The sequence below is a fragment of the Vulpes vulpes genome, chromosome 3, assembly GCF_048418805.1.
Source record: "Vulpes vulpes isolate BD-2025 chromosome 3, VulVul3, whole genome shotgun sequence".
In the NCBI taxonomy this organism is placed as follows: Eukaryota; Metazoa; Chordata; class Mammalia; order Carnivora; family Canidae; genus Vulpes; species Vulpes vulpes.
In genome coordinates this window covers 117191079-117252388 of record NC_132782.1, presented here as the reverse complement: position 1 = coordinate 117252388, position 61310 = coordinate 117191079, and the positions used below count along the sequence as shown (strand labels likewise).

The window sequence follows — 61310 nt, the reverse complement described above, 5'->3', positions numbered from 1 at the left end:
CCTTCTCCACCCAGCATGGCCGGCACACTATGGTCTACGGCACATCTCCAATTATAGAGTGGGTTTTGAATGCTGTTATTTTTTACCTTGGGGATTGGGCTACCCTGATTTGGACTATTTGGGGTACGTGTAAGTGAAATTTTTATCCAAGTAGGAACTGTTACAAGTAAATGTCTTTTATATTGCTTTTAAGACTAAATTTTTTTGCTGCTTTTTCAACAGAACATAAAAGCACATTTCCAATTATATTTTTCCACTATTTTTTTTTATTGTGGTAAACCATACATAACATAAACTTTACCATCTTAATAATTTTTAAGTACATAGTTCAGTGGTCTGAAGTATATTCGCATTGTGGCACAGCCGTCACCCACCATCTATCTCCGGAACTTTTTTCACCTTTCCAAACTGAAACTCTACCCATTAAACAGTAACTCCCCATTCCGCCTCCTCCCGGTCCTGATAACCATCACTCTACTTTGTCTTTATAAATTTGACTACTGTGATATGATACCTCATATAATTAGAATCATACAATATTTGTCCTTTAGTGTTAATCATACTGTACTTTTGTAAAAAAAAAAAAAAAAAGGAAGAAAGAATAATTGTCACCAGATTCACAAGTGTAACATAATTCACATCTGGCGTACTGTCGTCAGTGTCTAATGTACTGCAAGGGAACTGCATTCAGATCTCTGCCCTCTGAAGATATGAACAGAAAATTAATTATACCTTCAACAAACAAACTTAAAGCTTATGTTTTTGTTATTTTATGCTAAATTCACATTCATATTTGAGACTGATTTGTATTCATTTTGGAGATAATACTGTTAAATATCTATGATTTAGAGATGGCATAATTTAAAAACAAGAATTTGGGAATGGGAGGAGCTTATGGAAATGAGAAAATTGACTTGGACTTTATATAGTATATGGTGGACTTAAAGTAGCATGGTGCATATATAGAACACTGGTGTGCGATTTGGAAGACCTGTATTGGAGTTCTAATTCTCCTACTTTCTAGCAGTTTGATATTGATATATATATATATTTTTTTTAAAGATTTTATTTATTTATTCATGAGAGACACACACACACACACAGCAGAGGCAGAGACACAGGGAGAGGGAGAAGCAGGCTCCATGCAGGGAGCCCGATGTGGGACTCAATCCCAGGACTCCAGGATCACGCCCTGGGCTGAAGGCAGCACTAAACCGCTGAGCCACCTGGGCTGCCCTCTAGTAGTTTGATCTTGACGAAGACATTCCACCTCCCTGGGCCTCAGTTTCTTACCTATAAATTGCTAGTGAATAGTCCAGCGTCTGAACTATTTTAAAATTCCTTTGAGTTTTATCATTCTAAGAATTAAGATTATGGTTCATGAAAATAGGGTTGAACTGCTTCTTAACCTACCTTGTTACAAAAAAGAATTTCTGATGATGCATAAGATTGACACTATAGTATAAATTTAAAATGAAACAAAAGCACAAAATAAAAGAGTGAGTAGAATGCCAGAAGACCAGGTCCACTTGCTGACTGTTTTTGTGCTAGGATTGTAAGGCTGGTTCTATATGAACATCCATAACCAAGAAGCCTGGGATGGGCTTTTATATTTTGGCCTATCACCAAGTCCTGCCTGGAGTCAAAGATCAAGGAAAAGATAATGAAAAAAGCAAACAATCTGGTACAATTTGTGGGGAGGTTGGGTTATCCTATTAGAAGATGGAATAAGTGGATACGTTAGTTTGGAGCCTGAACAGACAAGATCTTAGCTATAGTGAGGATTCTTTGCCTGGGGCTTTCGGGCTCCAAAGATAAAGCTGTATTCCTGTATGTTGGCTTTCCCTTGTAATTCTCTGAATTTTATTTTATGCATTTTTAAATATTCTGAGAAGAGGTCCATAGGTTTTGTCAGACTGTTAGAGGGATCCATGATAAAAAAAAGAATTATAACCCCTGTATACTGAGTTAAACAAGCAGGTTAGTGGTAATTGGAATATGCCATTTAGAATGTAGTCCCTGAACAGCTCTTGGATGCATGAAATCTTGCCCAGGCTTTTTCTTTGGTGAAGATTTTTAATGAGCAGTAGTCAGAGTACTTTCCCTTATTTCTCTGGTAATTCTCTCAAGTTGATTTCTTTTCATGGAATCACAAAGACTATTAAATGAATCCAATTTTAACAGCTGCAAATTTATTCTTAAGTGTATTTCAAGCTCATATGGCTCTCTAGTATCAATATTGCTAGTAGCAGCCTAAGTGTGAATGTGCGTTTCTGGCAAAGAACAGATTTTCATTTTAATTGACACTCTCTTTTATATACTAAATCTTGGATGCCACGAGGTTTCCTCATAGTAGTTGTAAGTGCTAAATCTGTACTTGACTTCACCACTTCCTGTCAAGATAAATGGAAGCTTCTTTTCCCCTCAGAGTAGTTAAAAGAAATAATTTTTACTTGTTGTCCTGTATGGGGGAGATGTTGTTTTCAGCCAGGCTTCCCATGGCTTCAACTGCAAAGATTTTTAGTGCCTAAAGCAAGATCAGCCGCCTTTTTTGTTCTGAAACATGTAGCAGTTAAAATGCAAATTTTAGCTTTGCTTATTCTAAATTCTGTGATTGAGGGGTACCTGGCTGGCTCAGTTGGTAGAGCATGCAGCTCTCTATCTCGGGGTTGTGAGTTTGAGTCCCATGTTAAGTGTAGAGATTGCTTAAATAAATATACTTAACAAAAAAAAAAATTATGTGATTGAGAAGTGGTAGCAATAAAATCATTAATACTCCAAGTGAAAGTGTGTTGAAATCTTGTAAGTTTATTCAGAAAGTGTCATATATCTGAAGGACACCTGAGTGGCTCAGTCTATTAAGTGTCTGACTCTTGATCTCAGCTCAGGTCTTGATCTCAGAGTCATGAGTTCAAGCCCCACACTGGGCTCCATGCATGGCATGGAGCCTACTTAAAAAAAAAAGTGTCTTATATACCTGACACAGTTACTTACAGAGATAAATTAGGAAACTCAGTCTTTATGGCAATTGTGGGGGCAAAGCGATAGTCTGCTTAATAAAGATGATCAGTTTTGGATGTGTACCTTAGAAATTAACATAAACTCACATCTCCTATCCAGTGATTCAGATCTCTGAGCTAAGGTTTGTTAGTAAAAAACAGTGGTAGATTTACTGAGGTCTTGTTTTTAATTGTTTTCTTTTGCAGAACGTAAGGAAGGTTTGTTGCTTTCTTTAGGATAGTTCATCTAAGAACTTAGTCTTGAATTTCATAAATGGCTGCTTTTATATAGGATTTCTTTCTGTGACTCTAACCACACAGCTTTTATGTTCCTTCCCTTCAGTTTATGTTTGTGATCATTAGAGTAACCCTGTGAAGTAGTAGAGAAGTTATCTTCATTTATAGATGAGTGACTCAAGGCTCAGAGAAATGAAATATTTATACCTTTTAGTAAGTTATACTGGGTCTTTGACTTCTGGCCTTGTGTTCTTTAAACTGCACTAGCTATCCCACTTTGAAAAGAATGTATGGGACACAGTTGCAATCATGTAGAAGTCCATCTCTAAGGGAGAATGGAATCTTTCTTCATGCCATGGTATGCTGACCTATGATTTTTCTGCTTGAAATTAGCCAGATTCCAAGTCTGTTTATGGAATGTTTACAAGAGGAGTGATGAGGATTAGAAGAGCCCGCAGTCCTTGAGATTTTCTTTGATGATAATATCTGTAACTGCATCAAATACAAATTTGACATTCTGTGTGTCTGTAGCACAGGTCATGTGACTGTAGATTTCTTTGACATCTTTTCGCATGTTGAGGTCAAGGAACTGACTCTTGATGTAATTCCCTGCATCTTCAAAAGAGTTGTTTCCTGGTTTTCCAGAAAAAATAGTGGAGAAGTGGGATAAATTAACCCTTCTTAGCTACGTACTTACTTTTTAGGTGACCAATTTGACCCTCAAAATGTATTGGACAGCTGCAGTTGGGGGCCTGTTTTTGGAGGGAGGATCCTCTCCTCTTTTGCACTCCAGTGTTTATCACTTGAGTTGAACAACAAAATTGAGGAGAGGGATCTTTGTGTCCCCATCCTTGATTTCTGGTAGATATCCTTTGAACTCAGTGGCTCTCCTGCATCTGACATCTGTTCTGTTCCAGGGGCATCTGAATTTAAACCTATGACCAAATACCCAGGTTTCTCAGATTAGACATCCAAGTATCACTTGGACATCACAAAGCTCATAAGAGGAACTGAGTATTAAGGGATAAGGGATCATCAACCCAGCCAAGCAAAGGAGTTATACACTTAGTACTTCTTAAAGACAGGTTCCTTTATGTATCTTTGGTATAGGAAATGAGGCAATCACAAGTCATTACCAAGCAAGCATTACCGTTGTCTCCAGGGCTTGAGACTTACCATCATACTCTGGAAAACAAATGCTGAGATGGACTTTCTTGATTTTTTCCTCAAAGAGGTCCTTCTTGTTGAGAAAGAGGACAATAGAAGTGGCCGCAAAGAACTTGTGGTTACATATGCTGTTGAAGAGGTGCAATGACTCATGCATACGATTCTAGTAGGAGGAAACACCATCAGAGATTTCAGACTGAGCTAACAGGGTAGTGTCTACTTCTGTTCTTCCCCTTGGAGAGATTAGTGCTCTGAATGTAAGAGGGATGTTGGGGAACAACTTATCTCCTTTTGGTGGGTGGGATAGAACCAAAGAGATATAGCTGCTCTTCTAATCCTCTTTCTGTCATTGGGACAGATTACTGAGCTTTTCTGAATTTCAATTTCCCTATCTCTTAGGGTTATTATGGAAGTTTAATGAGATCAAGTATGTAGTGTCCATGACAGTGGTTGGCATATAGGTGTACAGTAACTGTTATGCTGATCTTAGGCTGCTGGGGTACTGTGAGGGACTTCGACATCTGTAAGTCCTGCTGATACAGGGTTGAAACTAGGCCTGAGTTATCATGTTCCCATTTGTGTCTCCAGGATGATTTTGATAGGCTTCTGTTAAAGAGTCCTGGATCTCAGTTTGGGCAGGAACATAATAGGGACTATTGCCTTGGTGTCAAATGGTAAGGGCCAGAGAATTTCTCAGTGCCGCACCACAAGTACTTCTGCCTTATTTCCTCATGTGATTGGAACTTTGAGTGAGAAGTGGTGCTGTGTATCTGAGAGTCTAGGTGTTGCCAAGTGCCCCAGACCAGCCTATTTTCAAGGAGCAGGCCTTGAGGGTTTGAAGTATTCTGTTAGTTGACTTGTGCTCAATCTTTTCATCTAATGAAGAAAGAAACCAACTTTTTGTGGCTTTTGTCATTGCTAATACTCCTGCAGAACCCCTTAAAACCTCGTAGACTTTGGGGTTAAAGACAGAAGAGATCTTGAAAAAATCAAATTTGGCTAGAAGATATTCTTAGAGCTCTAATGTGAACTTGAACTACCAGGGAGAAGGGAGAACTGAAGCAAGAGATGGGAGTGTAGTAGCTTGGGCTACTACAAGTAGCCGGTGTCAGTGAGCTGTGGGCCTCCATTAGCATTTTTCCATGCCTGATACCCTGTCTCAAACTCCAAAGGTAATTGGCTGGGCTGACACTTGGCATGCAGATTAAGCCCTGCAGGCTCAAGAGACTCAGCCTCAGGTAGTCTTCCAGCTGCCAATTTAAGTGGCATGTGAGAAATCTGGTTTGCCAGTTTCTCCTTAGTCCTGTTGACAGTACATATTTAGGCTTCCAAGTGAGGTTAGTCCAACCCCTCTATCATGTTGCACAAAGATACACATCATACGTTATTTTTCTGCTCTATCATTTTCATCTCCTATCCTTTATTTCCGTAGGCAGCCTGGGAAAGTCCTAAGTGTAACTCCTGTGCTTTGCAAATCCAGTTGTGTTTCCTTGTCCCCTTAATACTCAGTTCCTCTTGTAAGCTCTGTGATGTCCAAGTGGTTCTTGGATGTCTAAATCTGAGACCAAGCTCACTCTCAGTAAATTTGGAGCTCTAAAGTGCTAACCTGGAACCTGTAAAGGAGTTTTTTCTAGAATTACTGCCTGAGACGTTGATTTGTGTGCTAGAGGACTGCTAGACTGTCTTGAAAGCAGCCAAGTTGAAGAATTGGTGACATAAAGCTTAGAGGAAGGATCACGGGGGAACTCTCAAAAGTTGCTTGGTACAAAGGCCACTTACTACTTCGTCGTCTTCCACTAGCACCATATCATAGGCACTGAGGGCTGCACAGAAAATGATGCAAGTGACTCCCTCAAAGCAGTGTATCCACTTCTTTCTCTCTGATCTTTGCCCTCCCACGTCAAACATCCTGAGGGAAAAAACAGCACATGCTCTAGAGAGGTGGCCACTTTGGGGCCATTTGGCAGTGAGATGGGAAAGGGGGAGAAATAGGATAGTCATTAATATTGGGCTTTAGTGAAGGCCAAGAAGCATGCCCTTGCCCTTTTTTGGTATCTGAGGTGTCCCCAGGAGCCATGTGTGTATCTGCAGTGCCCTAGGGAACTGTGTACTCACCTGAAATTCAAGTCTTTGACAGAAAACTTTGTCTCAATGATGCCTGTTGTTTTGACTCTGGATCGAAGCACATCTTGCTCATTAGGGAGGTAGTCAGGGGCTGTTATCCGGTCTAATTGGTTCAGGTAGCTAGAGAAGAGAGCTTGGAATTGATGACATTAAACTTTCCACAGCCACTGCCAAGAAAGGTAGAGGGTCTTACCCAAAGCTACACAACTAACTCGGTGATAGAATCAAGACTAGAATCCATATTGTTAAACCTAGGGTTCTTCCCTTCAGATCCCTTTGTGTCCTTACAAAAGGGAGTGTGGGATGGGCTGAGAGGCATGGGGTTCTAGCCCATATAAGTCAACTCAGGTAATTTTTCCTTAAGTTTTGCATGACTACAAGGTTTTCTAGACCCTCAGTGAGATTTGGTGGTTTAAATGGGTGCCAAAAGTTCTGTGAAGACCTAAGAATAGACTAAAAGACATCAGAGACATTAAGAGGTGTCAGTTGGTGCAATGTATCAACCTAATTTATATCCTGAATCAAGTTGGGGAGCAAACATTTGAGATAACTGGGGAAACTTAAATGAGCACTTGCTTGGATATTTGATGATATTAAGGAATTATTAAATATTCAGGTGTGATGATTATGTTACAATATTTTCTTTTAACGGGCCTCTTTTTTTTTTTGAGATGCATAATGAAATTTTTAGGGTGTAATGATAGGATATCTGGGACTTCATTCAAAATAATCCAGTGGGAGATGAAAGTACAATGAAACAAACATGGCCATGAGTTGTTAACCGTTGAAGCCAGGTGATTCATTATATTCTGCTTTCATATATGTTTGACAGTTACCATAAAAAAATTTAAAAAGACAGGAAGGCAGATATGAAGTGAGATGACAGTAAAAGGGAAGGAAAACTGACAAGTGCCTACTGTATGCCAGGCATTTGCACCTTTAAATGGTCATTTAACCTCATACACTTTCCTAATTTCATATCCCCTTTTACAGATGAAGGAAAATTCAGAACAGTTAAATGACTTGTCCAAGGTCAAGAGGCATTGTGATATATTGTAAAAAGCCTTCAGCTTAGTGGTCAAATAGAACTGGATTCAAATCCAGGTGCTGCCATCTATCAATATGACTTTGGGCAAATTAATTAATCTCTCTGAACCTCAGTTTTTCATCTATAAATGGGACTAATAATTACTGTATCTCAAAGGTTCACTGTGCAGACCAGATGAGATGGTGTACCTAGTGCACCTGGTGGTGCCTTGGCCTTGGTGAGTAGTGCTCTGTGGGTGGCAGATGATCACTGTACTACAGAATTAGGTGACAGAAGAGGGGTTGAATCCAAGTCTGTTTGCAAAGTTCCTGCCCATCTAGGATAGAGACCACGTTGTTAGAGGTAGACTTGACGTGCATCTGTGTACCTTATCATTTTGGAACCAGCCTTGCAAAGTTGCTTCTTTTCAATCCCCTGACCGACTTCCTTTCATTTGCCCTGAAAATGTCTGTCCCGTGCCCTGGCCCCCTGACATGAGATGCTGTGGGTGAAGGAGGCTTTCGTTTCTGGTTAGTGGCCTAAGTAGAGCCTAGATTACCAGCTAGAAAATTCCACCCTGGAAAGGCCATCACGAATCATGCGCCTCCTGGGAGAACATGTGGCAGGACTGCAGGTCGGTCTTCTTATTCATGGTTCTAAAGGACAGGCTATGTGTATGAATTAATGAAGAGGACAGCAGTCTGACGGCTACTAAACAGAGCACCTTCGATTGAATTTTGGGGGTCTTCAGCTCTGTAGGCTGCAGTGAGCCAGCGTAAAGCAATACAGTGTGACAGCTGTGGCAGTGTCCGTCTAAGGGCATCGCATTCAAAGCATAGTAGAACACTGCTCAAGCCTAAACAGGAATCCAGGCTGAATTCAGTCCTTGGGACTCCAGCTTTCAGTGCCTGAAATTTTAGGCTGGGTGTGATTTCTCTTGGAAATCCTGGTTGCTTACGCCTCATCCCACCCCTTCCCCAGAGTCTTACTAAGATGCTGAATCATTGAGCTGGTACTCTGCAGCTCGGTCGAAGCAGGCTTGCACCCCACCATCCTTCCACAACTTCCCGATGACCTCCACCAGCTCGGGAGGCATGGTGCCTTCCTCAATAGAGTCAGCCAGGTTGTTGAGCTGTCGCCCAGAATCCTGTAAGGCAGAGACCTGGCTGAGAACTGCACAGGAGTAATGGCTTTCCAGGAGGCTCCTGGGACTACTGCTGAAAGGAATGCATTTTGCATTGCTACTGAAGCCTAAGATGGAGATGCTAAGAAAACACTGATAATTTTGAATGTGCTTCGGGTATGTAGAAGGTGGTAACTTATCCAGTCCTGGGATGCTTAGGGGAAAACAGAGGTTCCAGGGGCTTCCTCTTTGGTGTTTCTACCTTCCAGCCTTAGTCTAAAAGGGTACTGCCACAAGATGTGGGTCTTCTGCTACAGTAAGGTTGGAAGTTTAAAAACCAGATTGACCATGAAATAGACAACATGGGAGACAGGAAACCATCACCTTTGGTCTCTCTGTGGTTCCAATTTAGGAAAAGGCCAATACTGGAACTAGGGATTTAGCTTGTAAAAGTTTCATGGCCAGGGTAGGGAGCCCAAGGAGAGCAATTTAAATGGTAAAATAAGACAAAAAGGCAGAGGAAGCTGAAAGCAGATTTTTGTAATTTGTTGTAAGGTAGGGATTGCACACTTTTCCAGAACTGAAGTAAAAACTGGAAGCTCAGTAGGTGGGATTTAGTTACATGAAACTTTTTTTGGCCCATGTTTCCTCATAGCTTGTTGGCTGCTGTTTCTTCTCATTAGCTTTTCCTCCCACCCTTAACCACATACTGTTAACCACCTACCGCACAGCTTGGTTCAGCATAGTCAATACCCAGTGTGGACATGGCCCGGATGATAGCCAGAATGGACTGCAGCACATTCCCATAGATAATGGCCTTATACTCCAGGCACTCCTCTGGTGAATAGCCATCCTGATGGATGATCCTGCAAGGAGTAGACACACCCAGCCCTTAAATGGACCTGAATAACCAGACCTAAGGGATTGGGAATCTAGAAGGATTTAAAGGGTCATGAGAACCCAATTTCTATGCCTATGGCTGTCCCAAAGTGAAGAGTGAGGAGAAAAGGGCATATAGATGAGGGACATTGGAGATCAGGTTCTTTATATCCTTTACATCTGGGTTCCTTGAGGCCGAAGAGCATTTCATCCTCCATGCTTCTATGGGCTCTTCTGACTTCACCCTACCTCAGTCCTCTGGGGCTTTTTTCCTACTCACTTCATCTGTTTGACGATAGTGCTCTTTCCTGACTCACCAGCACCTGCAGGGAGAAATGCTTATGCTTCAGATTTCCACCAGTTCTCCCAAACCCTCCAGTAGATGGCCTGTGAGAAGTCCAAGCTAGAACTTGCTTGGGAGCCTTGTTAGGGGAGAACACATAGGGTTGATTGCTGCCCTCAATTTCTGACCACCTTGAGCTCAGGCCATTCAGTATGGATTTAGAGCAGAGTTTCTCAGCCTTGGGACTGTTGACATTTTGGGCTGGGCAATTCTTTTTTGTGGGGGATTGTCCTGTGCATCGTAGGGTGTTTAGCAAGCATTCCCGGCCTTTACCCGCTGGAGGCTAGCACTCTTCCCTTCCAGTTGTGACAACTAAAAACGTCTCTAGACATTTCCCAGTGTCCCAAGGAGGTGCAGGGAGTGATGGCAAAATTTCATTGAGACCACTGATAGATTCAAGGGAATTCCTTTAATACCTTTCTTCTATTTTTACTCAGGAGAGTGATCTTGGGGCAGTATTGCAGATTTCACTGAAATATTTTATCATCTTGCTTTTTCCTTTATTGGCTAAAATGCCCTACCATCCTCTCATTCGCACTCTGCTCCCCCTCCATATGCCCTTCAACCCTCTCCCCCTGTCTGCACTGCCCTGATACGTTAACCCCCTCCCACTTAACCTGTGCTTGCTTGTTCCCTCTAAGCTGCTTATCCTGAATGTGGAAGAAAGCTGCTTAGGCTTAAAAGATCTCTCAGTGGCCTTGCCATCTCTTTCCCCTTCTGTAGGTTCTTGGGCTCCTTGGAGTCTGGTTCCAGCTTACAGTGGTATGCTCACAGATCAGCTGAGGAAGAGGAGGTGCAATGGTTCAAAATAGCCGAGCCAGCTAACCTGCTGCTGCACAGACCCCACCTGCTCCAACTTGCCTACCTCTGTACTACCATTGGAGTTTTTACCTCTAAGCCAGGTGTCCCAAACTCTTCATTGTCTTGGTTCTATTTACAGCTGTGACCACTTACTCTGACCAATAGAAGTGTTTTTCTTTTTTCAGCACAGACCTGTGATCTGCTTAGGAGCTCATCATGTTGATGGACCTCCCATCTGGCAGGGGCTCTGAGGGCAACTACTCAACAGAAAGCCAGGAAAGGACTGCCGTAAAGACTCCATTCCTCCTCCCTCAGGCTCCCTAGTTCTAAAATTTATATGAATTGTGTACTGGAAGCAAAGAGAAGGAACCAGTTTGCTTGGCACGAAGCAGTGGGCCTGTCCCTGGGACTACATGGCACTGATTATATGGTAGGACTTCTGAGTCCTTGACTCAGAGCTCTGACTGGAGATTCGGTAACTGTCTGCAAGCCTAGGGTTCACGGTATTTGCCAAGCTGTGAATTGTTAGGTTTGGTTAGATTTAGAGATGGATAGGTCTGCCCCAGCCCTTGCAACAATTCTGGTTCAAGGAAGAGCAGAACAATTCCAGGGTAGCTTTGGCATTCTGCACCTCTTTGGGGTGGCTGCGCTCAGCCCTAGAGCCCTGATTCCCTAGACCAAGACCCAATGGGGAAAGGAAAAATGACCTGCCATCCCTCCCCTCTCCATGGGTGGGCTAAGACCCACCTACCATCCAGGATAAGCAGGAAGGAGCAGTACCTTCTCCTTCTCTGGCTCATCTTCCCATCTCGCTCACCCAGCAATAGCAGCTTGACAGTCTTGGCTTCCTTGTCAGCATCCTCCTGCAGCTTCTTTTCTAACTCCTTGGACCTCTTGGCCAGTTCTTTGTCCTCAGCACTGACTCCACTCCCCATCTTTTTGCTGTCTCCTCCTTAGCTGCTTCTTCTGGCCCTTAAGCTTCTTCTCTAGAGCTTCCTGTCTGTGAGATGGAAGATAAGGAAAAAATAAAATGGGATGAGTATCCCTTTTGTAGTTCTCCTAAAAAGCTGGTCTATAGGGGCCTCGGTGAGGGAGCAGGCTCTAGGTTCTTATACCCTGCCTGTCTTGGCCGAGACTCCCTACCCAGCTGGTGGTCTACTTAGTCTAGGGATTGTACCCTTTATATCTAGCAATGTGACGGAGCAAAGCCAATTAAGAGCTCAGTATGACAAAGGGCAGAGACTTGTATTTATATAACTAGGAAAATGATCTGCTGGATTCTGACACAGGAGGATAGGATGCGGGAAACTGAAGCTCTCTGGAATGAGATCACAGTTGCCCCATCCTTTTGAGGGGCTGATCCCCTAAAAATCCCTTCCTGGGATTCACTTGCATCTTAGCGCATAAATGCAGGAAGCTCTGACAATCCTGAGATTCCAGATTTTAGGGTCTTGGTTTCAAGGGCTTCAAGGTATCAGAGCACCCTCTCCATCATACCAGGCTGGTTCTGGCAAAGGTGGTTTTGTTAAAGGTGGTGCCCTACCTGGAAAGATTATAAATGTTTCCTCCAGTGACTGCTGCACCAAGAAGCTCTTATCAACCTTTTCTCTTGGCTCATCTCTTTGTATGTGCTTCTTCTGTTAATAGCACTTATAACTTCATACTGTACTTTGCTTTACAAATGGGTTTCCCCCAGGCTGAATCCCCCCCCCCCCCCCCCGTGGGTCTGGGACCCAATCTGATTCATCTTTAAATGCTTCAGACCTTGTGGTTTGTTAGTGAACTATCAGTAAAGGTTTGGTGACTAAATGAAGGAAAAGGGGTGTACAGAGAATGGGGCTGCGTCCCCTTAACCCACTAAAGCCACCAAAAGGCCCAATTTCAGTTGGTGAGTGAACTTCTGCTGGCATTTAGAGTGGGGATCTATGTTGCCTTATATAACAAACTGCTTCCTTGGGAACTTGGACTCTGGCTTTGCAAATGTCGGGATGGCCCTCCCTCTGGTCCTCATCCCAGCTGCCCCTTCCTGGGGAGAAATGCTAGAGTGCAGTCCAGCAGTTGCTTCTCAGACCTATCGAAGACTCTCTCCATTGGTCGTATTTCTCTATACCAGTTATTTCAGTTTAATTAAATGAGTTGCTGGTGGAGCCTCCTCAGAAGAAGACATTTCAGAACTTTGCTACCCAAAATGTGACACAAAATGGTCTTGGCCCAGCACAGATCAACTAGGAACTTCTTAGAAATGCAGGATCTTAGGCCTTAACCTAGACCTTCTGATTCAGAACCTGTGTTGTAACAGGATTGCAGGTGACTCTACGGATGTTAAAATTTGCAAAGTGCTTCTCTAGAAAGTAGAGGGAACTGTTTTTTACTCAAACCCGCCTAATTGTGAGGCTCACCTGAGATGCTGATTTCTGTGTGTCATAAAATCTTCAATATCACTGATTGGAAGATCACTCAGATTTCAAAGATACTAAGATACCCTATATATTTTTAAAGAGGTGTGTTTTAGGGCAGCCCGGGTGGCTCAGCGGTTCAGTGCCGCCTGCAGCCCAGGGCGTGATCCTGGAGACCCAGGATCGAGTCCCATGTTGGGCTCCCTGCAGGGAGCCTGCTTCTCCCTCCACTTCTCTCTCTCTCTCTCTGTCTGTCTCTCATGAATAAATAAATAAAAATCTTAAAAAAAATAATAAGGAGGTGTGTTTTAGAAATACCATGTTCCGGTAATGGTGTTAATTTCAGAGACTGAGAAGCTATTTTAAGCCAATATAGGTGATTATCATCATGTGGCAAGTTTGAAAAAAAAAAAAAAAAGATCTTGAATAGTGGTTCTCAACTTTTGGTGTAACTTGGAATTTACGTAGGGAGCTTTAAAAAGCCTACTGATCTAATTGGTCTGGAATATAGTCTGGACATGAAGATATCCAAATTTCCCCAGGTGATTCTAATGTGTATCCAAAGACTTGAGGATTTAACTTGAGTTCGAAGGGTTTAATGTGCTCCTTTCCTTTTAGAGTGGAAATGTGCTGCAGTGGCCCATATACACTCGGAGAAAGGGGGCAGTAGCACCTGGATCTCCTACCTTCCAGGTGGCCTGAGCCACTGCTGAGCATCTTCTTCCTTCCACCACCTTTCAGTTGCATATCTGAGTATCTGGCTGAGAAGCTCTGGGCTTAGAGCCCAGCCTCTCAGGGCTGATGGAGAAATAGGTAGCCACCAAGGTGCCTTCCATAGTGATCATGTTTTTCCCAATCAGAACTTGGCAAGTGCTTCTCAACTTAAGAGAAAACAGGAGAGTGTCTTTGAAATCGTGACTGTCTTGGAATCTTCGCTATAAAGTTTGAGTAATCATACCTCCCCAGCCCTGCCCTAGCCTACCCACAATATTGGTAGCCTACACGCAGGCCAGAGCTATGCCGAAGCTGCCTCTGTTCAGAGCAGGGGACTGCCAGGAACTGCTAGACAAGTTATGTGGCTCCTCTCAGTTCATTTTCACACTAACTTCAAGGTAAGTACTCTGTCCCCAGTTTACAGACCAGATAACTGAGACTTGAGGGTTCAGAAATTTGTTCGAGGTCATGTAGTATAATAAGCAGACAAGTCAGGTGATCTTCCTCTCACCTGGACATAAGCAGCCAGTAAAGAATACTTGGACAAAAAAAGTCAAATGCGTGAAATGCAAATTGCTAACAGTAGCCCTTGCATTGTTAAAGGAACCACTTACTTGTTCCACACACGGGGAAAATGTTCAGGCTGTTGCTTTTTTTTTTTTTTTTAAGATTTTGTTTATTCATGAGAGACACAGAATGAGAGGTGGAGGGCAGAGACATAGGCAGAGGGAGAAGCAGGCTCCATGCAGGGAGCCTGATGCGGGACTCGATGCGGAACTCGATCCCAGGACTCCAGGATCATGCCCTGGGCCGAAGGCAGGCGCTAAACCGCTAAGCCACCCAGGGATCCCAAGCTGTTCCTTTTTCAGCCACCACCTCTGCAAACTTCAGGGCTGCTTCTACTTGTTTCCTAGTTTGCTGGGCTCCCCCTCCCACTACTAAAGCTGAGTAAGGGAGCTCCTGACCCTCGCCTGGCCCCTAAGTGTGCTGACCCATCTTGACACCAGTGACCTCTTGCCTTCCATCTTCAACTCCTGTGCTTTTCCTGAGCTGTTGTACCTTTTTACTGCATTTGAGTTCCTGGTGGAATAGGGAAGGCATGTAGGTCCTGTTCCCATTTAGCAGCTCAGAAAGATGATCCTCACACTAAGAAACAGGTTAGTATCAGAATCAGCTAGAGCTCAGGAATCCTGATAGCCAAATCAGTTTGACAGAAGACTCACCATTTCCCAACAAATTTGGTCCTGCCTGCCTAGCAGAGGGGAGATCTCAGGATCTGTTCTCCCCTCAGGGCTGGAGACTGTGGGTAACGCCTTATGCCTCATCCCAGCTGCAGTGGGGGTGAAATGAATGAGGAACTGCCTTCAGGACCTTCCAGTCCAAAGGAAGAGGAGGGGCAAATTCACAGAGAACGTTTAATTAAAGGAACACTGTGCTGGAGAATTCTGAGCTGTTTAGAACCTAACCTCCACCCCTGGTAGAAAAGACAATTACACACACATTTAACTGTCAGACTGAAAAATTCTGTAGAAGAAAGGAGGGAGCGACTAAAATGAACAGACTTTCAACAGAGAAGCAGAACAACTATAGAAACGGGGGTAAGGCATTTTGGGGAGAGGAAAGCCCGAGAGAAGGCGTGGAGGCCCGACGTGCAAACTGTGCTCAGGGAAGACAGAAACGGGATGCAAGCCGAGCCCCGGGGAGAGGACAGCAAAGGCATTGAGGCCAAGCCTGCCAGGGCCTCGGTGGCCGCATGGCTAAAACCATTTGAAGACACAAGTACAGGTGGATACAGCTGCGTGTGACTAGACAGTTGGCGGATAGGTCGGGGGTGACGGGGCGGCTGCTTGGAAGAGCTGAGGCACGGGAGCTGGGCAGTGTGGTTCCAGAAGGATCTAGGCATAGGGGATGCTTTGGGAAACTTGTGGCCGAGGATCTGGGTGAGGCTGCCGGCCTTCCCTCCCCAGTCCGGTGTGGGCAGAGTAGTCTGGCCCGGGGCGCGGGGTGGGGGGTGGGGGTGGGGGGGGTGGCTGACCTCAGCGTGGGCTGCAGGCCAGAGGCTAATAGAAGCAAGCGTTCTTCAGAGAATTAAGGAGCACACTTGACTGGGGCCCTGGGGTTCAGGGAGGGCCATTTAAGGAACCATCTGGTGAATATGGTAGGAGGAGAGGAAGCTGTGTTTAAGAGCTAGGGAAGATCCCAGAGGCTCAAAGAAAACATTAAGAACCCAACGTGAAAGATGCTGGAGGCCAAGGGGGATGACTCACTCCTTCATTTCCCAAACTGTTCTACTAGACAGTGAACCCCACTGAGATTTTTTTGCTGGTGTTGTGTAGGTGGGGAGATCGATGCGTAGCTGTTGTAATCAGGACACACTTCCTAGCAGGGAGGGTGTACCAAGTGGCCTGAAATAGGGGAGGGTTACTGGGTGGAGGGTGTGTTGCAGATGGGACTAGGGAGGAGCTTGAAGGGACTTGTGAACCGGTTTGCCTGGGTAAGGTGGAGGGCAGGGATTGCCACCTATGGGCTGGTTAGGTAGGTAGGTCTGAATCGGGGGAATCCTAATGAGACTTGGCTCAGTGCTTAAATACCACCCCTTAAAACTATGTCAAAATTTGCATTTTGTCAGAACGCAGATGACATTCTACATGGTTACCTACTGCCTGATTTTTAATTTTCTTTTATTCATTGTTAAGAGCCCAATGGCTTCAAAATTCCTAAAGATCCCAAGACTGATTTAATTTGGGGTTAAGACCTAGGAGAGTCTGTTGGGGGTGGAGGGTGGAGCCTATTACAGATATGTTTTTTTTTTCTATTCTCTTGATTATAAAAGTAATGGATATGATTGTAGGCAATTTTTAAAATGCAGATAAGTATAAAGAAGGAAATAAATATAATTCCCAATTCTGGGCCATCTGGGTGGCTCAGTGGGTTAAGTGGCTGCCTTCAGCTCATATCATGATCCCAGGGTCCTGGGATTGAGCCCCACATCAGGCTTCCTGCACAATAAGCAGCCTGCTTCTCCCTCTCCACTGTTTGTGGTCTCTCGAGTGTGTGTGCGTGCTCTCTCTCTCTCTCTCTCCAATAAATAAATAAAATCTTTAGAAAAAATAATTCTCAGGCAGCCCCGGTGGTGCAGCGGTTTAGCGCCGCCTGCAGCCCAGGGCGTGATCCTGGAGGCTCTGGATCGAGTCCCACGTGGGGCTCTCCATATGATGCCTGCTTCTCCCTCTGCCTGTGTCTCTGCCTCTCTCCCTCGGTGTCTATGAATAAATAAATAAAAATTTTAAAAAAAATAATAAGGGTCGCCTGGGTGGCTCAGCGGTTAAGCTTCTGCCTTCAGCCTAGGGTGTGATCCTGTAGACCCAGGTTCGAGTCCCACATCGGGCTTCCTGCATGGAGCCTGCTTCTCCCTCTGCCTATGTCTCTGCCTCTCTTTCTGTGTGTCTCTCATGAATGAATAAATAAATAAATAAAATCTTTTTAAAAAAATAATTCTCAATTCTACCATCCACAGATAATCATTTGTAAACTTTTTGGTGTGTTTGTTTTCTATGCATGTATATCACATATTTAGGCCCATACTGTATGTACAGATTTTTACATTCATTAAACCCAACTTTACATTGTAAACATTTCCACCTCATGAAATTCTCCAAGAACAATTTTTAATGGTTGTATTTCATTGCATGCATATGACAAAATTTAAACATCCTCCTATTGTTGGACCTTTATGTTTCCAGCCTTTCTATGTGATAAACATTGCAGTAATGAACAAATCTGTGCATATTTTTCTGGCAGCTCTTTTTAGCAGAACAGTTTCCTGAAAGTGGAATTACAGGATCAAATAATAAGAACTTTTTAAAGACTCTTGATTAGTTATGAAGCAAATGGCTTTCAGAAAGATTATGTTGCTGTTGGTGTCCAACAGTAGTGTGTGTATGTGTCCCATCTCACTGCACTCTTGCCTGCATTAGGATTTTTTTCCCTTTAATCTTTGCTAATTTGATGGGTAAACATGGTCTCTGACTGGTTTTATTGCTTCTTTGTGAGGTGAACTCCTCCACCCCCATGTGTATGGAGGCCATGGTTTTCTGAGTTTGCCCAGAGCTGAGGAACAGCAGGCAGAGATCAATAGAGGTGACACCAGATACACATGGATAATTGGGTTCAGGGTCCAGAATCCAGCTTGGGGAAAGGTGGGGGAGGCAGAGTTTGGGGAGGAGTCTGGCTCTGGGGGTGGTGAGAACTGGGAGGAACTGGACAAACAGCATTAGTACAACTGGGTGTGGGGGACAAAAGGCTCCCACAAGGTGGAGGAATAGAAAAAAGATTAATTGCTGTTAATACACTTAATTATGTTCAGGGAAGTCTTAGGGCTCCCCTGCAAGTTCCCTTTAGGTAGGATTCACTGTCACCTGGAAATGGGAGTGCTGCCTGGGTGGGGTGTCTGCAGTCTCCCCAAACAGCCCAGCTCCACTTCTTTAGAAATGCTAGGATGATCATCACCACGGGGGGGCTGTCAGCAGGGAACCAAGGCCAAGGTCATAGCAAGAATAAGACACAGATATTAACTGAGTAGTAACTACAGGCCGGGCACTGTTCTAAGCACTTACATTTAAATTTTTATTTAAATTTGATTAACATATAATGTGTTACTGGTTTCAGAGGCATATAATCATCAGTCTTATATAACACCCAGTGCTCATTATAGTCAGGCCTCCTTAAAGCCCATCACACAGTTACCCCAATCACCCCACATCCCCTCCCCTCCATCAGCCCTCAGTTTGTTTCCTCTGATTAAGAGTCTCTTATCTCTTATCGTTTGTCTCCCTCTCTGATTTCATCTTCTTTTATTTTTTCCTCTCTTCCCCATGATCCTGCTTTATTTATTAAATTACACATGAGTGCGATCATGATAATTATCTTTCTCTGGTTGACTTATTTTGCTTAGCATGATATCCTCTAGTTCCAGCCACTTCATTGCGAATGGGCAAGATTTCTTTCTTTCTTTCTTTTTTTTTTTTTTTTTTTTGCTGAGTAATATTCCATTGTGTATATATATGTATCACATGTTCTTTATCCATTCATCTGTTGATGGAGATCTGGGCTCTTTCCATAGTTAGCTATTGAGAACATTGCTGCTATAAACATTGGGGTGCAGGTGCCCCTTCGGATCACTACATTTGTATCATTGGGGTAAATACCCAGTAAGCACTAAACTTACATGAACTCATTTGTCTTAACGAACACCATACAAAGCAGGGTCTCTTACAGTCATTTTCCAGAAGAGATAGAGCACAGAGTCCAGTTAACTTTCCCAAGTCCATCACAAAGTAGGCGGAGTACGGAATTGAACCCAGGCATTCTGGGTATAGAGTCTAAGCTTTTAACCAATAAATACAGAAGTAAATGCGGGAAGGGGAGCCAGAGTTGCAGGGCACACCCTGCTTATCAGCTCCCGCCGGAAGAAAACAGGAACTAGAGTGAGAATGCCAGGGTAGGATTTCTAAAGGTGAATGAATCTTGGGACAATTCTAGTTCTTTCATTGCTCAACGACTTTGTGCCAGGCACGGAGCAAAGGTGCTTGACACTTCACATTCACAGTGACTCCCAGGAGCGCTATTGCCCCACCCAGGTCGCTGATGAGGAAGCTGACGCCCAGGACTCGCTGCGACCCGCGGAGCCAACCGCGGAGGGGCGACCGCCCACGTGGCGCGGGGAAGCGGAACGCGGCGGGGGCGGGGCCTGCCCGGGGGCGGGGCCTTCGGGGGCGGGGCCTGCCCGGTGGGGGCGGGGCTGCCGAGCGGCGAGGCCCGGGGCGGCGGGAGGCTCGGGGCGCCGAGAGCCCGCGGTGGGGTCGCACCTGTTGCGTGCCTCCCCCAGGGCCCCGCGACGGCCGTCCGACCCTGAACACCCGGAGCGTGCGGCGAAGCCCAGACGAGTTCCGGGTCCTGCTCTCTGCGGAGCACGTGGGCTGCTCGCCTCTGAGCACAGAGCCGGGGGTCGGGGGTCTTCGAGGCCGGGTGGGCCCGGGTCTGCGTCCCGCCTCCGGGCAATCTGGGGAGACCCTCTTAGGCCATTCATCTCGGCGCCAGGGCAAGGGTCCTCGGAGCGACCTGGCCGGGGTCTGGGTCCCGGGCCCGCCCCGCTCCCCGGCGACCGCGGCCCCCCGGGGCAGCCTCCCGACCCCGCGGGCCCCGGGCAGCATGGCCTCAGGTGAGTGTCCGCGCGCGTGCGTCGGGGGAGGGTCTCAGGCTCCGGGAAGTGCCGGGTGGGGGTCTCCGCACGGCCTGCGGGCCTGGGGAAGGCGGCCGCCCCCCTCCCGGGCGGGCCTGGGAGAGCCGAGCCCGAGCGCCGAGACACGGGCGAGTCGCTGTCGCCGGGGTCCGTTTCCAAGCGCCCCAGGAGCCCCTGCCCCTGGCCTCCCTGCCCTCCTGGAGGCGAGCTTCTGCCGGCCAGTGGAATTTCCCAAGACAGGCTCCTCCCTACGGGGCCGGGGCTCTCCCTTCTCCCCCTCCCGCGGAGCTGGACCAGCCCTGGGGCCCGGAGGCTGGCGGAGCGAGGGGGCCGGTGCCCCCGAGGGCCTGGCTTCCCGGGCCCGCCGCTCCGAGCGGTGCGTTCCGAGCTTGGGGCGCGCGCTGGCCTCCCGTTTATGGTCTTCCTTCTCCCAGGCCGGCCGGACCAGCTGGCTGGACTCGGACCCCGGGGCGCCAGGGCCTGGCGAGGGGCAAGGGCCCCGGAGGGCTCAGGGCGGTGCTGGGCGCCGGCCCGCCCCTCCCGGTTTGCTCCTCTCCACCCCGCCTCCCCCGCCCGCCTGCCGGCAGCCGCGGCGCGCCGGGCTCTGCGGAGCCGAGGGAGGGCGCAGGGAGGCGACGGAGGCCCCCTCCCGAGGTTGCCTAGACAACCTCAGGAATCGTGGCCAGGGCCTCTTCCGCCTGCGGGGCTTCTGCTTCCTGCACCGGTCGGCCCGCTGGGGGCGGGGCGGAGGAAGGGGTTGGATGTGGCAGGGCCAGGCCCCGCTCGTGCGCCTCCGAGTGCCCCCGCCGTCCCCGCGGCGCGAGCCATGGCATCCAACCCACCCGGCCCCGGCAGCCCCAAGGCCAAATATCCCTTTAAGAAGCTGGCCAGCGTGCAGGCCGCCTCTGCAGTGCCAGGTGAGTGCTGCCCAGCCCCAGGCACCGGTCTCCCCCCGCGGCTGGCCCCGGGCCGCTGGTCCTGACGGAGGGGCCGCCCCTGTCCTGCACCCTGCCTGGGGCACCCTGCCTGGGGCGGCGCCCCTCCTAGTCCTCTGCCCGGGACAGCTGGCTAGGGAGGTGCTGTGGACACGGAGGTACAGTGTGAGGTGACAGGTTCAGTGTCTCGGCTGCTGGCCTCTGAGAGGAATGAGCGCAGGTGTGGGTGCCGCAAGAGGTGTGTTTGCACACGTGTCAGCGTGTGGATGTGCTAAGACTGCATGTGGAGCGTGTGTGAATGGAGAGGGAGATGTGTGGGACTGACTGGCTCGTGGGCTGGTCACACTGCTGGCGGCTGTGTCTTTGCCCAGAAGGCTCAGGCGTCCTCCTGTGCTTCGTTCTTCCTAGGACCCCAGATCTCCAATCCCCTTCTTGGGGTGGGGTGGGGGTCTGCTGTTAGGGCACACTTGCCGCTGCCAGGCATCCAGGGGCTGGGGGCTCAACTGTATCCATCATCTGCTGTTTGGCTATTCATGGTTTTGCTTGTGGGCTTCCTCAGTACAGGGTGTCCTTGGGCCAGGCCTGCTTTAGGGGCTCAGGCCAGGCCGCCTGCCTGTGTGTGCTCCTGCACCCTTGGTTTGGCTCCCACTCTGGGAGGCATGTCTGCACCATTTGGAGCAGGCAGCATGGTGGGGCTGTGTCCATCCCCCTGAGGGCCTGGTGGGTGCCGGAGTGTGTGCTTGCTGATGGCCAGCTACCTGCTGTCTGCTGTCCCCAGGCCTTGTGGCTAAGGAAGGACCGCCCCCATTCTGGTGACCAGGTCAAGCCAGTGTCTTCTCCCCCTCTCCTCAGCAGCTGTCTATACTATAGCTGGATCCTCCTCCTCCTGTATTTTCTTCTGCTGTTGAAAATACTGACCAGAGGTCAGTACTGTCCTGAGGGTCTGTTTTTTGTGCCAAGTCTGAGCCCTCCAGAATGTGTCCCCTGGGGCTAGGTCTGTACATCTTTGGGTGGTCACCCAGTGAGAGCATCTGAGACTTATGGGTCAAAGCCTTGGGCACGTCCCTGCCTCTCTCCTGAGGTGGTCCTGGCAGTGGGTGAGGGGGGCTCCTGGGGAGAGGGTAGATGGGGTGGCAAGACCTTGGTTGGTGGGAGCAGTCCCCCCTGGCTCCTGTGTGTGTGTGTGTGTGTGTGTGTGTTGCAGTGGCATAGATTCTGGGGAAGGGAGCAGCAGGCAGGAAGCTGGGTGTTCTAGGCCTGGCCTCAGGGAGTGTGGAGACTACTGCCTATCTACTACTACTACTATCACCTCTAGTGAAACCCGGCAGCCCTTTTCAGGGGCCTGGAGGAATGGCTCCGGCTGCTGGAACCTGTCCAGGTCACCCCAGCGTTTCTGTGATCTTGGGTCACTCTGCTAAGAGAGGAGGTTGAAAATAGGACCCTCAATTCAACTCCTGCTGACCTGACCGAGACCAGCCATGGAAGTCTGTGGGCCCCCAGGGGTCTAGAAGCAGCCAGGAGTTGTGTAGGGTCAAGGTTCTGGGGCAGGTGAGGACCTTGGGCCCTGGCTTATACCCTGGGTGTGGAGTAGGTGCCCATCTTTCTTTTCTCTTCCTGCTCTGCCCTCTTCTGAGTATGAGATAGGGTCACCCTCCTCCCCCCATCTCTGCCTGTGTCAAGTTCTCTTTCCTGCCCTTCACTGCTGGCTTGTGCTGGCCCGCACGGGGCACAGAACCTCTCATCCTCCCTCGTAGGTGGCACTATAGGTGGTAAGTGTTTGGAGGGTCTCAGGAGTTCACAATCCCAGAATATGGTGTTTCACGGACCACTTGGAGACCGTATCTCCATTAGCCTTACGGCAGTTTGTGACTAGGCAGGGCAGGACCTGCTTATCACCCTACTCTAGACAGGACTCAAAGCCTCCGGGAGGCAGGAACCCGTTAGTAGGTGGGTATAGAGTCCGACTCAGACTCAAGTCCTCCAAATTCTAGTCCCTTATCTCCCACACTTCTCCTCCTGGACAGTTTGTTCCTGGCGATAGGCTTAGAAAGGAGGTTGGAGGCCTGGGGAGCCGTGAGTCAGCCCCCATGGGCAGCAGAGGAGCTCAGCAACTGGTCTCTATCTGGACCGACTCACTTCCCTCACTGCCAGCCAACTTCTCGCCCTGGAAGATGCTTTGTCTGTCCCAGGGGACCCCGTAGTCTGAGCCCCAGGGGACAGTGGTGAGCAAAACAAGGCCCCTGGGCAGGGGAAGCTGGCCTGGAAGTGTTGTGCACACACAGGAGGGCTGCTCACCCCCTCCTTCCCCGCCATCCTTTGGCCATCCTGGCCCTACCCACTCACCAGTCCCCAGGGTAGTGCTTTTGGAGGAGGCCTGACCCCCCCCAGCCAGACTGCCCTGGCCTTATTGGCCTACCCTGCTCCACCCCCTTGGGGGCTCCACTCTGGTACTGGAGAGGTTAAGGCCCTGTTCCCTTCTGAGATTCCTTTCATTTCCCAATTCTGATACTCCTTGCCTTGATTTCTGGCTCCCCTGGGCTTCCCTAGCCCCCTGCTCACTGCCATCCTAGGGTCTCCCCTGCATGCAGCTGCACTTGGTACAGCCCGTGCCGGCCCCTGAGCTGTCCTGGGGGACTGGCTACAGCTTCACTCAGCAAACCGGAGGGCAGGGGGCCCTGGGCTGCTGGCTGGGGCCGCCCGAACTCTGCAGGTAGGATCCAGGCAGGCACTAGGGAGAGTGGGTGGGGGGAGCTGGGTCCTGGATCCTAGATCCAGGGCAGGCCCCTCCTCCTCCCTTTGTCCAGCTTTGTAACCCAACTGGGGGGGGTCGTGAAGTGAGCCCACAGACTTTAAGGTGCACGCCACCTGGGCAGAGCCTCCAGTCCCGGCCCTGAGACCCAGCGGAGAGGAGAGGGGAAAGGAGGGTGCTGGAAGGGAGTACCTTCAGAGCAGTCTGGGAGAGCCCAGTTGGGTGTGGAGAGCTTCCTAGCCGGGAGGGTGGGGCTGGAGCCCAGGGAGGGTCTGCTGTGGCTTGGGAGCTCAGGACCGGCCCGAGACTAGCACCCTCACCCGCTCGGCCTTTATTGCCAGCCTCCTGGTCGTGCCGCTGAGGAGTGCCGCCCTCCTTGTGGGGACGCCCTGGCTTCGAAACTGCCTGCCTTCCCCGGGCCCTCCCTGGGGCCTCCGGCCCAGATCCTGGGGCCTCTGAGTGGCGCAGACTGTTTGTGGCAGCTCCCTTTGGAGGGGCAGCCAGCAGTGGGAGGGGCAGGCTGGGGCCAGGCCGCATGTTGGCAGCCCTGGGGTCCTGGGGGAGAGGCACGCCCCTGGGGAGGAGGTCGCCGTCCTGCTGCCAGGCAGGTCCTGCACTTCCTCTCCTCCTCTGCCCCAGGGGGCTGGCACGCAGCTCAGAGCTGAGTGGCAGCCAGTGTAGGTCTCTGCAGGTCTGGGATGTTGGGCACAGGCCTTGGGTTTCTGAGAGGAGGCTTGCTGGGGTCTAATCCTGGCCGGCCAGCCTGCCTGCCCTGGAAGCTGTGGCCTGGGCATTGCTGGCACAGCCACCAGGTCCTTAGTGAGCACCAGGGGGGGGTTGTGTGCGGGTGTGTGCGCACACCCGAACACGTACACATGGGTCTGCCTGTAGGAGGTCTCCTGCTCACTGAGGCAGCACCCCTAGTCCAGGATTCAGATTCTTACTTCTGGAGTGAGCAAATCCACTGGCCCTCGAGGCTGACTCAGGACCCCCACTCCTGAGCCTGCAGGGGGTGCGGGGCCCCTTGCCAGACAGTGAGGGTGAGGTCCTTTGGGAGCCACGTGCAGGCTCACTCCTCAGCCTCCGAGGAGGGACTGCCCACTCTCTAGGCCCTGGCCTCTGTCTGGGACAGGCCTGGGGCACACAGGGGCACAGGGCTCCCAGTGCACATGGGCCCTGCCCTCTACCCTTTGACCCTGGCATCGCTGTCTCCACAGAGGCTCGGGGTGGGCTGGGGGCCCCTCCGCTGCAGTCTGCCCGGTCCCTGCCAGGCCCTGCCCCCTGCCTCAAGCACTTCCCACTCGACCTACGCACGTCAATGGATGGCAAATGCAAGGAGATCGCTGAGGTATCGCCTGACACCTCACCCTGTGTCCCTCCACTGCTGTCCCCATGCCCTGTCTCTGCTCCCCACACCCCTCCATCTCAGCCGTCCCCTTACTTCACGCTTGGCTGTGCCCTCATCCCTAGCCTCTCCCAGGTACCTCCGGCTCCTGCTGCCTTCACCCCATCCCTAGACTCTGTGAGGGAGGGCCTGGCGGCCGAGTGCCTGGCACACTGACCCTTCCTTCTCCCCCCAGGAGCTGTTCAGCCGCTCCCTGGCTGAGAGCGAGCTCCGCAGCGCCCCGTACGAGTTTCCTGAGGAGAGCCCCATTGAGCAGCTGGAGGAGCGGAGGCAGCGCCTGGAGAGGCAGATCAGCCAGGATGTCAAGTAAGGCCCCAGCCCCCGAGTCCACAGGCAGCCGTGGGATGGAGGGGGCACAGCCAGACGGCTGTGGGGTGGGGTGGGGGGGCACGGCCGGGCAGCCGTGGGACGGAGGGGGCACAGCCAGATGGCTGCGGGGCGGGTAGGAGGCACAGGACAGTGCCCAGTGCCTGTCTCTGTCTGGGCGCTTTGAGAGCTGTGTCTCTGTCCCTGTCCCATCCTGCCCCCCACTTTGGGTAGCATAGAACAGTTGTGTGAAGTGCAGGCTTTGGAGTCAGGCTGTTGAGTTCCAGTTCTGTCTTCTACCCACCAGTGTGGCCTAAAACATGTCACTCACCTTGGGATGTGCTTTTTCATCTCTAAGGTAGAGCAAGAGATCACCCACAGTGTTGGGTGGGTGCAGGGTTCTGTGGCCCCATGCAGCCACGAGGACCAACATGTGACCAACATGTGCTCAGCAGCCAGCATGGTGCAGGGCCCCGAGAATAGGGGCCATCCCTTGTCACCTGACTGACATCTTGCCCCTCTCAATTCTAGGCTGGAGCCAGACATCCTGCTTCGGGCCAAGCAAGATTTCCTGAAGACAGACAGTGACTCAGACCTCCAGTGAGGAGGGCGGAGGGGCATGGAGGGGGGTGGGGGGTGGGTTGGGGCCTGTCCTGCTGCTGGCTCCAGCCCCCTCCCTTGGACTGTCCCCTTGTAGGCTCTACAAGGAGAAGGGCGAGGGGCAAGGCGACCGGGGCCTACGAGAAAGAGACGTGGTGCTAGAGCGAGAATTTCAGCGGGTCACCATCTCTGGCGAGGAGAAGTGTGGGGTCAGTGTGGGCCTTGGGTCTCCACCACCCCTTGACTCCACGGTGTACCAGTGGGCTCCCCTAGCCTGGGAATGGGGTGCAGCTAGAGGAGGCATTTCTCTTTCCAAAAACTGGAGGGGCACAGGGTCTGGCTGGGAACTGGTTGATACACGGTTTCTAGGGTCAGGCTTTGGGGGAAGAAGTGAGCCTGATCTGGGGTTGAGACCAAGGAAAGCAGCCCCGTGTCCTTGTCTCCAGGTGCCGTTCACCGACCTGCTGGACGCAGCCAAGAGTGTGGTGCGGGCGCTCTTCATCCGGGAGAAGTACATGGCCCTGTCGCTGCAGAGCTTCTGCCCCACGACCCGCCGGTACCTGCAGCAGCTGGCTGAGAAGCCCCTGGAGACGCGGACCTACGAGCAGGGCCCCGACACCCCTGTGTCCGCTGGTGGGACCCCCCATCCTTGCCCTACTCCAAGTACCCTGCTGTCCCAGACTCCCTGAGCTTTGGTGCCCAGGAGCCTCCACCGTGCCCGCGGCTTCCCACCCAGGCTTATTCCCGCCTCTCTCGGCACATGGTGGGTGGAAGCAGGGGCAGGAGCTCCCACCCTCCGTGGGGCCTCTGGGCCAGGCAACAGGTGGCCTGGAAGATCCCTGGCCCTGACTCCACCCTCCCCATCCTGCAGATGCCCCGGTGCACCCCCCTGCGCTGGAGCAGCACCCATACGAGTACTGTGAGCCAAGCACCATGCCTGGGGACCTGGGCTTGGGTCTGCGCATGGTGCAGGGCGTGGTGCATGTCTACACCCGCAGGGAAGCCGATGAGCCGTAAGCGGGTGTGGGGAGTACCCTAGTTTGGGAGGGTGTGTGGAGGGGAGCTGTGTGGGGGCTGCACTGGCTCAGCAGGGTCCATGGGACGTGACTTGCTCTCCTCACCGAGCTCTGCTTACCTACCAGTTGCTCAGAGGTGGAGCTGCCGTACCCTGACCTGCAGGAATTCGTGGCAGATGTCAATGTGTTGATGGCCCTGATAATCAATGGCCCCATGTGAGTCCCGCCTGTCCCAGACACTTGGCTTCCTGGCCCGTCCAGCCCCAGCCCTGCCGCAGACACCTCCTACCTCCTTCATGGTCACCAAGTCCTAGACTTTCCCTCCATCTGTTGCCTCAGTGTACCCCTCTCCTGCCCCCGTCTGCTTTGCTACCCAGGCCCTCCGAAGGCGTGTCTGTGTGGCCCAGAGCCCCCCCCGCCCCTTGTTTTCTCCCTGCCCAGAAAGTCCTTCTGCTACCGCCGGCTACAGTACCTGAGCTCCAAATTCCAGATGCACGTGCTGCTCAACGAGATGAAGGAGCTGGCTGCCCAGAAGAAGGTGCCACACCGAGATTTCTACAACATCCGGAAGGTGGGTCCTCCCTCCTGCATCCGGCCCTGCGCCCCTGCCTGGCCTCCCTTGTGGAAGGTTCCTCTCTCGTCCCACTGCCCGAGCCCTGGACCCTCCCAGTCTCCAGGGAACCCAGCAGCACCGCCCACCCTGTCCTGCCCCAGGTGGACACACACATCCATGCCTCGTCCTGCATGAACCAGAAGCACCTGCTGCGCTTCATCAAACGGGCAATGAAGCGACACCTGGAGGAGATCGTGCATGTGGAGCAGGGCCGCGAGCAGACGCTGCGGGAGGTGTTCGAGAGCATGAATCTCACTGCTTATGACCTGAGTGTGGACACGCTGGACATGCACGCGGTCTGTCCTGGTGGCACAGGGGAGGGGCCGAGGGGCTGGGTCATTGGGTGTACCGGGGGCAGGGGTGACCTGGGCTTGTCCGTCTTCCCCAGGACAGGAACACCTTCCATCGTTTTGACAAGTTCAATGCCAAATACAACCCCATTGGGGAGTCTGTCCTCCGAGAGATCTTCATCAAGACTGACAACAGGGTTTCTGGAAAGTACTTTGCTCACATTATCAAGGTGAGGAGGAGTGACTGCCCAGGCCCGCATGCAGGGGAAGCGTGAGCCGTGAGCAGCCCTCCCCCTGGCCACACAGGAGCCTGGTGTCGTGGCTGGGTGGGTGTGACATCACCCCCTGTGTGTCTTTCAGGAGGTGATGTCAGATTTGGAGGAGAGCAAATACCAGAATGCGGAGCTGCGGCTCTCCATCTACGGGCGCTCCAGGGATGAGTGGGACAAGCTGGCCTGCTGGGCTGTGAAGCACCGAGTACACTCTCCCAATGTGCGCTGGCTCGTGCAAGTGCCCCGCCTCTTGTGAGTGTCCCTTGGAGCGGGGGTGCCCGTGGGGGGAGAATTCGAGGGGAGAGCCCCACCTTCTGCCCACCTGGGGTGGTGGATCCTCCCCGGTCCCAGCCAAGCCCTCCGAGTAGACGAGAACCCCCTGGTTCCACGTGTGGAACCTGCCCACCCTGGCCCACCCAGTGTCCAGTGCCCTCCGTGATTTCGGGCCAAGCTCCCACGCCGACTGACCTGTACATACTATGTGCACACGTCTTGCTGCAGCGACGTGTATCGCACCAAGGGCCAGCTGGCTAACTTCCAGGAGATGCTGGAGAACATCTTCCTGCCACTGTTTGAGGCCACCGTGCACCCTGCCAGCCACCCAGAGCTGCACCTCTTCTTGGAACACGTGAGGGGGGCTAGCACCAGGCCAGGGGGGGCAGGGGGAAGGGGTGGCCTGCCTCAGGCGCAGCCACAGCTCTGGGCCTGACCCCAGGGACCTGTGCCAGGTGGATGGCTTTGACAGCGTGGATGATGAGTCTAAGCCCGAGAATCACGTCTTCAACCTGGAGAGCCCTCTCCCCGAGGCTTGGGTGGAGGAGGACAACCCACCCTACGCCTACTACCTATACTACACCTTTGCCAACATGGCCATGCTGAACCACCTGCGCAGGTGCCTGTTCCATCAGTGTGATGTCTCTACCCACCTTGCCCTGGGGGCCCCAGAGCCCTGACCCACCTCTTGCCCCCCACTCCCTGACCCAGCAAGTTCTTTCTGTGCCCTTGGGGCTCCACAGCTCACCCCCTCACAGCCAAGAGTCCATTCCTGGCCCTTTGTCCCAGGTCTGCACAATCACTGGGGGCAGGGGGCTGAGAAGCCCCTGCACGGTTGCTGAGGCCATCTTTATGCCCCCAGGCAGAGGGGCTTCCACACGTTTGTACTGAGGCCGCACTGTGGGGAAGCAGGGCCCATCCACCACCTGGTGTCAGCCTTCATGCTGGCGGAGAACATTTCTCACGGGCTGCTTCTGCGCAAGGTCAGGGTCTGCACCCACAGCTTCCCCTCCCGATCGCTCACCTTCCTCTCAACCCTTTGAGCCTCTTCTGCAACTTATCTTCTCCTCCCCAAACCTCCAGTTTGGGTCCCGCCACACGCCAGCCTCAACGCTGAGGCCTCAGCTTGATTTTGGCTGTACATGAGCCCAGACTCCCTGCCCACCCCCTGCAGCCTGTGCCCTCCAGAACCAGGTGTCCTCCCCAGCCTTGAGGCTGCCTGACAGGCCCTCCCCTACTGTTGTCCACACAGGCCCCGGTCCTGCAGTACCTGTATTACCTGGCCCAGATTGGTATCGCTATGTCTCCGCTCAGCAACAACAGCCTCTTCCTCAGCTACCACCGGAACCCACTACCTGAGTACCTGTCCCGTGGTCTCATGGTCTCGCTGTCCACGGATGATCCCCTGCAGTTCCACTTCACCAAGGTCAGAATCCAGAGGGTGGCCAGGTCCGCGGTGGTTCTGGGACTCAAAGGCCACACTGGCACCTGGGTCACGCGGGACTGGTGCTGCCCCCTGCTGGTGGAGGGCAGCAGTCTTGTGGCAAATCCCATGGTGGAGGGGGCAGCGGGGAGGCATGGGTACCAGGATGCGAGGTGGGGACTGGGTGGCAGGTCCGCGTGCACTGTCTGAGGGAACCTGGCCTGTGCAGGAACCACTGATGGAGGAGTATAGCATTGCCACCCAGGTGTGGAAGCTCAGCTCCTGCGACATGTGTGAGTTGGCACGCAACAGTGTGCTCATGAGCGGCTTCTCCCACAAGGTACTGCACCCACCTGCCTGTAGCCTGGTGCCCGCCTTCCCCTTTGCATCTGGGGGGGGGGGGTCCTAGGGGTGCTGGCCCTGGCCCCTCAAAGCTAGTGGCAGCCCTGCCTGATACCCGTGCTCACTGCAGGTGAAGAGCCACTGGCTGGGACCCAACTATACCAAGGAGGGCCCCGAGGGCAATGACATCCGCCGTACCAACGTGCCGGACATCCGTGTGGGCTACCGCTACGAGACTCTGTGCCAGGAGCTGGCGCTCATCACACAGGCTGTCCAGAGTGAGATGCTGGAGACCATCCCAGAGGAGGCCGGGGTCACCACTAGCCCGGGGCCTCAGTGAGGCCGGCCCACCGTGTCCCCTGCCTCTCGGCACCTTGACCATGTTTTAGCCTCCGGCCCCTCCCACCCTGTTGTGTCTGCATGTGTCCTTTCTACTTTGTTCTGTCCTGCACGTCTCCGACCTGTTTCTGTTCCCATGCCACCTCAGTGAAAATGGTGCCCCGAATCTGCCCTGCCCTGGTCTTGGTTCGGCTACTCGATGGCCTCCGGTCTGCTGGCTGCCACGCCGGTGGCCCTGTCCCGGAACCTCCGAAGTCTGGCTGTCCTGTGGGCGTCAGTGTGTCTGCAGGGGCTAGGGATGGTTGAGGGGGGCTGGCCCCTCTAGCCTTTGGGGTCCCACCTGGGCAGATGTTGTCTTGTGTGTGTGTGGCTGAGGAGCAGACGGGCCGGGGGGGTCTCTACAGCTCCTTCGGCGGCTCTGCAGTGAGCACAGCTGGGCGCAGAGCCCTGGCTCCCTCGACTCGGGCCAAGGAGGTGCCAGACCCCCGCCTCGACCAAGTCACTGCCTAGCAGACCCCCTGTCCCTTCTCTGGTCCACATGCTCCTCTGGTGTCAGCTCCCTGTGCCTCTGTGGGAGGGGCGGCTGCTCTGTGTTGTGTCCAGGGCCACTGCAGCTGGGGCATCTGAAGCTGCCAGCAGCCCTGAGGGCGATATCCCCACTCTGGTCCCGAGTTTTGACCAGACCTGAGTCCACCTGGTCCCCTGTGTTGTGTTCTGGTCAGAGGCCTTTGCTGTGAAATGCAGTGTTTCATACAATCCCATCTTTCCTAGTGCATGAGAAATAAAGATTATTTAAGTAATGAGGCAGGTGGGATCTCTGTCGGGAGAGAGGGAGCCATTGGCAGCTGGGGTGGCTGAGGGTGGATCTAGGAGCGATGTGGACAGAGGCAGAGCCGCTCTAAGGGGGTGACGGGGCTTGGCTGAGGAGTGTGCACGCAGGAGACTCATTCAGGAAGCTGGGAGGGTGGAGAGGCCCACGGGGGATGCGTCTGCTGCCCCAGGCCCTCTGAAGTAGACACTTGGCCCCCGGTCTGGGGTACACGGCCGTCAGACCCATGTGTCGGCTAGCATCCCCTTCCGCCTCCTGCTTCCTCACTGCCAGCCTCGGGATTGCTGGGTAAACGTGGGAGTCTGCCCTCACAAGCAGACCTGAGGCCAGTGGTTCTCAAACTTGGGACATCAGGCTTTTCCGGGGAACTTGTTTAAGATGCCATTTCCGGGTCCTCCCCTCAGAGGTTCTGACGGAGGCGGAAGGTGTGGTGTGGACACCCGCAAGTTCCACCTGCACGCTCTCTTACGAGGGTTGGAGCAACCCTGTGCCTTTGGAATCCAGGCTTCAGCAGCTTAGCTTTGCTTCGTGTTTGATGCACGGTCTCCGACCACCTCCTTGGGCCTAGAGGTTGCTGGGGTGTGTTGCCCGAGTAAAGGAGAAGAGTGGAATGTGCCCTGTGCTGTCTGTGGTCCGGGGTTGGTGACAGAAGCCTGTGGATGCTGCTGCAGCTGCTGAGTGGGGAGGTAGGTGGGCTGGCGCTTCACCAGCTGTTAGCCCTGGAACAGCAGGAGCGTGAGGAATTGAGGGCCTGGTGAGGCAGCAGGAGGCAGGCTTCGTCCCCTCCTGTGCGCTGGCCTCTCCCGGGCACAGCGCCTCTGCGTCTCACCGGGCACCTCTGGGCAGTTCTCCCGAGGGCCGCTGGCCACCAGGCTCACTCCTGGCCAAGACCAGGGGTCCGTCGGCCTCCAGAAGGCATCACGTACTAATTCGTTCCAGTCGTGGATAGATGCTAAAACCAAACCCGAGAGCAGAATGCTAAGCCAGAGATTGTGCCACCCTGGCTGGTTTCTGGTTGGGGAAACAGGCCCGGGAGGTCTGAGTGGCAGGCCGTGGGTCGGAGGCCACGAGCTTCTGGTCCAGGGCCCCCAGCCCCGCCTGGGCCTCGTGTGTCCAACCATCCATTCCACGTTCTCTGTATGTTCTCGGGTGTGTGTGCTGAGGCCTAGTGTTCCCAATTTGAAGAGTTTCTTCACAACCTCTCAATCTTTTTAAAAAACGCTTCTGGATTTTTAGTTTCTCCGAAATTTTTCTTTTAAGCATTTACTGAGAGCAAATAATTTCAAAACCACAAGGCCATAATAGTTTTCTCTGAAAAGAAAATAGTTTTTCTTTGGAGAAATTTGGAGACTAGAGAAAAATGGGAAGAGGGGGGAAAAAAAGCCCACTCAAGAGTCCACCATGTTCAATAACTATTTGCTGATCATCTGCATGTCTGAGATATATTTATGTATTTTATTTTTATTTTATGTATTTTTTCTTTAGAAAAAGCACACATGCAAGAGTGGGGTTGGGGGAGGGGCAGAAGGAGAAGAAGAGAAACTTTTTTTTTTCGTTTTTATTTTTTTATTGGAGTTCGATTTGCCAACATATAACACCCAGGGCTCATCATGTCAAGGGCTCCCCTCTGTGCCCGCCACCCTGTCACCCCATCCCCCCGCCCACCTCCCCTTCCACTATTCCTTGTTCGATTCCCAGAGTTAGGAGTCTCTCATGCTTTGTCACCCAGAGAGAGAATTTTAAGCAGGATCCACGCTCGGCAATGGAGCCTGATGTGGGGCTGGATCCCATGACCCTGAGATCATGACCTGAGCTGAGATCAAGAGTCCGATGCCTGGCTGAGCCACCCAGGTGCCCTTTTATATATCTTAAATATGCATGTATATATTCCTTTCAGCTCTTTTCTAAGAAGACATTTTAGAGTTGAGATCATATATGTGTAATTTTGCGTTCCTAAGATACTTTGACATAAGTCCTTCCACATCTCATTAAGATACCCTTTATAAATACAGGCATACCTCAGGGAGGTTGCAGGCTGGGTTCCAGACCACTGCAAGAAAGCAAATATCACAATAAAGTGAGGAGTTAATTTTTCATTTCCCAGTGTGTACAAAACTTATGTTTACACTATACTGTAGTCAAGTGTGCAATAGCATTTTGTCTAAAATGCAGCATATGTAGAGAATATGTAAAAAATAAAATGTATAAGAAAACAATGCATACCTTGATTGAAAAATGCCTTATTGCAAAAATGCTTGCCATTACCTGAACTTGTCAGCAGGTCCTAATCTCTTTCCTGGTGGAGGGTCCTGCCTGGGTGTTGAGGCCTGCCGACTGATCCTGCTCGTATTGACTGAAGGCCGGTGGCGGTGGCAGTTCCTTCAACTAAGACAACAATGAAGTTTGTGACATTAATCGACTCTTCCTTTCACAATTTCTCTGTAGCTAGTGATGCTGTTTGATAGCATTTTACCTACAGTTGAACTTCTTTCAGAAATGGGAGGCAAGGGGCGCCTGGGTGGCTCAGTTGGTAAGTGTCTGATCCCAGGGTCCTGGGATGGAGCCCCACTGAGCCGGGAGCCTGCTTCTCCCTCTCCCTCCGCCTGCCACTCTGCCTACTTGTGCTTTCTCTGTCTCTGTCAAATAAATAAAATCTCTAAAAACAAAATTGGGAGTCAATCCTCTCAAGCCCTGCTACTTTTTTATTTTTTAAATTTAATGTATTTATTGAGAGGGAGCACAAGCAGGGGGAGGGGCAGGGAGGGAGAAAATCCCAAGCAGACTCCACGCCAAGCATGGAGCCCGATGCTGGGCTTGATCTCTTGGCCCTAAGGCCTCCACCCCGGGATCATGACTGGAGCTGAGATAAAGAGTCCACCGCCACTTAACTGACTGAGCCACCCAGGTGCCCCCTCCCCTGCTGCTGCTTTATCAACTAAGTTTATATGCTGTTCGAAGTCCTCTGATGTTAGTTCAATAACCGTCACCTCATCTTCAGGAGTCGATGCCACCGCAAGAAGCCACTGTCTTTACTCCCTAAGAAGCAGCTGGTCTGTCTCCTGAATCTGCAGCAGTTCAGCCTCATCGCCAGGCTCCTCTTCTAGTTCTAGCTCTCTTGCTGTGTCCACCTTATCTGCAGTTACTTCCTCCGCTGAGGTCTGGAATCCCTCAAAGTCAGCCATCAGGGCTGGAATCCACTTCTTCCAAACTCCTGTTAATAATCTTTGACCTCTTCCCACAAATCACAAATATTCTTGATGGCGTCTAGAAGAGTGAATCCTTTCCAGAAGCTTCTCAGTTTGCTTTACCTGGATCCATCAGAGGAGTCACTGGCCAAGGAAGCTACAGCCTGACGACATGCAATTCTCATTAAGTCGTAGGACATGAAAATTGAAATGACTCCTTGATCTGTGGGCTGCAGAGTCAATGTGTTGGCAGGCACGAAACAGCATTCATCTCCTTGCACATCTCGACATCAGAGCTCTTGGGCGACCAGGTGTATTGTCAGCAGTCATGTGAAAGGATTTTTTTTTTTTCCCTGAGCAGCAGGTCTCAAAAGTGGGCTTAAAATACTTAGTAAACCATGTTGTAAACAGATGTGCTGTCCTCCAGGCTTCATTGCTCCACTGACAGAGCGCGGGCAGAGTAGATTTAACCCAATTATCAAGGGCCCTAGGACCTTTGCACTGCTACAGGCGTACCGACTTCCAGGTGAAGTCGCCAGCTGCATCAGCCCCTACAAGAGGCTTTGGCTGAAGCGAACGTGGTGGCTGGTTTGATCGTCTATCCAGATCACTAAAACTTTCTCCATATCAGCAGTAAGGCTGTTCTCTCCTCTCCCCTCCGCTCCCCTCTCCTCCCCTCCCCTCTCCTCCCCTCCTCTCTCCCTCCCTCTCTCTCTCTCTTTCTTTTTCTTTAAAGTGTGAGACTCTCACTTGAACACTTAGAGGCCCTTGGTAGAGTTGTTAATTGGCCTCATTTCAACATTGTGTCTCGGAGGAGGGAGGCCCAGGGAGAGCCATGGGAAAGGCTGGTGGGTGGAGTAGTTGGAGCGCGCACATTTATTAAGTTTGCCACCTTATATGGATGCAGTTTGTGATGCCCCTCAATTACAATAGTGACATAAAATCACTGGTCACAGGTCACCATGACAAATAATGAAAAAATTGAGGGATGCCTGGATGGTGCAGTCAGTTAAGCATTGACTCTTGGTTTCAGCTCAGGTCATGATCTCAGGGCCCTGAGATCGACTGAGTTGGGCTCTGTGGTGTGCATAGAGCTTGCTTAAGATTCTCTCTCTCCCTCTCCCTCTGTCCCTCCCCACCGGCTTTTGCAGATGCACTCGCTTGCTGTCATACGTGCTCTCTCTTAAAAAAAAACTTTGAAAAATTGCGAGAGGTATCAAAATGTGACACAGAGACACCAGTGAGCAAAAACTTTTGGAAAAATGGCACTGATAGACTTGTTCGAGGCAGGGTCGCCACAAACCCTAAGTTTATAAAAAAAACGCATGATCTGTGAAGAGCAATAAAGCAAAACACAATAAAATGAAGTATGCCTGTATACATATTAATTACTATTCACCGTCCCATGGTATGCTTCGCCATAATTCATCATCACAGCTCTTCTCTTGAGAATGACTGTGGCCTAACGTCATGGCTAATGGTGTTCACTCTGGAGTTAGACCGCCCAGGGATTGCATTTTGGCTCCACTGCTATTCTGGCTGTGTGACCTTGGGCAAGTTAATACCCCTCTCTGTGCCTCTAGGTCCTCACCCATTTCATGGGGATGATAATAGCACTGTCTTCAAGGGTTGATTTTGGAATCATTCAGTCAATCCCATCTCTGGATATAAAATACTAAGTGCTCAATAAGTAGTAGCTAGTATTACCTTTACATGCTTTATAGATAGTCTGTCAGTCTAGATGCCCATGAGTGAAATGATCGGGTCCAAGATTTTATAAATTATTGAGTAAAAATGTATTATATATGCTTTAGGGATGCCTGCTGGCTCAGTTGGTAGAGCATGTGACTCTTGATCTCGGGGTTATGAGTTTGAGCCCCATGATGGGCATATGAAAAAGAAAAAAAAACCTGATCTGCTTTAAAAGGCTCCCACTAGGAGCACTTGGTGGCTTAGTGGTTCAGCATCTGCCTTTGGCTTACATCATGATCCTGGGGTCCTAGGATCGAGTCCCGCATTGGGCTCCTCATGGGGAGCCTGCTTCTCCTCCCTCTGCCTATGTCTCTGTGTCTCTCATGAATGAATAAAATGTTTTTAAAAAAGCTCCCACCAAAATAATAAATAGCCCACAGTGCAATACCCCACCTTGTCCAGTCTGCCCTGCAGAGCAGGCCCTCAATAAAGTCTGCACCAGGGGACTGTTCCTGACCAGTCACAGAACTTTCACCTTCCCTGTGGCTCCTCTGGGAGGGGAGGGGAGGGTCCTGGCTGTGCCCCCACATGGGATGGGGTGGTATGGTTTGGTTAGGATGACAGTCATCCTAATTTCCAAACCCTACATCAGAACAGAACATTCGCTCCATCAAAGTATTGCTTCATTTGTAAATTCATTTCTCAGAAACTCCAATAAAGCATTAAGTATTGGGACACCTGGGTGGTTCAGTGGTTAGCATCTGCCTTTGGCTCAGGTCATGATCCCTAGGGTCCGGGGATGGAGTCCCACATCGGGCTCCCCGCATGGAGCCTGCTTCTCCCTCTGCCTGTGCCTCTGCCTCTCTGTGTCTCTCATGAATAAATAAATAAAATCTTTTTTTAAAAAAGGCTTAAGTATTAAATCACATTTAACCTTATTTTGGGCAAATCATTTTGTTTTCAAGATGAGAATAAGGTTGGGGCACCTGGGTGGCTCGGTTGAGTCTCCTACTCTTGATTTTGGCTCAGGTCATGGTCTTGGGGCCATGGGATCCAGCCCAGTGCTGGGCTCCGAGCGCACCATGGTGTCCGCCCGTTCCTCTCCCTCCTGTGTTCTCGCTCATAAATAAATAAGTAAATAAATAAATAATAAAATCTTAAAAAAAAAAAAAGGGATGAGAATAAAGCTGCCCAGATTGGGCAGCCCTGGGCAGTCTGGGGTGGGTATTGTGTGGGGCGGCCTGTGGGTCTGGAGGGGGCCCCCACGCCCCGGCCCGCGAGCAAAGCCCTCCTCCCTAGGGCCTGGGGGCTGGAGCGCCCTCCTGCCTCCCTGAGGAGGCCACACAGATCAGAGCACCTGCTCCTGCCACACGCACGCCTTCTCTGGGTCAATGCAAGACCGCATGTAGCTGGAGTTTTGGTCTCCGTCTCACAGGTGGGACGCTGCCCTGGGTGGGGAGCTGAGTGCTCCTCTGTTAGGCGGCCAATCCGCAGTCCTCTGACTTCCCAGGTGGGGCAGCGATGCTCGCAGGGGAGAGAGCACCAACCCGTTGGCAGCTTTGTGTCCACCATGCGTTCTCCCGCAGCGCAGTCAGTGCACCTAGGGACTGCATGCCACTGTCCTCACACTCCTCTTAGAGAAAATTGAGGGCCAGGGAGGTTAAGGAACTTATCCAAGGTGACCCAGCTAGCAAATAGCAGAGCTGATATTGGAACCCTGAACGTCTGGCTGCAAAGTCTTTGTTCCTTCCATTCTATGATGGTCCCTGGGGTGGGCCAGTGAGTGCTGGGTGTCTGTGGGGCCGGGTGTCTGTAGGAGTGGGTGCCCAGGGAAAGGCTGCTGTCTGGCTCTGGAGAAGCTGGAGGCAGGAAGGCCACGGAAGAGGCTCTTGCAGCATCCCAGGTGTGAGTGATGAGGACCTGGGTGGTGGCAGCGGGGAAGGAGAGCAGCTTTTGCAGGGTGCAGTCAGGACTTGCATAAGCCTTGGTACAGGGGGCAGAACTGGCCACAGTGTCGTGGTGGGATGGCTGGACAAAAGACCGAGAGTGGGAATGTCCCCAAGTGGGTGTGTGCTCCAGTTGCCACCTAGAGCACCCTCCATTCCCTTTTGCCTTACACCTGGCCCAATCCACGCATTGCCAGGGAGGCATCTGAGTTGTGTTCCTGGGGACAAAATCACCATTTCATGGGATAGCTCTTTCACTTATTACCTGCAAGATCATGGGTAAGTTATATGAATTATGAGCTTCAGTCCTCTTATTTATAAAATGGGAATGGGGCACCTGGGTGGCTCAGTTGCTTAAGCATCTGACTTTGGCTTGGGTTATGATCTAGGGGCCCTGGGTTCGAGCCCTATATGGAGCTCCCTGCTTATTTTTTTTTTTTTGAGCTCCCTGCTTAGTGGGGAGTTTGCTGCTCTCTCTCCTTCTGCCCCTCCCCTGACTTATGCGCGCGCGTGTGCTCTCTCTCTGCCTCCCTCCCTCAAATAAATAATAAAATTTTTTTTAAAAAAATGGGGACAAGAGTCTACTAAATTGACATTCAACGCTACATTTAAAACTCTTAGCACATTGACCAGCACACAGAAAACCCTCAATGCATCCATGGAACTTTTGAAGCCATAGTGGAAGGTGGTGGAGGAGGAGGCAATCATGCATCAGGCCTGAGTTCAGCTCAGAGAACTTGGAAAGTTTTGGGGTTACCATTGGCAACTCTACTAGTGGAGGGGGGCAGACTAGGGTGGGCTAAGTCCTTTTGGAGAAAATAGCAACAACATCAGACTTGTGTTTGATAATGTTCCACATTTAATTTTTACAACAGTCTTATGACTTGGACAGGGGTGTGCTTACTCCTACCAGCACCCTAAAATTATTTTGAAATAAGGTAGGATCCAAACAGAAGTAAAAAATTGTTACATATCCATGGTGGAGAATGGATAGTATCCATTACCATCACATCTCAGACTCAGGAAAGTCATTTTATTTTTGTTTTTTAAAAAAATTTTATTTATGTATTCATGAGAGATACACAGAGAGGCAGAAACTTAGGCAGAAGGAGAAGCAGGCTCCAGGCAAGGAGCCTAACATGGGACTCGATCTCAGGACCCCAGGATCATGCCCTGAGCCAAAGGCAAATGCTAACCACTGAACCACCCAGGCATCCCAGGAAAGACATTTGCTTGGGAGGGAGGCTGGTGCTGGGAAAGTGGTGGAAAGAGGGGAGGAGAAGGGAGGAGAGAATCCTTTATGGTACTCACTGAAGGCCTTAGGAGGATAAATATATTAGCAGAGGTCAAGATGGAGATGGACACGGGATTCAAGAGGCTGCTGGTGGGCGGTGGTCCTGCAGGTCAGATGCTCAATCTGTCTGAGCACCTAGAGATGATCAGTCCACAGGAACTGACTCTAGTCTACAGGAACTAACCCAGCTCACAGGAAATGTACACAAGACCAGGCAAGCTACTTTCCAGCTTGCAACAGGGGAATCAAAACACCAAGCATAAGCTTTTTTTCCCAAAAGTCAGTGAACAGTGAATTGGAACCAGGGTTTTGAACAGCTCGTTGGCCTTGGGCCTCCTTGTCTGCACCCATGTGCCCTGGGCAGAGCCATGTTGGCTTCTTGAGTGGCTTTGTGTAAAAGATGCCCCTTCCTTGGGTCAACACAGCCTCATGCTGGGGAGCACAGCTTGGTGAGCAGAGGAAAGGCTACTTTGGCTCCCCAAGCACCAGGGGCTCTTATCCATGCATACCCTGTCTGACATAGGTGGCAGCCTGGCCCTGAAGTCCCTGGGCCCCTGCAGCCTGCGGGTGTGCATGCAGCTGTATTACCACTGAGGCCTCTGGCTCTTGCACCTGCTCCTGGCAGACGTCCCCCAGCTGGGTCTGGGACTCGAGCAGCCCCCTGCATAAGCTTACATGTTAGGTGAGGCTCCAGCCACCTCTGCTCCGCCTCCAATCCTGTTCTGGAGCTGTGGGCTCAGGGCCCACAGAGTTGTGTGGGGGCCTCAGCGCTGCTGTGGGAGTACATAGATCATGCCAAAGTGTCCCTGGAGAAGCCTGCCGGAGGTGTGGTTGAAGCCCCCACTGTGAATAATCCAGGTGCACGGCTATCTCCCTCCCCCTCTGTCCTGTCCCTGTGTGCCAGATAGCTGCTGTGGCTGCCTGGGCAACCGGGTCATGCACAAACCTGGGACTGAGGCTCACCGAAATGTCACCTTTGAGTTAGGAACAGGTGGGCCCTCTGGGCAGACATGACCCTGACAGCTCACAGAACTGCTGGTATCTTTGGATAGCCAAGGGAGTGTCCCTACGTCCAGGTGTCCTGGCGGAGCCAGGGCCGGTTCCTGGTTCCTCGGTAAGCAGAATGCAGGCTGATCTCCGCTTCTTGCTGAACTTGCTCCCGCCTGGTAGCTCTTTGCAGTGTCCACCTTCCCACAGGGTGGCGGTACTGAGACCCTCCACTGGCCTCGGCTGCAGGCTGCAGCTTCTGGCTCTGGGGCTGGGCACCCTCTCCAGGCACCCACACCTGCTAACTCATGCGCTGGGCTCCAGTGGGGCCCCGGCCGGCCGGCCGGCTCAGTACACAGGCTGGCTCACGTAGGAGTCCTCCCAGTTAGTCTGAGCCAGGACTCCGGCAGGAGAGGTGCCCAGGGGCCAGCTGATGTGGACACGCTTTCTCCTGGACAAGGCTGGAGATGTACATTCTGGCCCTTAGGTCGTGCTGTTCAAGATCCTCGTTCCATTGCGCTCAGGGAACAGCACCGGCGGGGAGGCTGAATTTAGCCGTCCAGGGTAATAACAGTGGCTGACATTTATTGAGCACTTGCAGATGCAAGTAGGCCCAATTTAATCCTCAGATCAGCCCTGGGAAGTAGGCACTATTGTTACTGCCATTTACAGAAAATGAAACAAAGGCACAGAGAGGTTTAGTCGTCTTCCCATGTTTACACAGCTAGCAAGTGGTGGATCCAGGATGTCAACCCAGGAGGTCTGTCTCCAGAGGCAATGCTCCACGGGTTGTGCCCCAACCTTCTTCCTTTGGGTTCTGTGGATGAGGTGGTCCAGGGGCCCATCATGGCTGCGCAGGATGGGGGGCTGACCCCTCACACTACAAGGGAAGGCTGGCCTATGTCCTGGGCCTTACCAGCTCCTCTCAGTAGATTTCCGTGGGTGGGACATCCTGATGGTGATTGCAGCCCTGGGCCCTGGTCCACAGCTCCTGCACTCTAGGGCAGCCCTGGTTCTGGGACCCGGTCAAAGTTAATCAATTCTTTGCCCCCATTTTCCGTCTTGCACTTGCCAAGCCAAAACCCCATCCCCTGAACTCCCTGTGAATGTCCCATCTATATACCTCTGTCAGCCCCTGGGGCTTTTCCTTCATTTCCTGACAGCCTCCTGGCTCCTGGGCAGGACTCTTTTTCTCCTAGGGCCTATTTGCTATTTGTGTGGCTATGACAGATACAGTCCTAAGTGCAACCCTCTTCCCAGACTTAGAGAAAGCAAAATGCCTTACATCCACGCCTGCCTTCACTCGAAGAGAAATTGCTATCATCACTCACCCCAAAATGGGGTCAGGAAAGGACAGCCTTTTCAATAACTAGTGCTGGGGCAACTGGATATGCACATGGAAATAATGCCAGGCCCAACCTCACACCAATTACAAAAGTTAATTTCAAATGTTTTAAAGATCTGCTTTTATATGACAATGTAAAAGAACACCTTGATGAACTTGGAATACAGAGCTTTTTTTTGTGTGTGATTTTACCTATTTATTCACGATAGACATAGAGAGAGAGGGGGGCAGAGGGAGAAGCAGGCTCCATGCAGGGAGCCCGATGTGGGACTCGATGCCGGGTCGCCAGGACCACACCCTGGGCTGCAGGCGGCACTAAACCGCTGTGCCACTGGGGCTGCCCGCTTAGTGCTTTTTGTATCCTGTTTAAGAAAGCTCTGTATTCCGGGGATCCCTGGATGGCTCAGTGGTTTAGCACCTGCCTTTGGCCCAGAGCACGATCCTGGAGCCCCGGGATTGAGTCCCACGTCGGGCTCCTGCATGGAGCCTGCTTCTCCCTCTGCCTGTGCCTCTGCCTCTCTCTCTCTCTCTCTCTGTGTGTGTCTCTCATGAGTAAATAAACAAATCTTTTTTTTTTTTTTAAAGCACGAAGCATGATGGGGGAAAAATGATAAATTAGATTGTATTAAGGGGCACCTCGGTGGCTCAGTGGTTGAGCATCTGCCTCTGGTCAGGGCGTGATCCTGGGGTCCTGGGATCGAGTTCCACATGGGGCTCCTCAGAAGGAGCCTGCTTCTCCCTCTGCCTGTGTCTCTGCCTCTCTCTCTGGGTCTCTCATGAATAAATAAATAAAATCTTTTAACAAAAGATTGTATTAAGATTAAGAAATTCTATTTCTCAAAATCCACAGAATGAGAATGGATAATAAAGGGCTTATGAGCAGAATAAAGAACTACAGATCAGTAAGAAAGAGACAACTGACAGAAAACAGAGGCTTGATCAGGCATTTCACAGAGGAAATCCAAACGACCCGTACAGGGAAATATTAACTAAGACCTCAAACAACTATGACCACACACCCATCAAAATGATCCAAAGGAAAAAGCTTGATAACGCCCAGTGCTGGGGAGGACATGCAGTTGGAGCTCTCGTGCAATCTGGTGAGAGTGTAAGTTGGCACAACTACAGACAACTGGTCGCATCTGTCAAAGCAGAACATGGATAGACGGTGGCCTGTGTACCCTGGTCATAGGTGGAATGTCACAGGAGCACTGGGCACAGAGCTCAAAGCTGTAGACCACTCAATGTCCGCCCCCTGCAGACCACATAAAGACATGTGGCACAGCCACACAATGGGGATGCCAGACTGCAGTGGACATGAACAAAGGGTGGTCACACACTCCAGTGAAGAAGTGTTGCACAGACACTGCTGGTGGGAGAAGCCAGACGCAAAAATATCTGCTCTGTAAGCCCGTTTACATTCGCTTCAAAGCAAGCAAAGCTCGGCTGTGGCATTAAAAGTTAGACTAGTGGGGGCACCTGGGTGGCTCAGTGGTTGAGTGTCTGCCTTTGGCTCAGGTCGTGATCCTGGGGTCCTGGGATCGAGTCCCAGATTGGGCTCCCCTTACAGAAGGCCTAGCTTCTCCCTCTGCCTGGGTCTCTGCCTCTCTCTCTGTGTCTCTCACAAATAAATAAATAAAATCTTAAAAGAAAAAAGCCGAACTAGTGCTTACTCTTGGGTTAGTATGAACCTCTGGGGATGTTCGGGGGTATTGATAATGTTCTGTTTCATCTGGGGGCTGGCTACCCAGAGTGTCAAATTTGTGAAACGACACAAATTGCAGGCTTAAAACTCCCGTACTTTATACTTTAATATGAAGTTAAAAACCAAAATCATGGGGAGAGGTCAGGTAGTCCACAGACCTGGCCTGGGGGCTCTGGTGATCCAAATCTGGGCGTTCTGGTGCACAGGACCACAGTAGGGCCTCCAGAGGTGGTTTGGGCTCTACAGCAAGAAGATGGGAGACCCAAGGAAGGCCCTCTGACCTGGAAGAGATTTGCCTCATCCTGAGCTCACCTTGATGAAGGAGATAGAGGACGTTTGCTGGCCTCCTGTAGAGTCAGGTTTGGGTTTGGCTTGGGTTGCTGGAGGGGAGGTAGTGTGGGCCAGAGAAAAGTGACACACCAGCCTACATCTGTTTTCCTGCCTCCAAACTGCAGGCTTTGGGTTTGCCAGTCTTACCTGCCCTATCCGTATATGCCATGCTATTATTTTCTTAATATTTTCTTTAAATATTAAGTTAATTCGCTTTGAAAAATTAGCCATGGTACAGCTTCATAATTTTTTAAATAATATTAAAAAAAAAGATACAGAAAAAATCGCAAGCGCTAGCCAGGGCACGGAGAAACTGAAACCCGTATACAGTGCTGGGGGAATGTGAAATGGTGCAACCAATGGGGAAAAATGGTTTGATGGTTTCTCAGGAAGTGAGACACAGGATTGCCATCTGACCCAGCAATTCCAGTCCTATGATATAAAGGAAAAGAAGTGAGGATTGTTATTCAAATAAATAGATGAGTGTGGGTGTTCACAGCAGCACTGTTTACAATAACCGAAAGCGAAAATAGCCCAAACGCCGGTCAACAGATGGAGAAACAAAACGCGGTACATCCATACCAGGGAACATTACTCCGCCACGAGGAGCCCGGACACAGGTCACACCGCGGGGGAAGCGCAAACGCGCTTTGTAAGCGCAGAAGCCGGACTAGCGGGTCACACAGCCTCCACCTGCAGGAAGTAGCCAGAATGTGGAATTTCAAACAGACGAAGTGCAGTTGGGGGTTGCCAGGGTTGCCAGGAAGGGGGATAATGAGGAACAACTCACCCTTTAATGGATGTGAACCCCTTTAATGGGTTCCTTTTGGGACAATGAAAATGTTTTGGAACTACTTAGAGGTGGCGGTCGCACAGCGCTGTAAATGCGCTCACTCGCTGCTGCCACTGAATCGCTCACTTCAAAAAGTTTCACGTTATGAACGTCTTACTCATGTGACTTTCGCCGCAATAGAAAAAAAAACAAGTGAGTGAGGAGAAACAAGCAGTTCTCCTGCCCGCAGCTCGTGGGGTCGGCAGGGAGTGAACCAGCGGTGCCGCGGGCTCGGGTCGCGCCAATTATGCCAGGGCGGCGGGTGTGCGGGCGGGGGCGGCGGGGGCGGCGGGTGTGCGGGGGGGGGGGCGGGAGCGGCGGGTGTGCGGGGGGGGGCGGGAGCGGCAGGTGTGCGGGCGGGGGCGGCGGGTGTGCGGGGAGGGGGCGGCGGGAGCGGCGGGTGTGCGGGGGGGGGCGGCGGGTGTGCGGGCGGGGGCGGCGGGTGTGCGGGCGGGGGCGGCGGGGGCGGCGGGTGTGCGGGGAGGGGGCGGCGGGAGCGGCGGGTGTGCGGGGGGGGGCGGGAGCGGCGGGTGTGCGGGCGGGGGCGGCGGGGGCGGCGGGTGTGCGGGGAGGGGGCGGCGGGGGCGGCGGGTGTGCGGGGGCGGCGGGGGCGGCGGGTGTGCGGGCGGGGGCGGCGGGTGTGCGGGCGGGGGCGCGGGGCGCGGACAAGCAAGCGGCCGTGGCCGGAGGTTCGGGGGCCGCGGGGCCGAATCGGGCCTTTCTCCGCGCGGGAGCTGCGCGTTCGGCCAGCAGGGGGCGCCGCCCGAGCCGTGCGGCCCAGACCCGGGAAGACTTGGCCTCACAGAGGACGCGGAGACTTCAACTTGCAACCTCCTGGTGACCGTGGGGCCTGCTGCACATGGGATGTGCGGGGTCCCCCAGCCTTCCCGCGTCGCTTGCCCGAAGCCAGACGATGCCTCCAGGCCCCTCTCCCGTCCTTCTTCGGGCTGCACCCCCTCCCGAGTAAAGGGGTTACTGCACCTTCTGTGGTGAACGGGGTGAGCTCCGGGGGCGAGCGGACGACTGGGCTCAGCCACCCCCGCTAGTGCACCAAGGGCCTCGCCTCACCTTCCGGGCGGCCCAGCGCCAGACGCAGGCCCAGCGTGAGAAGCTTCCGGAGCCAGCAGCTGGGGGGGGGGGGGGGGGGTGCTGGTCTCCCAGGCTGGATCGGAGGTGTGGCCTGACCCCTCTGTGCTGCGAAGCCACAGCCCTTCCTTCCCCCCCACGCACTTTGGCAAGAGCTCGTGACCTCGGCTTCCGGTTTAACGGGCTCTGCTCAGCCAGGCTGGGGTCGGCCTGGAATCCCACGTTGCCCGGTGAGACCCAGCCCTCCTGGCCCCCACTCTGGGGCAGTCCCCAAGCCCCGATGCTCCACAGGGTCGGCAACTCCAGGACCACACCACCAGCACCACCGCGGTGCCCGGGGATCCCGGCTTCTTCCCTGCTCTAGGCCAGACCTCGTGAGCGCACACGAGGCCATCCCCAGAGTCCTGGGGCCCAGCCTGTAACCTGCCTGGCTCCGGCCGGATTCAGCTCATTGCCACCCTCACCTGGCCCCACCCTTTCTCTGCATACTTTCTTTGTGTTTAGAACTCCACTAATCTTCTCGTGTTATCCAAAAGCCCAGAGGTTTTTGTTGTGTGTGTGGTTTTCTTTTTTTAAAGATTTTATTTATTCATGAGAGACACAGAGAGAGAGACAGAGAGAGACACAGGCAGAGGGAGAAGCAGGCTCCTTGCAGGGAGTCTGATGCAGGACTCCATCCCAGGACCCCAGGATCACTATGTGAGCCAAAGGCAGACGCTCTACCACTGAGCTACTCAGGGGCCCAAGCCCAGAGGTTTTAATACAAGAGGCCTCTTGTAGCTCAATGAGGTTTTGATCCCCAGTGAACTGTTCTGAAGCTTTCCAGCACATTCTTTCTGGCTTATGGTCTCTCTCTGGCCATATCTGTTGCTGTGTTGACACCACTTGAAGCGATTATAAGATCTACATTGGGATCCCTGGGTGGGTCAGCGGTTTGGCGCCTGCCTTTGGCCCAGGGCGTGATCCTGGAGACCTGGGATCCAGTCCCACCTCGGGCTCCTGCATAAGAGCCTGCTTCTCTCTCTGCCTGTGTCTCTGCCTCTCTCATGAATAAATAAAATCTTTAAAAAAAATAAAAAGATCTACATTAGAATGAAATATTCTGGCCTGTGCAGTTGAGTTTCTTGCTGATAATGAATACAAAGGACACAAAGCCATCTAAGAAACATCCACTGTGCTTGGCATGTGAGGACCTCTTGGCTTACTTGCCAAGTTTGTCTAGTGTCAGCTTGCACAGGGTTTGGAAATAGTCCGGGATTGTTGCTGGGTCCTCCGGTCCGGTGGTTTCACTCTGCGGCCTCTTGTAGGCAGTGTGGTGTCCCGGGGAGAGGCCGTCCAAATGCTCCTCTCTGATTTACTGTGTGTCTTTGGGCAGGTTACTTACTTTCTCTGGGCCTTAGCTTCCTCATCTATTAAATGGGAGAAGAAATATGTAATTCAAAGAGATGTTTCAAGAATTCGGTGAGAAAGTATATGTAGTAGACGTGCAATAGGCGCTCAATGGCTATTGACTGGGATCATTAGTAAATGCAGACGTGCCACTTCTTGAAAGAGGAAAACAGTGCTTTTTCCTAAACAACGTTGTCACACTTGAATTGGCTGCCAGGAAGTTATCACTCCTCGAGGCGTCTGGAAGCAGAGGCGGGGAAAGGGCTATTGCACGGGGCAGGGGACAGGGGGCCGCCATGTGGTGCTAGTGTCCTGGACTAAAGGCAAAAAGCAGGAGAAAGACCATTTCCAACCTCTGCTGGTTTGAGAAGCGGAGCCCTCTGTCTGGGCTGAGGCGATGTTGTTCTCAGAGGTATTAGATATAAGGCCCAGAGCCAAATGCGGGATCAAATCTAGAGAACAATGGAGCCTGATGGGACCTTGGATGAGAACCCATGCACCCAAATCTGCTGACAGCTGCTGGAGACCCCCCAGCAGGAGGGCAGCGGAGTCCCGCATGGACGGAAGGTGCTGCACATTTGTTGGCCATGTACTGTGTGCAAGGCACGGCTTCCAAGTGCTTCTCTCGTCTTAGTAGATCAACTCCCACTAAATGAAAGCTCTGTAAAGTCTGAACTTTGTCTATTTTGGTCACTACTGAATTTCACAAGAGTGCCCAGCCCATTAGTGAGATTCCTGAGAAAAATTTGAAACCCTATGGGGCATGTATGGGCTACTGTAATCCGAGGAGGCGATTCTGGTGCACAGAGATTCAGTAACTTGCCCCAGAGTCCCCGGAGGGTAAAGGGCAAAGCCAGCATTCGAACCCGGGCCACAGTGAGAAGCCGCCTCCAGATTGCCCGTCTTCCTCCTACCTCTTCTCACTGAATGCTTGACCAGTTTCTTTTCCTTCTTGTGAGTTCTTCCTACCTTGGCTGTCTGTAGACATTTGTGTAACTCCGACAAAATACCTTTGGGGCCCGTGGCTCCATCTGCTATCAAGTTCCCAATTTCACAAAAAGTATAGCAATAAAGGGTCTGGTCTGTTATTTTTAAAAAGGTTTTATTTATTTATTCGTAAGAGACACACAGAGGCAGAGACACAGGCAGAGGGAGAAGCAGGCTTCCTGTGGGGAACCTGATGCGGGACTTGATCTCAGGACCCCGGGATCATGACCTGAGCCAAAGGCAGACGCTCAACCACTGAGCCACTCAGGTGCCTCAAGGGTCTGGTTTATAAGTACTTCAGACTCTAGTTCTTCATGAAGACCAGGGTGTTAAAGGGAACTCAGTTTTGTGGGTGGAAGCCTTTACACACAGGCTCAAGTCCTCCTTCTAGGCTGTCCAGGCATGTTCTGCATGTTTAGTGAGGATGTGAGGAAGGAGGTGATGGTGTCTGAACATGTTCTTCCCACCCCACCCTCCCCCCCCGCCCACCACCCCCAAGTCCAAGAAATTTGGAAGGAAATGAAGAAGGACAAGCCATCAGTGTGTTGGTCTCTGCCTCAGTTAAGGCCCTCTTCTGCTCTCTGCTTCCCCCTTCCTCCTTCTTCCCTCCTCCCCCTCCACCTATTTCTCAGTATTTCCCCTCCCACCTCACCCCCAAAGGCTCCTTTCCAGATTCCAGACCTGGAGGACTTGGGCAGTGCCTGGCCCAGCCCAGGACGCTTGCTGCAGTCTGAGGCTCTCCACCCTGGCTGCTCCATTGGCAGTGCTTCTGGGGCTGGAAAGAAATAAGTGCGAGTGCTCTGTACCGCGTTCACCTAAGATGCAAATGCAGCAGGTCTGGGCGAGTCCAGGAATCTGCAGTAACAGCCAGTGGTACTACTGATGCATGGCCTTGGTTGATGGGCTGCTCTCTGATGTTGCTAGGTTTCTTTAACTTAGGGCTATATGAAGAAGAAATAAAAGGATGCATCTAGAATCACAGTGCTGATACCGTGGAAAGAACTAATGCACTCAGGAGGCCTACTTGGGATTCTTCCCTCAGCTTCACCACGTAATTGATGTAAAACATTGTGGACTTTTAAGGTGTACAATGTGATGGTTCGATACAGGTATTTATTGTGAAATGGCTGCCACAATAAGGTAAATGAACACCTACATCATCTTATGTATTACCATTTTTTGTGTGTGTATGCTGAGAACATTTTGGCAGGGGGTGGGGTGGGGGATGAGGAGCAGAGGGACAACGAGAAGCAGGGTCTATGCTGAGCGTGGAGCCTGATGCAGGGCTTGATCCCATGACCCTGAGATCATGACCTGAGACAAAATCAAGAGTCAGACACAACCGACTGAGGCACCTAGGTGCGCCCTGGTGACATTTAAGATCCACTCTATTAGCAGTTTTTAAAAACTATTTATTTATTCAAGTAGGTTCCATGCCCAGCATGGAACCCAACGTGGGGCTTAAACTCACGACCCTGAGATCAAGACCTGAGCTGAGATCAAGAGTCAGATGCTCAGCTGACTGAGCTCACCCAGGAGCTCCAACCATTTTCAAGTGCACAATGCTCTCTTGCTAACTGTAGTCTCCATGCTGTGTACTCACCCCTAGAATTTATTCATCATAGAGCTGTAAGTTTGTATCCTTTAACCAATATCTCCTCATTTCCCCCACCTTCTAGCCCCTGGCAGCCTCCAGTATGTTCTCTATTCTTGCAAGTGTGGTGTTTTCAGATTCCACATGAATGAGATCAGATGGTATTTGTCTGACATTTCATTTTGTGTAATGGTTGGGGTCCATCCATGTTGTTGCAAATGGCAAGATTTCCTTTTTTATGACTAAGTAATAGTCCATTATATAAATACACCACATTTTCTTTATGTCTTCATCCATCCACAGACACAGGTTGCTTCCATATCTTGGCTATTGTGAATAATGCTGCAGTAAACATGTGAGTGTAGACATCTCTTTGAGATAGCAATTTCATTTCCTTCAGATATATAACCAGAAGTGGGATTGCTGGATATATAGTAACTCTACATTTAACTTTTTGAGGAACCTCCATACTATTGTCCACAGTATCTGCACCAATTTACATCCCCTCCAATAGTGCACTAGGATTCCCTTCTCCCCACATCCTCACCAACACTTATTTCTTGTCTTCTTGATATGAGCCATTCTGACAGGTATGAAGTGATAGCTCATTGTGGTTTTGAGTTGCATTTTCCTGATGATGAGTGATCTTTTCATTTACCTGCTGTCCATCTGTATATCTTCTTTGGAAAAATGTCTTTTTTAAAAAAATATTTTACCTATTTACTTATTTGAGACAGAGAGAGAGAGAGCACAAGCAGGGGCAGAGGCAGAGGGAGAAGCAGGCTCCCAGCTCAGCCCAAGGTAGGTCTCGACCCCAGGACCCCAGAATCATGACGTGAGCCAAAGGCAGATGTCTACCCAACTGGGCCACCCAGGTGCCCCTAGAAAAGGTCTATTCAGGTCCTTTGCCCATTTAAAAATCAGATTATTAAGTCCCGCCCCATTGAATTGTATGAGTTTCCTATGTATTTTGGATATTGTCTTCTTATCAGTTATATGATTTGCAAATATTTTCTCCATTCCATAGGTTGCCTTTTTATTTTGTTGATTGTTTCTTTTGCTGTGCGAAACTACTTGAGATACCATTCCCATTCTGATAACACTTCATTTTTATGCCAATGTTTGCATAGCAGGAGCCCTCTTTGACCCAAGGGCCAGATCATTTACACTGTTTCTGCTGTTGCCCAGAGTATTGGTCTCACCTGTGCCCCCTGCTCCCCAGCTGTCTTCTGTGGTGACAATTGTCGACAGCCTTGTGTTTCTACCTCAGCACCTGGAACTGAAAGCCGTAGAACGCAGTTGACAAGACTTTCCTCTCAGTGAGAGGCTGATGGAAGGTATTATCATCACCGTCATCACCATCACCATTATCATCTTCACAGCAAACTCTGTGTGCCAGGCCCCTCCAATTGCTCCATCACACCTCATCCTCACAGTGATGCTGGGAGGTAAGTACAGTTATCTCCATTTTGTAGATGAGGAAACAAATTTCCCAGTACCAGGCACCAAAGCTAACAAAGCTCGTGTGTCCCTGGCAGGGTTTACTGTTAGTAGCCACAGCCACAGGTGAAAATGGTGCTGAAGGTCCCAGGCAATTACTCCCAAAGGACCCTGAATGGGAAATGTGAATCCAGCCTTTATCAGTATGGATTTGGAGGCTCCCTGAACCTCAGACTCCAGGTCAAACTCCCTCCCTCCTCACTTCATCTGTCCCCCATCCTTCTCTTCCAGTCTGAGACAATCCTCTCTGTTAGTGAGAACAAATATTCCCCTTGTAGAGCTTCTACCACTGCCCCCCCTTCAAGGGAGGTATGATCCAGAAGAGTCAGATTGGGCAGGTGTGACAGTCCACCATTACTTTTTTCTCAAGGTTTCAGGTTGGGAGCCTAAGCAGGCACTGGAGAGCAATATTCCCACCTAGTTCTGAAGCCCTCACCCAGCCTGGGACACGCACATACAAAAGCCCTAAGATTGGGCAGCCCCAGTGGCGCAGCGGTTTAGCGCCACCTGCAGCCCGGGGCGTGATCCTGGAGACCCTGGATAGAGTCCCATGTCAGGCTCTCTGTATGATGCCTGCTTCTCCCTCTCCCTCTGCCTGTGTCTTTGCCTCTCTCTCTCTCTCTCTATGAATAAATAAATAAAATCTTTAAAAAAAAGCCCTAAGATTAAAAAGCGAGCACTTAATAATCCCCGAAGTAGGCAAACGAAGAAGATGCTTCCGTAGTTATACAAAACGGTATCTTCAGACAAACAGGACGAACAATTCCTGGTGACAGTTCTTTTGTTTTTGGGCCTCAAAGTCTCTTGGAAATGCTTCATCAAATGCTGAACTTCATGCATTGGAGTGATAAGCCAGTCACTTTCTGTTTGCTTTGGCATTAAACGATCTACAATAAAAGCAGAAAGGGCACTAGAAAATCATTCAGGGAAAGTTCTGACTCACATGTAAAGTGGATGATTAGAGAGACAGTTTCTCACGTTTTGTAATTACTTATGCTAAAGAAATTTCAGGCAATTTCTGAGTCTGAACTGTGCCTCCTAAAGCCAATGAAAGAAAGCCAGCTTTTGGACACTTGGAGTCTTTTGTTTCATTTTAAGTTGCCCCTCAAACGAACAATTTGCCCGCCTCAAAGTCCCCCCAAAGTGGTCCGTATAATTTCAAATTGTCGCTGGTGAACTCTACCAGTTAGAAAGATATATACAGGTGTTAACATTATAGGAGCAAGAGCAAAGGAAGCAGGTATTTGGCCAGGATGGGTGCCGTTGAGACCTGTAGTGTGACCATCTATGTGACATGTGTCTCTGGGACTTGGTCAAAGACCAAGGATCACTCATCAGGGGCCAAATGAGATCTCCTGATTCCAGAGAGACTGAACTAAGGTGATTTTTAAGGTGTGGATACAAAACACTGTTTACTAAAGTTAATTTTAATTTGTCCTTATTTTAAAAATGCCAGCAGAGTAACAAAACATGAAAATGCTTTTGGATGATAATGCATGTATATTTGTTTTGGCCTTCTTAAAATGTTTACATAAAAAAATTGCTGGATGGTTTTTAAACTTATTTCCCTTTGAGTTTCTCTTGTGTCTACAGAAAAAAAGAAAAGATTGGTTACTCTAAAGATAATAAGTAGCGTGGATGATTAATTGTATTGGATATAGTAATGGCGGAGATACAGGTATATATATCTATATAAAATAGGATGTGATTTTCTGTTTATTTAGAAAAATTATTACAGTTAATTCAAATGATGAATTTAATATGATACATATTATTTTAATATGCTGATAAGTTAATGATACTTAAAGCAATAGCCAAAATCTTTAAAGTAATATTTATTGTATGTTTATGTACCTGTGTATCTGAATACATATAAATGAAATATTAGTAGATCCTTTACTATAATCTCTTACAAAAATAATGCACTGAATGAGTAAAGTTAATATTGGGGTCCTTCATGTAAAATGCTTATGTGCTTCTACACACAGATAAGTAGAGGTTCCTTTTCTTCACCAAATGATTCTCAGAACCTTTACTGCTTTTCCCACACTCTTAAATTATTTTGTTAGAAATTCCCTTGAATAGCCCTGACCTCACTGTATTTGCTCATATTTTAAAATGCTAGCACAGACCTAAATTCACACTTGAAATATAGACTTCTCCAGAAACCAAATCAGTTCCAAAGATTAAGATAATTGTCCTTACCTGGGCCTCCCAGCTGCTAAAAAGGAAAAGAGCAAGCACCGGTGCTATTAGCAGATATGTTTTTGGGGTAGCCTGCAAATTTGGAATGCTTTAGGAAGAGCTTTCTAACTTTGACAAAACCATAAAGATTGGATAAGTTAAAAAAAGGGGGGGGTGATTAGCTGATTTGCTGTTACCTAAGGAATAGCTAAGGAAATAGCTATAATAAAAGTAGAACATCATTCACAACACTAAGACTGGGGATCTCACGGTAGTGCTGTGGCTGACCTTCTTGCTCTGCAAGTAGCATTGCCCAAGACTGTTCCAGTAATCGCAGTGAAAAGAAACTCTTGGAAGAACACAAAGAGGCTATTTTTAAACTGTCATAGACAAATCCCTGATTTGGAAAACCGGAAAGTGGAAAAATTCAGAAGCAGGAGAAGTTGCATAAAGAGGAATTTTGCGTTCTCAGAGTGGCTGATGCATAACCTCATATAATGTTAAACGAAGTTTAGGAGAGATGCTTCATCTTATTACTCATAATAGCAGAGATACACCGGCAGCAATCTTGAGCCAACATCAGTAGGATACTTTATTTATTTTTTAAAGATTTTATTTATTTATTCACAAGAGACAGAGAGAGAGAGAGAGAGAGAGAGAGAGGCAGAGACACAGACAGAGGGAGAAACGACAGAGAGAGAGAGAGAGAGAGAGAGAGGCAGAGACACAGGCAGAGGAAGAAGCAGGCTCCATGCAGGGAGCCTGATGTGGGACTCGATCCCTGGTCTCCAGGATCATGCTCTGGGCTGAAGGCAGCGCTAAACCGCTGAGCCACCTGGGCTGCCCAGTAGGATACTTTAGAAGCATTGCCAAGGATGTTTTTAAAACATGTCACACTGCTGATGATGTGATCCTGATGTAACATAAAGGTAGGATATGGACAAGAACTGAAGTCTTGAGAGCCTTTCATACTTGCTAATGGACTTTATACAGTTGCCTCTTGCAATGGATTATAAATGTGTTTTGGTTATTTTCTGTTTTCTTCTCGGAGAATATTAAAGATTTTCCTTACCAGGAAGCTACGGTTCTAATTGTAGCAAAAGAAAAAAAGAAATCTGCTTGATTTCATCTCCTATCCTCGGAAATTTCCACTTGTCTCTCTAATAACAACACTCATTATACTGGTACTGTTATTAAAGAACTCTATAAAGTTTGTCTTTTACCCCCAAACTTTTGCTATTATTGTCATCCTTTTATCATTAACTTATCATTTACTTATTTTTGTAGTCCTTTAGGAAAAATGCCTGGGTGGCTCAGTGGTTGAGCATCTGCCTTCAGCTCAGGGCGTGATCCTGGAGTCCTGCACTGGGCTCCCACATGGAGCCTGCTTCTCCCTCTGCCTATGTCTCTGCCTCTCTGTCTCTGTGTCTCTCATGAATAAATAAAATCTAAAAAAACCAAAAAACTAGTAGAATCCTAAAAGCTGAAATTAACAAAGCTTCCTTAAACTTCCATGGCCTAAAATATTACCATTAGTTTTAACGTATATAAGATCAATCTCCTCCAGGACTCAAATGTTATATTCTTATCAATTAATAAGAGGCTGGTCCATGTGTTTGAAAATCCCACCCCAGGACATGGGAACTTTAATACTATACTGTTGGTATTTATTTCTAACATGTCATTTTATATCCTGAGGATATTTTACATAGATTTAAAATTTTTTACGTTGAGGGTTTAGAATATAGAGCTGGGAGGAGTTATGGAATACAAGCCAGAGGTCAGATTAAAGTCCCTTAGCCAAATTCTGACACAAGTTGCTTTTCAAATTGAACTGGTCAATGGTCTAAAATCAGGAGAGAACCCGGATGAATCCGGAAACCCTGGTGCTGCTGGCCACACTGGCGCCCCTCAGCCCAGCCTCCCGCTTCCCCAGCCCTCTGCTCCCGCTTCCCCAGCCCTCTGCTCCCGTCTCCTTGCATCCACTGCATCCCCGCCCTGACCCTCTGGGCCCCCCGCACCCAGGCCAGCCCGCTTCCTGCACCCCTGCAGAACTGCCCCTGTTTCTTCTGAGGCGCCAAGAGAGCTCTGGGTCCATCTCCCGTAGTCACCTGCCTCGGTGTCCTTTCCTGCCACACACTCCCCCCCCCCCCCCCCCCCCCCCCACCAGGAATCCCTCCCTGGATTCCTCTCTGCCTCTCACTGCCTTTTGGTGTTTACAGGGGAAATGTGTCCCCCAGTTGAAAACCTCTCTCCCTGGCAGTGCCCTGGGACTCCCAGCATTCACAGCCAGGATCATCTTATTCACGGTGCCCACCTGGTGACAGCATCTCAGTGACTCTTGGTCACTACAGGAGCGACCTCAGGGATGAGTGCCAGTGGACCAACATCTGTCCCACTCTTACATGTTCTTACTCTGCTTATCCTTAGCTTCAAAAATAGAACTTTAAATCTAGGGATCCCTGGGTGGCGCAGCGGTTTGGCGCCTGCCTTTGGCCCAGGGCGCGATCCTGGAGACCCGGGATCAAATCCCACATCAGGCTTCCGGTGCATGGAGCCTGCTTCTCCCTCCGCCTGTGTCTCTGCCTCTCTCTCTCTGTGACTATCATAAATAAATAAAAAAAAAATTAAAAAAAAAAAAGAACTTTAAATCTATTTAAAGTGGATAAGTGGAATCTTGTGATGTTGCCGTTCCAGGCTGAGGATGTGTAAGAGTCAAAGGGACAACTCCTTAATGTATGATGAACGTGTAGCCACATCGAAGGCCACTCATGTGTGTTTGCACTTGGCCCCCACCACCTCCCCGTGGCCAGACTTACCTGGAATTCACCTTGACCCCAAGGGCTACTTCCTGAGCCTGGACCCAGCCCTGGAGCACTGAGGACTGGCTGGGGGTGGATGGGTGGGCAGCACGTGCAACAGGGACTGAGCTCTGCTGGCCTCAGGCGACACATCCTCCCAGCTCCCCAGCCTAGCACAGATGGACAGACCTCAGACTTCTGCGATGGCTGATCGATCAGGGCAAGCCTGTGGGTGTTTTTGTCTGTTAAATTTTAAAAATTAATTTATTTTTAAAGATTTTATTTATTTATTTGAGAGGCAGAGAGCATGCAGGAGCATGAGCCGGGGTGGGGCAGAGGGAGAGGGACAAGCCGACTCCCCACAGAGCAGAGACCCCAACTCGCAGCTGGATCCCAGGACCTGTGATAAGAACCTGAGCTGAAGGCAGATGCTTAACTGACTGAGCCACCCAGGCGCCCCTAGGGGAAGCCTCTGTGTCCTCCTCTTTCCCCACTCCACACTTGATCATGGTGCTTTGAAATCCTTATCAAACACCGGGTTCACACTTTGCTGTCCTAACACAGTGTTAAGTCATTTCAGGCTTATTTTTCTGTAGTGCATTTTTCTGTGCTTTAAATGAGTTTTAAGGTCATTCGTTGGGCAGCCCGGGTGGCTCAGCGGTTTAGCGCCGCCTTCAGGCCAGGGCCTGATCCTGGACCTCGAGATGGAGTCCCATGTCCGGCTCCCTGCATGGAGCCTGCTTCTCCCTCTGCCTGTGTCTCTGCCTCTCTCTCTCTCTCTCTCTCTCATGAGTAAATAAATAAAATCTTAAAAAAGAAGTCATTTGTTGTTTTAAATTTTTATTTATTTATTTTTTAAAGATTTTATTTATGTATTTGACAGAGAGAGCACACAAGCAGGGGAAGCACAGGCAGAGGCAGAGGGAGAAGCAAGCTACCGGTGACCAAGGATCCCGATGCAGGGCTCGATCCCGGGACCCTGGGATCATGACCTGAGCCAAAGGCAGATGCTTAACCAACTGAGCCACCCAGGTGCCCCCCCATTTGTTTTTTAAGGCTCCCTTCTTCTGGGTGGTGCAGTTGGTTAAGCGTCCAGTCTTGGTTTGGGCTCAGGTCATGATCTCAGGGTCCTGGGATGGAGCCTCGGGGCCAGCTCTTCGTCAGTGTGGATTCTGCACTTCCCTCCCTCTTCACCTCCTGCGTGTGCTCGCTCTTGCTCTCACTCTCTCTCAAATAAATACATAAAATCTTAAAAAAAAAAAAGGTCCCTGCTTCTGTGTTCACATACCCACCAGATCTTGCAATATCCTTTATCCAAAGGGAAACGAGCACAGGCCAAGCTCTGGCCTACTCACCTAGTTCTGAAATAGTCTTCTGCCTCCAAAGAAGAAAGGTGGCAGGGAGGACACCGTGGTTGTGGACGTCGTGCCATATGTCAGAGGTCACGGAAGAGCCTCACAGGCCATCTGAGCCACCCTGACATACAGGGGAGCACACGTGGGCCCCAGCTAGGGTCGGGCTGGAATGCCACAGCCGAGGAGCACAGGGACGGCCTGACTGCCGTCCTGTGGGGCGCCCTCCACCCTCCTGCTCACCCCCCATCCTCCCCCCCCGCCCCCCGCCCTCTGTGGCCGTCAGGGCTCCCGTGCCCCTTCAGCCCCGTGCTGTGTGTGAGCACCACACTCCCTGTCGCTGTCCTGGACATGAACGACATCTCTGGAGCTGCACCCCACAGCCCCGCCCTTGGGTTCTGGGTTCCGATTCGCAGCCTGGGTCCTAACGGTAATGGCTCCGTTGCCAGCTGAGCCAAGGGCCCTCAGGCACGTGCCCGAAGGGCCGGGGACTCCGCAGGCCAAGGAGCAAACACGGAGACCACGTCGTCCCGGCGGCAGTTCCCACGCAGGGACCGCGTGTTCCGGAGACCCGTCCCGGGGGGGGGGGGGCCGTTGGGGCGGGTCTGAGTCCTGGGCCCCCCGCCCCGGGCCGCTCTGCACCCGGACAGAGGACGCTCGCCCCGCTCCGCACCTGGGCGGAGAGCGCAGCGCAGGTGGGATCCGGGCAGCCCGGGGCGGAGCCAAGTGCAGGGCGGGGGCGGGGGCGCATCCCCGGGCCCCGCGGGTCCCGAGGGTTCCGTCAGGTCCTAGACCTAGAAACAGAGCCCTGGTTTGCGCGGGGAGCCGCGGGGAGCTGCCGGGAGCCGGAGCAGAGACGCCCGCAGCCACCCGCCTTCAGAGGCGGCCCGGCCCCGGCGGCTGGGGGACCTAGAGGCCGAGTGGCTTGGGGCCGCGCCTCGGCCGGGTCGCCGCGCCTCCGCGGGGGGGGGCTCGCACGGGGCGGGGCCGAGAGGAGGGGCCGGGGCCGAGAGGAGGGGGCGGAGCCGAGAGGAGGGGCCGGGGACCGAGCCGGAGACCGAGCCGGGGACCGAGCCGGGGACCGAGCCGGGGACCGAGCCGGGGGCGGGGGCGGGGGTTGGCCCGCCGCAGGTCAGCTCAATAAATTGCGAGCTCGGCTGTGCCCAGTCCCTCCACTCAGCGCAAAAATCCGGCACCATGGTCATGATCTTCGGTTACTGGGACATTCGCGGGGTGAGCGCTGGGGCTGCCGGGTTGGGTGGATGGAGGCTCCTGGAGAGAAATCTTGCGTCCTAGGGACCGTGTGTACCAGAGTCCGCTTCAGGGCTTCTGCAGCTCAGTCCTTCCTCGTAGTCTGTCCTCATGGGGCGTGTTCTTGACTCCGCGCGCGCATGCGTGTGTGTGAGCGGGCGGGGGGGGGGGGGTGCGGCGGGGGCCGGTGGGCGCGCACGCGGCCGGGGTCCCGGGGCCGCCGAGGCTCCCTGCGCGGGGCGAGCACCAAGCCAGAGCCCCGTCCTGCAGCTGGCGCACGCCGTCCGCCTGCTCCTGGAGTACACGGACTCGCACTACGAGGAGAAGACGTACACGATGGGGGACGGTAACGCAGCCCCGTGCCCTCTGGCTTTGGCCCACCTGCTGCTGATTTGTGACCCTGCAGCCATTGCCTTAGCCACATGCGGCTCGACTCCGTCACCCACCACCACCTGGAGCAGGGCCTGCCCTACCCTAACGCCTTTTAGGGTCCCCAGGCGGGACGGGAGAGGGAGTTGCTGGACGTTGGCGTCAGGAACTGGGATGGGTTCCCCTTAGGGCTGCTCTAAACGTTTTGTAAGCTGACTCAAGCAAGTCCCAGAGCCCTGTAAGCCTACACTGTCCCCTGACCTGGAACGTGAGACTCGGTGGTCCAGATTCTACATGCAACTGGAACAGGGGTTTGCCACTGATCTTTGGGGGGTGGGGGGTGTTCCCGGCCCTACCTCCGCCCCAGGCCCAGTGAGGGTGGGCTCTGGGGAGGTTTGTTTCACTCCATCTTCTCCACCACAGCTCCCGACTATGACAGAAGCCAGTGGCTGAATGAAAAATTCAAGCTGGGTCTGGACTTCCCCAATGTAGGTGCAGGGGGTGGGGGCGATGTGGGGGCAAGTGGGAGGGTGTCTACTCCACCTGCTTTCCCAGCTCAGAGGTTTCAGGATTTGCTGCCTTTTGCTCAGCCTCTCAGCTTTCTAGTTCTTGTCACCGCCTGTCCCCCATGCTCTGCGTTCTAGTTCATTCAGTCATTTTACAGTGTACTGATTGAGTGGCTACACGAACCAGACTCTGGAAGTGCCCTTGTTCAAGGCGGGGGTGGGGGGGTTGCAGGGGAGCCCCTGGCCTACCCACCTGCCCCTGTTGCCCTGCAGCTGCCCTACTTAATTGATGGGGCTCACAAGATCACCCAGAGCAACGCCATCCTTCGCTACATTGCTCGCAAACACAACCTCTGTGAGTGGGGCTGGGTGGGGATGCAGGGGAACAGGTGCCATGCCCCTGGGGATGCCTGGGTGGGATGTGGAGGGTGAGTCTCTTGTTATGTGGGCCTCAGGTGGGGAGACGGAAGAGGAGAAGATTCGTGTGGACATTTTGGAGAACCAAGCTATGGATACTTCTAATGAGATGGCCAGGGTCTGCTACAGCCCTGACTTTGTGAGTCTCCTCCCTGTGGCTGCAATGGACAGAGTCCGACAGGACACTGAAGTCTTTTTTTTTTTTTAATTAATTTTTATTGGTGTTCAATTTATCAACATACAGAAAAACACCCAGTGCTCATCCCGTCAAGTGTCCACCTCAGTGCCCGTCGCCCATTCCCCTCCAACACCCGCCCTCCTCCCATTCCACCACCCCTAGTTCGTTTCCCAGAGTTAGGAGTCTTTATGTTCTGTCTCCCTTCCTGATATTTCCCAACATTTCTTTTCCCTTCCTTTATATTCCCTTTCACTATTATTTATATTCCCCAAATGAATGAGAAAATACACTGTTAGGACACTGAAGTCTTGTGTCCCCTCCACTTTGCATCTATTTGCCATTTGAACACTGCGGAGCTGCTGATCCCCCAGGCCAATCCCTGTACTCTCACCAGAATGACAATGCATGGAATGAAAACTTTGACTCAAAAAAAAAAAAAAAAAAGAAAAAGAAAACTTTGACTCAGTTCCTTTTAATCGTAAGAGTCCATCCCCAAGTTGGGGGTCACTGGGACATAGAGTTCCTGGATGAGGTGTTTACCTTGTTGGCTCAGCACTGTCTTCCTGACACCCCTAGACCTGAGCACATTTGCCCAGCAGGCGAATGTCAGCACAGGGGCAGGCCCAGGGCTTTGTACTCCCTCTCCTTCGTCTCAGTCTCTCAAATTCTACATCTTTCCAGAAACTACTCGAGTGTCCACTCCTAGCTATCACCTGCCAAGTAGAAGGCGATAGACCGTGTCTCCCTAGGCCATTTCAGTTTCGTGCTTCTTTGCCTCTGCCCGCCATCTGAGTGCAGAGCACTGCTGGGTTCTCACAGACACCTGGGTGTGACTTCTGGGAGGGCGTTTGGAGAGGAGCGGTGGCAGATTCAGGGACAGTGAGGTGGTGCTCTCTGCCTTCCACAGCCTCTCACAGGTGGGCGGTGGGCCCCAGGA

The 61310-nt window shown here is 51.2% G+C and overlaps 3 protein-coding genes and 1 long non-coding RNA gene across 9 annotated transcripts in view; 2 read left to right on the top strand and 2 right to left on the bottom strand.

Moving 5' to 3' along the window:
• Nucleotides 1-3654: 3654 nt before the first annotated feature.
• Nucleotides 3655-11635, bottom strand: GNAT2 (G protein subunit alpha transducin 2). The gene is made up of 8 exons (XM_025996379.2): nt 11518-11635; nt 9837-9879; nt 9402-9543; nt 8544-8701; nt 6519-6647; nt 6183-6312; nt 4413-4566; nt 3655-3869 (listed from the first exon to the last, which is right to left on the bottom strand). Exons 1-8 carry the CDS (start codon nt 11633-11635, stop codon nt 3679-3681), a joined length of 1065 nt encoding a protein of 354 aa, XP_025852164.1. The 3' UTR covers nt 3655-3678.
• A 7442-nt stretch (nt 11636-19077) lies between these two features.
• AMPD2 (adenosine monophosphate deaminase 2) lies at nt 19078-33663 on the top strand. 6 transcript variants are annotated; one of them, XM_025996382.2, is made up of 18 exons: nt 19078-20030; nt 24953-25083; nt 25316-25446; nt 25978-26046; nt 26144-26255; nt 26493-26679; nt 26918-27059; nt 27189-27278; nt 27504-27633; nt 27777-27971; nt 28064-28195; nt 28326-28489; nt 28739-28865; nt 28966-29129; nt 29373-29493; nt 29763-29936; nt 30163-30273; nt 30406-33663. In XM_025996382.2, the coding sequence occupies exons 1-18, from the start codon at nt 19457-19459 to the stop codon at nt 30613-30615; spliced, it is 2964 nt and encodes a 987-aa protein (XP_025852167.2). In that variant the 5' UTR covers nt 19078-19456; the 3' UTR covers nt 30616-33663. The 6 variants fall into 6 exon arrangements, with proteins under 6 accessions (XP_025852167.2, XP_025852165.2, XP_025852166.2 ...); XM_025996380.2 differs by lacking the exon at nt 19078-20030 and adding an exon at nt 20066-20968; XM_072754391.1 differs by lacking the exon at nt 19078-20030 and adding an exon at nt 21771-21909.
• Nucleotides 33664-43728: 10065 nt separating this feature from the next.
• Nucleotides 43729-45001, bottom strand: LOC140598140 (uncharacterized). Its single transcript, XR_012000264.1, has 3 exons — nt 44718-45001; nt 44510-44620; nt 43729-44359 (listed from the first exon to the last, which is right to left on the bottom strand). It is a non-coding gene; the product is annotated as an uncharacterized lncRNA (long non-coding RNA).
• Nucleotides 45002-58711: 13710 nt separating this feature from the next.
• LOC112918367 (glutathione S-transferase Mu 4) overlaps nt 58712-61310 on the top strand; it is a 5615-nt gene continuing 3016 nt past the window's right edge. The window contains exons 1-5 of the mRNA XM_072754389.1: nt 58712-58885; nt 59174-59249; nt 59696-59760; nt 60052-60133; nt 60234-60334. Of these exons, the coding sequence (XP_072610490.1) occupies nt 58850-58885; nt 59174-59249; nt 59696-59760; nt 60052-60133; nt 60234-60334 (360 nt within the window). The 5' untranslated portion in view covers nt 58712-58849. The remainder of the gene's footprint in view (nt 58886-59173; nt 59250-59695; nt 59761-60051; nt 60134-60233; nt 60335-61310) is intronic.

Excerpts from the sequence above, each read along its gene's own strand:
- GNAT2 (XM_025996379.2), bottom strand. The coding sequence starts at position 11,635 with ATGGGGAGTGGAGTCAGTGCTGAGGACAAAGAACTGGCCAAGAGGTCC. Across the intron at positions 9,880-11,517 it reads TGTCAAGCTGCTATTGCTGG|GTGCTGGTGAGTCAGGAAAG; the intron begins GTGAGCGAGATG and ends TTCTCCCTGCAG. Across the intron at positions 4,567-6,182 it reads TAGTGGAAGACGACGAAGTA|AATCGTATGCATGAGTCATT; the intron begins GTAAGTGGCCTT and ends TCCTCCTACTAG.
- AMPD2 (XM_025996382.2), top strand. The coding sequence starts at position 19,457 with ATGAGGAAGCTGACGCCCAGGACTCGCTGCGACCCGCGGAGCCAACCG. Across the intron at positions 27,972-28,063 it reads ACACGCTGGACATGCACGCG|GACAGGAACACCTTCCATCG; the intron begins GTCTGTCCTGGT and ends CGTCTTCCCCAG. Across the intron at positions 29,130-29,372 it reads ATGCTGAACCACCTGCGCAG|GCAGAGGGGCTTCCACACGT; the intron begins GTGCCTGTTCCA and ends TTATGCCCCCAG.